Source organism: Thermobia domestica, chromosome 2 (genome assembly GCF_964235325.1).
Source record: "Thermobia domestica chromosome 2, izTheDome1.hap1.1, whole genome shotgun sequence".
Classification (NCBI taxonomy): domain Eukaryota; kingdom Metazoa; phylum Arthropoda; class Insecta; order Zygentoma; family Lepismatidae; genus Thermobia; species Thermobia domestica.
The window spans coordinates 338,023,771-338,095,859 of NC_137455.1; the positions used below are offsets into that span (position 1 = coordinate 338,023,771).

Here is a 72,089-nt window from a genome sequence, read left to right on the forward strand (position 1 = left end):
TGAAACAACAAAAAATATATTTCCTTGAAAACTACTAAGATTTAAAGTAAGGTTTAAAAAAAATGTAAAATATAATTTTTCTTATAAAAGTTAATTGTAAGCTTTTTAAAGTGGAGGGGGGGAAGGTAAATAAAAAAAAATATAGAAGGAAGATAGACCACTGCCAGGTAAGTTGGATCAAAAAAATTACGACAAGCGTCGATTTCAAGGCCGAAACATAACTCTTTACCGAAACAGGGCGGGCTTAAAATAGCGCCACGCTGATAAGTCCCCTGATAAGAAGGTAAGCAAGTCTGTGCCCCGATTAATACGTTTATAGGGAGAACATAGTCCCTATAAATATATCAATACTCACTGTAATCCGGCCCAACCCATCAGGGTTTCTCCGAATCTCTCGGACAGTGTAGTAGGAATCTGCCTTTAGAAATTTCTAACACTAAAAAAAAATTATCCAACGCCCCAACAGTAAAAAAAAAATCAGTAAAGACCCGAAGAAGGAATCCTCAAAGAAGAGAGAAATGTCTACGCAGTTGGGCAGCCGAAACTAAGAAAAAAAAAGAGAATTTTGTGCTAGTAATTACTATGAACCAAACATTACTAGCCACATCCCAATTCGCAGAGTCGTGACTCTCTGAACGCCTTCCAATTTTCACATTCACTATAGTGAAATAAAGAAATTTGAAAATAAGGTGGAGGGGGACAAAGGCGTTTGGGACGAAAACTCCAACGAAGGAAAAAAAATTGGAAGAACCATTAGACGTCACGCAATGTTTCGTATGAACTGGGTGACCAGCGGTGTATAAAATAACAAAATAACGCGGGAAATTTAATTGTAAAATTCATCAAAGCATATCTATACATGAGTTGTAACCTTGTACTCCAACTCTCGCGCGTCGTCTGTTCACTTAAACCATTTTGTACATCAGAACACGGATATGTGTCCATGCAATCGCATATGCTATGCCTAACTCAATAAATCTTCATTTGCTAAGGTGATTACCGCCGTAATCGCACCAGAAAGCTATCTCGATTTGCAATATTAATAACTAAATTCTTTCAATTTTTTCAGAAATGTGATACTAAACGTTAGCGCTGACTTGATTAAAAAGAATTAATATACGGAATTTCTAATCAGAAAAGGTACTCGAAACGTATACCAGCTATTAATCTTACTACTCATTTCACTGCATAAGTTTAGCAACATAGGGCGACGTTCATACTCTTTCACTAACATTCCACATATTCCCTCGCATGTATACCAGTAACCTTTAAATAAAAGAAAATTATCACAAAAGACTCTACAAGTCAATTCTACTACGGCGCCTTTATTCAGAAAAAAAAATTGAGAAGGACGATACTTCAGTCCACCGTTGTACCTAGTATACCTTGGAGGTAAACACCTCGAGACACCGAAAGTAAACAAACCATATGTGGGTTTGTTAGCACCCTTGTGCTATAGTATCAACTACTCTACGTCGAAAAGGTTACTATTTATGGTATTCATATAATATGTAATTATCTCTTAGGTTTTGTGAAAACCATTTCCTAACGGACGAGGTAAATTAAAGAAACCTAATTAAAGTAATAGTTACGCCGAAACGTCTAGTTGCTATACTAAACCTGCACTTATTGGATAACCTAAACACTTGCAACCCTCCTAATTATATTTTAAGTACCTAACTTCCTTCTTTTATACGTATGAGCGAAAAATTATAAGTTAGAAAATGTATTTCTTCCATATAATCTAAATATCAGCACTAACACTTCGACTCAAAACAGTAAATACATTTTAAAACTGCAACAATATAATGTTACGATATCAGCTCGATATAGCTTTCTGTTTACACCACGGAACTAGCATCACCTAGTTAACGCAAGACCGAAAGTTTAAATTTTCGATTTTTTAACAAACTAAAACATTTAAACTAGTAAAATTTACCAGATAAATCAATCTATTGTTCTGCTAGATATATATATTTCTTGTATTCCTGTTAACTACCAAATATTCATGAAAAATGGAAAAAATAAGTGTTTCTAAGATTGCCTTTTATCTTAATTTCGCTGCATGGCTTTTGTAAACAAATAACGAATACGACTCGCGCTGTACTACTGATAATTCTAGATAGATGGCGCTCGAAATTATTCTTGTGTTCTGCTTGTTACGTGCAGGTTGACTTTCAACGGACCATAGCCAGACGTATTGGTTTAGTAATTTGCATTTTTTGATATCAGTATTGATTATAAATGAGCAATTTAAAGAATAAAGAAACAAAATAAATCTCCCACATTCCGAGATGAACGATTTTTCTTTAGCAGATACTAATGCACTTCTATTTCTGTATTCACAAGTCAACAAAACGCATTCTCATCACATACACACTGAACATACAGCACACGGTTACATGCAATTTATTATATATATACATATCACTTAAAACATAGATACACGTATACATGAATTGTGGGAACTTAACTTGTTCAGGTTAATTAATAAAATTTCTAGCTACAAACCTCTATAGTTTCAATTCGTAATGTCAGCTTTCGTGGGGGAGGGAGGGCTATGGTATTTGATTTACATCACTATTACCTAGGTGAAAACTACTCTTCCCAGGCCCTTCCTGAGTGAAAGGAACCCTTCAGAGGCTAACCCGAATTTCTTTCAACCCATCCTGACGTACAGGAGCGATCGTTGTGAAATTAATGCTGCATAATGAGAATGAAACTTCTCAATAAGAAAACATTCTCTGCCGCCATAGTCCTAACACAAACTCTATAATTAATTACATGAACTTTTACCCCCAACACAGGCTACGTTAAATTGAAAAAATTTAGCTTTCTGACGAAACTTCCAAAATTAAAACCAAAATCACTAATATCGAAGAAATCTCCGTTATCAGTTTAATATTGTAGCACTAAATACTGTCAATTTATATCACTGGCCACTTGGCTTCCCTTTCTTAACTAATATGGCGGTCCGGCAACAATTGATAATTTTCAAGAGAACATTTTTGTATAGCTCCTGTTTCAAATTTTTGAAATAGTAAGTTATTTCTCCCTTTTCACCACTTTAGCTTGTCACTGTTTAATTAATTATTCCAAGTACACGTTACCTTTTAGTTTGTAAGCGTCCTCATTACCGTCGGGTATCAATGATGCTCACCAAATCGTAACCATGAAGAAGAATGATAGCTAGCGCCAACTAGCTACTTAACATCGCACCAAAATAGTTAAAACCGGATCTCTCACCGTTTCTAAGATCTAGGTATATGCTCAAGGGCGAGGGGTAAGATGATTTTTTTTACTAGATTGGCAGAAATTTTGCAAATTGGAATTAATGCTCCTTTGCAAAAGTGAGGGATAAAAAAGGTACTATACTTTCGGTTAGCAACAATATTTTAAAAGTTTGTACGGGGTGATTTCTTGATTTCGACTGGTGATAGCGATGAAAATAATGAAGTATAAAATTTCAGACGATTGTAACCGTCTGGTTACAATTCCCCGGGGTCATTAATAAAATTTTGTTACGACGATAACAAAATTTGATAAGACTTTTAATCAATGAAATAGGAATGAAGATATGCATATACATAGTAAAGCATGCTTATTCACTCACACATACACTCGCATACATGTATTGACTTGCAAATAACAGTAATGTTTAAACTACGGTTTAGGGAAATAGTCCTTTAACAATTCTTCTCTCTTTTCAGGTGTACAATTAAACAGTTTTAAATTTTGAAAGTTATGTGTACCAATACTCGTTCCATCTAAAGAATGCAAAATAGCACAATTTTTTAGAATTTTTGCTACCACATAGGGACCTGTAAAAACTTTCATCCACTTCGCAGATTCTTGTTTAAGAATCGACGATAAAGGATGAGTTTTTAACATCACCAGTTGATTTTCTTTCAATGTAACTTTAGTCGACGAATTTGTTCTATTAATCTTCGATTTTGCAGTTACTTCAATATATCGCTTTTGTTCATCCACACCTTCTAAGTTTTGAGGCCATGGAAAATTTTTTCTAAACATTTCTACCGCAGAAGAACTTAGGAATCGTTCTGCTGGTGCGCATCTAATACTCGAGCAGTAAGAATGATTAAGAAGAGTCTGTATTTTCAGCAGATGCCTAACCCACATAGTTTGATCCTCGTTACACCATAATCTAATCAACCGATTAAGTTCTTTATGGCTCCGTTCAGTAATTCCGTTTGAGTTCGGGGAATAACTCGAGGTTCTTCTGTGTTTTATTTTATTTTTGTTACAATATTCTTGCCACAACTTGGACAAGAACTGTGGGCCACGATCGGAGACTACTTCTTGTGGGTATGGCATTAGATGAAAATACCTTTTCTCCAGAACTGCTATGATTTCTTTGGTATTGGCCTTTTTCAAAGGAAGGAATGTGACAAACCTAGAATAAATGTCTATTATTGACAATATGTAATAATATCCCTGGCTAGGAGGGAGTTTTCCGATAATATCCACACCCAGCTTCTGGTGTGCAACAGAAGCCTCAATGTTACAAGGTTGTTTTAAAATAATTTTATTGGCAAATTTGGTTTCAGCACACTCAATACAATTGTTAATGAAAGTTTTTATCGTTTGCTTTTGTTGCTTCCAATAGAAAAGGGATCTACAGAAATTATAACATTTTTGTACCCCAAAATGTCCTGCACTATGTATTGTTCGAACTATGTTGTCGACACACTTTTGAGGCACCACCAAAAGCCATTGATTCTGCTTTATTGGTTTGGTGTAAATTAAACCTTTATATACAGTTATTCTGTTTGAATCAGGAGTCAGGTCGTACAGTTTTTTCAAAGTATTGCATAAATGATCTTGTTCCTGATTTTTACGTATTTCGTCAATATCTATATTATCATATTGTGATTTTAGCAAAAAATTTACGTAATGGGTCTCTGGCTCAACGCATACGTCAGGCGGATACCTACTTAATGTGTCGGCAACAAAATTCTTTTTGCCCGGACAGTGCTGAAAGATTAAATCAAATTTCTGTAATTTTAACAAAATTCTCGTAGTTCGGGGTTCGAGACTTTTTAACGTAAAGGCATGTGTCACAGCGGCGTTGTCAGTGTGGACAAATGTGGTACGGCCCGTAATATATTGTTGGAAATGTTCGCAGAGAAATAAAACGGCCAATAGTTCTAATTGAAACATGGAGAGTGACAACTCGTAGGGTTTAACGCGTCTGCTAGCGTATCCAATGACCAGCGGTTCTTCCTGACCAGGGGGATATTGTGCGAGTAGACCTGCTAAGTTTTCCATACAAGCGTCACTTTGTATGTGAAAGGGCAATGAAGAATCGGGCTGATTTAAAGCTGGTGGGTTGCTCAGAATATCTCGCAGCCTATGAAACGCTTCAAGAGTTTCTGCATCAAAAACAAATTTTTGATCTTTCTTTAATAATTTGTATAGTTTATCTGTAAGTCCAGAAAAGTTGTAGATAAACTTTCTTCTCCAACCTATAAGTCCAAGGAACTTTTGTAAAGCTTTCCTGGTTTTAGGTATAGGAAAACAACGGATAGCTTCGTTCAATCTCGGGTCGACTCTTACTGTTTTACCACTTACTATGTGACCCAAGAACTTAATTTCCGGTACAAAAAATTTGCATTTTTTGAAATTTAAGGAAAAATTTGCATTTCTAAAAATTTCAAATGTCCGTTCCAGATGAATTAAATGATCTTCTTGGGTTTTAGACTTTACTAATACATCATCCAGGTATAATACAATAAAGGAACTTGTGGTGTCATCAAAAAATTGTGTCATGACATACTGAAATATAGCTGGACTACTTTTTAGTCCCTGCGGTAAAACAGTAAGACAGTATTGTCGTCCCTTGTAGATAAAGCTAGTGTACTGAAAAGAATCTTCATGTAAGCTCACCCCATAATACGCACTTGAAGCGTCAAATGAGGAGAACCATGAAGATTGAGAAACTCTGTTTAGTAAATCATTTATTGGTTCTACCTGTACCTGCGGTGTGATTATTTTACTATTAATAGCGCGTAAATCGAGGACTGGACGTACTCCACCTGAGGTTTTCTTTACTACGTGTATCGGGTTTCTGTAGGGTGACATCCTTTCTACAGCTATTCCAAGCCGTAACCATTTATTTAGTTCTAATTCAAATTCAGGTTGTATTGCTTGGGGAACAGAATAGCATGGACCAACGACCGGTTCCTTATCCACTACTTGAATTTTATAAGGGGGAGCATTCACCCGACGAGGATACTCCGAAAAAACATTACGATATTTTAATAATAATAATTTAAGACCTTCTCTAGTTTGTACTGGTAAATCTACTCGACGAACAATATACTCCGTTATTTCTTCCTCCGTGAGACCGCAACCCGTGTCCAGAGGCGGTTCAATGTCAACCGTCCTTTTAACCTCTTCCTTACGAAGAGGAGGTACTGGGTAAACAGCTTGACGGGATATTTTGGTGTCAAGTACGGATGGTTTCATCACTGGCTAGCCCGAGTCACGGATAGGATCATCACTTTGGTGCACATTGATTGCCATCTCATTCAGTCTGTCAGTAGGAACGATTACTATATTTCCAAAACTATCCTTCATTGAGATCTCCCCTTTTCCCCTGTCGATTATACAATTAAATTTGTCCAGAAATGGGCATCCCAAAATCAAATCTGTACGTAAATATTTTATTACAAAAATTGGTATTTCGAAGATGTGATTCTGTATATTCAGATTGAAATTTTGAACCCCTTGTACGGGGAAACTTTCTTTCCCCGCGAAAGCTCCTAAAGTCAAACCAGTGTAGGGCCGCAACTTTGCGGATGGGAAACGCTGTTTTAACTGCTTCCACACTTCCCAGTCCATCAGGCATAACTCGGAACCTGAATCAATTGTAGCGACTAGTTCCAGTCCTCCAATAGTCCCTCTGACTACTGGAGAAGCGGAAAAGTACCGATCCTCACTATGTTCGATGGGTTCATCGTCAATTACAAATCTAATCGAGAACTTTAAAGATGTATCTGGTATTCGTAATAGATTTGAATTTGTCTCACCATTAATAAAACTGGAATTCTGATTCGTTCCTAAACCCATGAATTTATTCTTTATGGGGAAAGAATTCCTGCAGCCATCTTTCCCCGTTATCCACGACGACTGCGGAATTAGTTTAAAGTCTTTACAGCAGTCTCACTGTTACTGTTACCTCCCATCGGCAAAATCCCAGTTTCTACTCTGGTTTGATTTCCCGCTTGCGAACAGACTTGATTTCTAACACTGTCATTATTAGTATTATTATTATTATTTATACCGTTCCGTCCTCCCCTTGAAGCATTTCGCCTATTAAACCCTCTTTGGTTATTATTTACTTCCAAGTTTGATCCTCCATTCGAACGGTTATACGGTTGGTAGCCCCTTCGATTGTTGTTTCTATTATACCATCGTCCCTCATTATTATTTCCCGAAGCACGTTCATTGGGGTACCTCCATCCAGCCTGTGTGTAACTCAAAAAATCGGTCTGGCAGCTCGCACTGACCTGACTCTTCCCTGGGTTTAATATCTTCGCTTGACGAGCAAAATGTCTTTTAGGTGCATAATGCACTTCCTTTCCGCATAAAGCGGCAAGTCGTGACGTTAGCTCGCTCACATTTTTACATAAATGTGATGCTATTGCTCTCGACTCCTCCGGAGGCAGTGCATTTACAATGATGTCTACTAACTCAGCTTGCGAGGGGTGTTCCGCGATCTGATAGTAGAGTTCGATTATTTTCCATGAATAATCTAACAACGTGGCATACTTAGTTCTGTCAAATCTCATAGATTGTAACGCTCTCTTCTGAGCTCTTTCTATATGTTCGTTGCAATACTCTTCTTTGAAGTACCCAACGAAGTCATCGTACGATTTAATCCGGTACTTCATAGACGAGTACCACGCGTTAGCTGCCGCTACGAGACACCTCTCAACAGTCTGAAGACGTTCGTAATCGCTCAACTGATACATGGTCAAACATTGTTCCAGTTTCCTAAGGAATACTCTCGGCAATCCATTTGCTACGTTACCATCAAAAGACGGAAATCTTTCAATATCATGGAGTGTCACCTTCGCACCTGTGTGCAACGGAAGAGGAATGTAATTTGTGGGGGCCAACGCATTACTGCTTATAGTGGATGTAGTGATTGGACCCGCCATAGCAGACGTCGTCACGGTTCCAGGCGCTCCCACGCATGTTGAGGAGACACCATAATTTTGACAAGAGGAATACATGTTAAATTCTGGATTCACAGCACCAGTCACCGTGGATTCGCATCGATTTACTCCCACTGGATTAAATGGCCACTTCAAACCATTTATACTTACCAGAGAGGGAGCATTGACTTTTGTTACGGTATTGGTCACAACACTGGAATTCAGCAAAGTGTTGTATGTAGTGGGATTATTTGCTGATACCGACACCGACATGGGATATCTGATGGTGGTATCACCTACAACTGGTGTCATATTTTCAAGTCGCGTCCCCTTTCTGGTGAAATTATCTGAATCGTAAAATTGGGTTTTCTGCATTTCTGGATTCTCTACCTTATTATCGCGTTCCCTTATCCTACTTTCTTTTTGTAAAATGGTCACGTCATCCCTGATCCCATCGATCGAATGGTTCATAGTTCGAATCTTCGATTCAACCTGCTTAATTACTTCGTTTGTAACTTCGGGTGACGATTCCAAATTACCATTTGTTTCTAATTTGTTTAGCCGGGCAGCTAACCCATCAATATCAGTTTGATGTTGTTCTAATTTTGTCTTACACTGTACCACATCTGTTTTCATGTCCTCTATTTGTGTGCGTACCTCGCTCTCGACAATAGTTACCTTTGTGTTTAGCTCTTCCTTAACAGATTGCAAGGAACGAGCAAAGTCTCGGGTGATCCCATCGATTTTCTCGCTCAAAGCTTCGAAACGAGTGTTACTATCCCGTTTTGAAGCTTCAGCTTCCTGTTCAAATCTTTGGTTCATTTTATCAAACTTTTCATTCATGTCATGACTTAAATTCCTAATTTTTTCATCAAAACTATTCATGTTTTGGTCCATCTTCTGAGCGAAGTGCTCAAGGAATGACCTGAGGTCATCTCTTCCCGGAGTTACGGGTTCTTTGCCAAGATCACCTTTTTTGTCAGCCTCGTCAGACACAAGATCACTCTCAATTTCGTGATCGCTTTTGTCATCCGAACATCCAGTTACCTCTTTACAAGGCGTAGAGTGTAGATTTCGCACTTCAGGAGTAAAGTTTAGGTAACTATCTTTATATTCGGATTTATCTAATTCCTCTCGCTCTTTTTCCTCTGTCCTGTGCCTTTCCTGGCAGTCATTGCAGAGGCGTGTTATTTCCCTTCGTGCGATTTTCTCTTCGATGTGTTGGGTGTCCTCCAGGTCGGCACACACGAGGTGAAACCACCTCTGATGGCACCCATCACAGCGAACCAATCTCCGAGAGACTCTCTTTTTGCGCTCTCGATCATCAAGTCTACACTCACTACATGGAGTATCTGAATTATCAAATTTAACCGACCTTCTATTTACTGCCATATTTTCCATATTATTTTTCCAAATACACACAAAATAAAATTGCAAACAAAATTCTTAATATATAATGTAGGCTATCTACTACACAATACAAATATACCTTCATGTGTTGATCACTCCTGCAGCCGAGGGTTATTCAGGTTATGATATATTAATTTATTCTCTCTCCTCCCCACTTAATATTTACTCAAGCAACAAGTAACTGGAAGTGAGTGATGCTTCAAAATATGATTTCTTTGTAAACTCTTCTCTTATTTTCACACTCACAATATTTATCGCAGTGAAGTTCCGTACCCAAGCTTAATTTAACTGTATTAACAATTCACTAATTTATTTAAACATCCTATACCAACCTTCCTACAAAATTGTGTCACAAAAGTAAGTTTTAGTTCGTTCCCATAAAAACGCATTGCTTCCATGGAAATGGCATCCTGTCACGGTCGCCAATTTTTGTAGTCGCCAGAACTCTTCGTAAGTCATGCAATGACCAATTGTCAAATATTGTTGTTTAACAAGCGCATTTATCATCAGCTTAATGATAATTATCTTTCTATTCAAGACTAATATTTGAATTAGTTTAATTTTGACCGTGTATTTGAAAGACAACAATATTTGCGTCATTATTGATTACGAGGAGTTCGAAAATAGGAAGAGAATAGACAAGAAAAGAAGAAAAAGAGGAAGGACGAGAAGAAAGTTTAAAGATATGAAAAGAAAACTAGAGAAAGACGAGAATTAGAAAAACTAATTTAAACACCCGTGACACAAAATGAGAAATAAATCCGAGAAGAAAAAAAAATCCATTCTGAGACAAAAAGGTCAAACTTGGGATGAAACCCCACTGCAATCCGACACATGTTAACTCATCTTTAGTGATCAAATAAAAAAAAATCATCTTTGATTTGTTGCAGATAGACTAATTCGTCGGAAATGGAAAACTATATCATCTACTAATTATGATTTTTTTTTTCAAGGAGATTTACTAGAAAAATCTTGTAGTTCCATTGTTACTACGCAGATAACTTCATCAGTCACTTCCAACAGCTTATTACTTGCTATATGAGAGATCGAAGATCGAGCTGACAAACAAATATTACTTAAGTTAGGTTCCCACATATAACTAAATGTACTTCTTAACCTAAAATGACACTCACATACACACCACTCTCACTCATGACATAAACCAAAGCTTATAGCGTACATTAAGCAATAAAACGAAATTTATCTACAGGGTAACAAAGGTTTTATTACAATAATAAAAAAAATCAGTCAGAAACACTATCAACTATTGTTTACATCAAGTTTGTGAGACTTATTATTTCACGAAACCCCTATAGAGTTATTATTATAAGCATTATTCCTTACAACTTGAAAGAATGAACATCTTGAAATTTGGTAGCAATCTAATTATTATAAAATAAAAAAAAATATTCCAAGTGTGACGTATTAGCTTTCTGAGACTACGTATACATAAACCAATAAAATAGTTGTAGATAGTTTAACATTCTTTTACACATTTTATAAGGATTAAAAGCAAGAAAAAAAATGTGGAAAGTAAAAAAAAAGGTTCTAATAAATTTTGCAGTTCTTATGTACATCACTTCTGAAGAAAATGTTCGGAAATTCGTATGTGAATCTTTATATCAAACTGTCTTTCAATTTAGTTCGCCCATACTTATAGATTCATATTTAACGTTATTGAGTCCTGTCTCATTGGAAAAAACATTTATCCTATTATGTTGGCAAAGGTCACTTTGACCTTGGATCACTTCAATATTTCACCATTTCTTCGAAAAAAAAAAACAAATTTCTTGGTACAAATACCAATATTTTTATATTGTTTCCAAAAGGTACAGACCTTGTGACGAATTTTAATTTTTTTTTTTTTTTCGGAGCGATTTACACTGGGAACTCTGAGGAGTCACACTATCACTTTTGGGTTAGATTAGTTATAATTTCGAAAGAAATATTTTGAAGCTTTTTTTTTTACACTAAAAATATATCGTCCACCTTTTCGGAGATTTATAACCATAGGAAAAGACGTGAGAATGAAGTTAATGTTGAATCACTGAGTTACTTTTTACTATTAAGTTCGTCGAAGGAAAGATTTTCATCGTAGCCTGCTATCTTATCCAAATAATTACATGTATGTTAGTCATATTGGGGGTATTAAACACATAAGGTTAATACAAACACATTTATAACATAGATCATACAATTTTATCAGAATTACTGAATATGGCATCTTATTAAAGAAAGAAAAAAAATAGAAGGTCGGGACCGTTTCTGAAATTATCGGAGATAGGCACGCTATTTGTTAATAAACTCTACTAATTATATATTTATAATTCTCACTAAAATAAATCAACAAAGTATTCTTATATATATATATATATATATATATATTCGTATATTCATCTATTCATATTCCTTCCGCGTGCATAAGAATACAACTTTGTATTACAAGTTATAGTAAATCATTTTGCCTACTTTATATCTTTAAACATATATACATATCCCGACAAAACACAAAAAAATAAATATTCAATAAGAGGACTATCCTAAAGTACAATACATTCCAAAAGAAAAGAAAAAAAGACACATCTAATAGCAGGTTGATAAAGTAATTCCAAATGGAATTTAGATATTTTGGAACTTAATGAATAAAATGATCAAGATATTTCATGCTAGTACAGTTAACATAGTATCTCAGGAAAGAAAAAAAAATCGATATATCTTATGTTACCTAAAATTCACATCACTGCAAAATTATAAACTTATGTATTTGTGGGCCCACAATTCTAAACTACTGAGTTCATCTCCGAATTATGCTATTTTGAACTACGAACCATTGGATTCTAAGTGGGACCTACAATTTTGTGCAAAAAAAAAAAAAAAAAAAAAAGAAAATAGGTGACTCGCTCCAGAAGGAGACACGTTTTAAGAAGGAAAAATTTAAAAAGAATATTTAGCTTGTACCAAAACAGGCGGATAAAAGATCATCGCTCCGGATGCACGACAATAGTGCAAGGAAATACAAAAGATGAAACCGAAATTTAAAGTTATTTATAACTGTCTCTCGGGCATACACCAGAAGCATCTGACCCTACGGCTAACACTCTGCACGGTCAGTGAAACAACAAAAAATATATTTCCTTGAAAACTACTAAGATTTAAAGTAAGGTTTAAAAAAAATGTAAAATATAATTTTTCTTATAAAAGTTAATTGTAAGCTTTTTAAAGTGGAGGGGGGGAAGGTAAATAAAAAAAAATATAGAAGGAAGATAGACCACTGCCAGGTAAGTTGGATCAAAAAAATTACGACAAGCGTCGATTTCAAGGCCGAAACATAACTCTTTACCGAAACAGGGCGGGCTTAAAATAGCGCCACGCTGATAAGTCCCCTGATAAGAAGGTAAGCAAGTCTGTGCCCCGATTAATACGTTTATAGGGAGAACATAGTCCCTATAAATATATCAATACTCACTGTAATCCGGCCCAACCCATCAGGGTTTCTCCGAATCTCTCGGACAGTGTAGTAGGAATCTGCCTTTAGAAATTTCTAACACTAAAAAAAAATTATCCAACGCCCCAACAGTAAAAAAAAAATCAGTAAAGACCCGAAGAAGGAATCCTCAAAGAAGAGAGAAATGTCTACGCAGTTGGGCAGCCGAAACTAAGAAAAAAAAAGAGAATTTTGTGCTAGTAATTACTATGAACCAAACATTACTAGCCACATCCCAATTCGCAGAGTCGTGACTCTCTGAACGCCTTCCAATTTTCACATTCACTATAGTGAAATAAAGAAATTTGAAAATAAGGTGGAGGGGGACAAAGGCGTTTGGGACGAAAACTCCAACGAAGGAAAAAAAATTGGAAGAACCATTAGACGTCACGCAATGTTTCGTATGAACTGGGTGACCAGCGGTGTATAAAATAACAAAATAACGCGGGAAATTTAATTGTAAAATTCATCAAAGCATATCTATACATGAGTTGTAACCTTGTACTCCAACTCTCGCGCGTCGTCTGTTCACTTAAACCATTTTGTACATCAGAACACGGATATGTGTCCATGCAATCGCATATGCTATGCCTAACTCAATAAATCTTCATTTGCTAAGGTGATTACCGCCGTAATCGCACCAGAAAGCTATCTCGATTTGCAATATTAATAACTAAATTCTTTCAATTTTTTCAGAAATGTGATACTAAACGTTAGCGCTGACTTGATTAAAAAGAATTAATATACGGAATTTCTAATCAGAAAAGGTACTCGAAACGTATACCAGCTATTAATCTTACTACTCATTTCACTGCATAAGTTTAGCAACATAGGGCGACGTTCATACTCTTTCACTAACATTCCACATATTCCCTCGCATGTATACCAGTAACCTTTAAATAAAAGAAAATTATCACAAAAGACTCTACAAGTCAATTCTACTACGGCGCCTTTATTCAGAAAAAAAAATTGAGAAGGACGATACTTCAGTCCACCGTTGTACCTAGTATACCTTGGAGGTAAACACCTCGAGACACCGAAAGTAAACAAACCATATGTGGGTTTGTTAGCACCCTTGTGCTATAGTATCAACTACTCTACGTCGAAAAGGTTACTATTTATGGTATTCATATAATATGTAATTATCTCTTAGGTTTTGTGAAAACCATTTCCTAACGGACGAGGTAAATTAAAGAAACCTAATTAAAGTAATAGTTACGCCGAAACGTCTAGTTGCTATACTAAACCTGCACTTATTGGATAACCTAAACACTTGCAACCCTCCTAATTATATTTTAAGTACCTAACTTCCTTCTTTTATACGTATGAGCGAAAAATTATAAGTTAGAAAATGTATTTCTTCCATATAATCTAAATATCAGCACTAACACTTCGACTCAAAACAGTAAATACATTTTAAAACTGCAACAATATAATGTTACGATATCAGCTCGATATAGCTTTCTGTTTACACCACGGAACTAGCATCACCTAGTTAACGCAAGACCGAAAGTTTAAATTTTCGATTTTTTAACAAACTAAAACATTTAAACTAGTAAAATTTACCAGATAAATCAATCTATTGTTCTGCTAGATATATATATTTCTTGTATTCCTGTTAACTACCAAATATTCATGAAAAATGGAAAAAATAAGTGTTTCTAAGATTGCCTTTTATCTTAATTTCGCTGCATGGCTTTTGTAAACAAATAACGAATACGACTCGCGCTGTACTACTGATAATTCTAGATAGATGGCGCTCGAAATTATTCTTGTGTTCTGCTTGTTACGTGCAGGTTGACTTTCAACGGACCATAGCCAGACGTATTGGTTTAGTAATTTGCATTTTTTGATATCAGTATTGATTATAAATGAGCAATTTAAAGAATAAAGAAACAAAATAAATCTCCCACATTCCGAGATGAACGATTTTTCTTTAGCAGATACTAATGCACTTCTATTTCTGTATTCACAAGTCAACAAAACGCATTCTCATCACATACACACTGAACATACAGCACACGGTTACATGCAATTTATTATATATATACATATCACTTAAAACATAGATACACGTATACATGAATTGTGGGAACTTAACTTGTTCAGGTTAATTAATAAAATTTCTAGCTACAAACCTCTATAGTTTCAATTCGTAATGTCAGCTTTCGTGGGGGAGGGAGGGCTATGGTATTTGATTTACATCACTATTACCTAGGTGAAAACTACTCTTCCCAGGCCCTTCCTGAGTGAAAGGAACCCTTCAGAGGCTAACCCGAATTTCTTTCAACCCATCCTGACGTACAGGAGCGATCGTTGTGAAATTAATGCTGCATAATGAGAATGAAACTTCTCAATAAGAAAACATTCTCTGCCGCCATAGTCCTAACACAAACTCTATAATTAATTACATGAACTTTTACCCCCAACACAGGCTACGTTAAATTGAAAAAATTTAGCTTTCTGACGAAACTTCCAAAATTAAAACCAAAATCACTAATATCGAAGAAATCTCCGTTATCAGTTTAATATTGTAGCACTAAATACTGTCAATTTATATCACTGGCCACTTGGCTTCCCTTTCTTAACTAATATGGCGGTCCGGCAACAATTGATAATTTTCAAGAGAACATTTTTGTATAGCTCCTGTTTCAAATTTTTGAAATAGTAAGTTATTTCTCCCTTTTCACCACTTTAGCTTGTCACTGTTTAATTAATTATTCCAAGTACACGTTACCTTTTAGTTTGTAAGCGTCCTCATTACCGTCGGGTATCAATGATGCTCACCAAATCGTAACCATGAAGAAGAATGATAGCTAGCGCCAACTAGCTACTCAACATCGCACCAAAATAGTTAAAACCGGATCTCTCACCGTTTCTAAGATCTAGGTATATGCTCAAGGGCGAGGGGTAAGATGATTTTTTTTACTAGATTGGCAGAAATTTTGCAAATTGGAATTAATGCTCCTTTGCAAAAGTGAGGGATAAAAAAGGTACTATACTTTCGGTTAGCAACAATATTTTAAAAGTTTGTACGGGGTGATTTCTTGATTTCGACTGGTGATAGCGATGAAAATAATGAAGTATAAAATTTCAGACGATTGTAACCGTCTGGTTACAACCCTTTATTCCAGGATACATTCCATGAAATTCACGACTATTAAATTTCTTTTCAAAGACAATGATCTGATACTTGGGTGCCAGGTATTGTTGAAATTTTTTTTCACATCATTAATAGTACATCCATTTTTGATGTTCAATAGTAACATTAGCATCATCACACAAATCCTTGGCCTGCTTCAACAATCGCTCAGGATTGTTTTTTAATTTATACAGTTATTCATATTTTTGATCGGCCCTAGCCTTCCCGAGGATGATAGCCTTAGAAAAACATTATATGTCCTTGTTTAATGGGATGGTATACTTTTCCAAAAGAGTTGTATATTCCTCATATTTGCCCGATCCACGGGTTCAACCCCTTCCCTTACATGGATTAGCAATGTGGGATCTTAAAATCCGCCTTTTTCCCAAAAAAGAAAATGTTCATTACTATTTAAAACATTTTCAACTGTATGTAACAATATATCGGGGTTTAATTCCTTTTTAGGACGCCATGTTATGTACATTGTTTTAACTTTAAGGTAGTGCTCTCGATAGTTATTCCTATATAGGTGTTCTTGTCAACATCCTTTATTGTATGGGTCATTCCGAAATCAAACAGATTTCGTATATATTTTTTCCGGGTCTTCGATTCCATACACTTAATGGTTATTTCTGTGCCTTTTAACCCAAAGTAAACATATGTTTGTTATATACTCTTTACTATTTCAAATTCTGATGCACCCATACCGTCCATTATCTTAGGTACTTCTTGAAAAAACCCAGTTTAGTTCCCCAGAACTAGCAGAACTTGGTCATGATAAGCTTACCTATTAGTTTAGCATTGTCCTTAACAAATAAGTCAGCTGTTTTACCTGCTGCTTGAACTTTTTAGAATCCTAATTTTTATATCATCTTTGCGGAAAAATCCTGCCTGATATAAATCAGAAATATCAGCAGCGGTTTCACAGGTTGCCAAAATAACATCCTGTCTTCCTTTAAAATGTTTTAATAACTCTGTTAACATTTGATAATATTTTTCATTGGGTACACGCACCCCCTTAGAATGATAACTATCCACCAAACACTTCCAAAAATCGTTTCTACTCAAGACTACGTACATGCACCCATTGCTATGAAATTTATCTACTATCATTTTCCATCTGTAGTAAACAACTTCGGATGCCTCATAGCCGAAGCGTTTTGCCATAATTAACAATTGAGTTAGTTCGTTTTCACTTGTAGAAGTCATCTGTAATCGAAATAATGTATTCTTCTTCTTCTTCTTCTTCTAATGAAATAATAATAATAATAAAAAACCTATAAATTTGTCTATTTCCCACTCCTCTTTTACTTCGTCGGTTAGTTCACCCAAGTAGGGCTCTAATGTAAGCGGAGATTTTTCATCACGGTATTGTACAAACATTATGCTGTCCGTGTCACAGTACAAACATTTTTAGGTCCTACTGATGTCATTAAGTCATAAAGTCGAAGCCTTGCCCACGATGTAATGAACGAAGCAAGCACAACATTTGAGAATTTCCATGGTTTGTTCTTATTCTCCGTATTGCGATACGTAAGAATAAGATGTTTATCTCCAATGGTTAATACGGTTTGTACTTCGTATTGTGGTGCCCATAGATAATACAAAAAATTTTTCCAGTGTGTCAACAATCACGAATTGCAACAAGTCCGTTCTTTGTCCCCATTTCCCATAAAGCGAATTGAGGAATATCTTGGAGATATACCTCAGTCCCGGGTTCTTCCTGATATTGCCATGATTTAATTGAATGCCTTCGTGGACATGATACTCTTTAATGTATTTATTTTTGTCTCCTTTGGTTTTGCACCAAGCAGGAAATCCTGAAGATTCCTGCTTCATTTGAAGGAAAGAATTCACATAGTCTTTAAACAAACTATCTGAATTACTAAGTTTGTAAGCACATGAATTACAATCCAATCTTGTTTTCTCTGATATAATTTATTTATTTATTTATTTATTTATTTATTTTTCAATATATATCGTTTGTTCCAAGATTGCTTTAGCAAACACTAAGTGTTAGTAAATGAGTTACAAAGTATGAAATTGTTAATATTATTAATTTCATCCCTAACAAATCACGTACATGTCTATTATTACATATAAATGTTCTAATGATATAATAATGCTATGAAAAAAAAACTTTATATAATCACACCTGTTTCTTTTCACGATGTATTTAGACATAACAATATAAATTCTATGCGTGCGCATACTCGTACTAGATTTTCGCGCATGTCAGATGCGTGTGTATACTTGTACTTGGTTTTCGCGCATGTCAGATGCGTATGTATACTTGTACTTGTTTTTCACGCATGTCATAATATAATATAAAAGCGCGCATGCGTATAGCTGTAGTAAATCATATAAAGGAAGTGATACGCTGTTACAATGTACAGTCAAAAGCAATCTGTTTTCACAGGTAAAAAGCAAAAAACAAATTCTGGTTCTTCATCTCATAATAAGAAACGAAAAGGTGAAATTGAAACTAATCTTTCTTTATTGCAAAGTGAATGTGTAAAATCTAAATACATTTCACCACGTGAAAAACGTTTTCAACTTGAAAAACAAAAGAAAATTATTCTTGTACATCCAAATGATCCTGACATTCCTGAAGAAGACGCTGAAAGATATAGGATTATTTATCCAACACAGGAAATTACCATAGACGATGCTGTGTATAGACGAAATTTCAGATACCCAAATGAAATACCCTTTGAAGAGGAAGTTGTAGTAGTAGTAAATCAAAATACAATTTCTAATGATATTCTAATATTCAATGCTGTGAAGTGTGGTTGTACTCCTAATGAAGTAAATGAAGTTTGTGTAAAACAGTTACTAGAAAAATATAAACTTTCTGAACCACTACTTTGTGAAGGCTGTGCGAATCGTAGTGAAAAAGAAACTGAGCATAAATGTGTGAGTGAAAGTGATGAAGAATTAAATACTATTGTGTGGAATTTCCTAATCAAGAAATCAACACGTGATCAAATATTAAAACAATATCTAAAGATACATGTGAAATATATAGATGTAAACATTATTCCCCATCTTATAAACAAATTTAATTATTCATATTAAGAAATCACGTTTAATGATTATCATATTTCTGACTTAAGAGAAGCATATCTTGAGCACGATAAAGATGTGTATCAACAATCCAGACTGTGAGTACCAATGTCGTTTCCTAAATACATACAACAATTGCGAATATCAATGTTCTTCTTTTTCTATAAAAGAACAATGTGTATAAATGTGTATTGACCGTTGGAAACCACCGCGAGAACTTTTATGTTATGGGTGTTTTCAAAACAGGAGCAAAATAAAACACGATTGTATTACTTCGGACTATAATATGTTGTGCTATAATGCATGGCGTACAATGGTAAGCGCACAAACTTTTGATGATTTATATGAAGAATTTGCAACAGTGCATTGTGATACTGAAATTGATGATTGAGAATTTACATGGACATTATATAACATTTTATTAAACAAAGATAACATTCAGTTAATTACAGAGTTATTCTTACAAAAAGATTTACATTATAATATGCATAAGAAATAGTAATAATAATGGAAAATAAAAACTCTTCTGTTAATCAATTACAAAATAATAATAAAAACAATGTGTATAAATTAACAAAAGCAGGTGATAAAAGACTTTCAGCAATAAACTGGCCAGTATGTAATTGTGCTTATACTAATATAAATATAGATTGTATTAAACAATATATCAAGGAATGTATCTGTATGTAAACTATATATATATATTATTGAAATTTGTAAATAAAATTTTTCTCATTTTATATTACATGTTTTATTTATTTCCTTACACATCTTATATATTTTACTTCAGCGCGAAAAATTTCAAAACACTTACAGTGTAAAAGTAAACTATGTTTCAAATATGACTTACAATTTATACGTAGGGAAAAATTCTTTAAAAATTTTTTCATGAAATTAGAACTTTAACATGTGCATATAACAAAAAAAATCCGTATGTTATGATTAGCCTACATAAAATTTGTTTGTACATTTTATATTGCATGCATGTGAAAAAAAACTTTTCACATTTTTTAGTTTACGGTTCTGCATTTTTTTAGTTTGCATTTTCATTTTCGTAACACATTTCTAAAAATTTTTTGAAAATTACATTTTCGTAACTTGCAGTTTTTTCGTTTGACAAGTTGCATTTCCACGTTTGACAAGTTGCATTTTCATTTTGAAAATTACATTTTCACTTTTAATTTTGTTCAAACACTTCATATTTTTTTTACGGATCGTATCTTTTTTTATATGCTCCTTTCTTATCTTTTACCGATTGCTTGGTACACAAGCTAAGAGCAGCTACGCTACGATTATTTTATTCGTTCGTGTTATTTTATTTTATTGGTTCATTTGCTTAGCAAATTCAAAAGAGAAACTTTGTTTCGAAAATACTAAGCTCGTTTTTAAAATTAGAAACTCGTAAGAGCAGCTACGCTGCGAACATTTAAATTCCTATTTTTTTTTATTGGTTCTTATCTTTTACCGATTGCTTGGTACACAAGCTAAGAGCAGCTACGCTGCGAACATTTAAATTCTTATTTTTTTATTGGTTCGTATCTTTTTTTATCATTTCGCTTGGTACACAAGCTCAGAGCAGCTACGCTGTGAACTTGTAAATATTAAAATGCTCCTAATAAATTACTCGAACACTTCGTGTGAGCATACTAAAGATGTTCCGAAATATTAATTATTTATTCTCTCGTCTGTTACACAAACTCGTTTTCTACGAAAACTCTCAAGAATAAAATCTCATAAAGAGAAACTTGTTTCGAAAATACTAAAAATTGAGAACTTGTAAATTACTTGAACACTTCGTGTGAACTTACAAAAAGTTCTTATTTTTTATTGGTTCGTATCTTTTTTTATCATTTCGCTTGGTACACAAGCTCAGAGCAGCTACGCTGCGATTATTTTATTCGTTCGTGTTATTTTATTTTATTGGTTTATTTGCTTAGCAAATTCAAAAGAGAAACTTTGTTTCGAAAATACTAACTAAGTTCGTTTTGAAATTGGTGTTAATTATTTGTTTTTGAAAAAAAAACACTTTTCGACACTTATATCACGTGTATGTGAAAAACTTTCTGCATGTTATGATTCGCGTTTGTAAAATTAGTTTCTGCATGTTATATTGCATGTATGTGAAAACTTTTTGCATTTTTTAATATAAGTATATAAATCATACTATGAGTTTTTTAAATTCGTTATTAAATCAGTTTCTGTTTTATATTCTCCTCTGCCATTGCAAAGTCGGTTAATTTTTTATTCTGAATATATTAAAAAAAATGTGTGGAACTCTGCTTATGTAATGGATCGTTTGCTGTGCAAACTCATTGTTAAAATAGATTGTGAATATTTTATTCGTTCATTTGCTACACATTTTCTGGTGTACTAGAGCAGCTACGCTGCGAACATTTAAATTCCTATTTTTTTTATTGGTTCGTATGCCAAAGCATACTCGCTAGAGCAGCTACGAGGAACTATGTTTTCAAAATCGCAAACTTGTCAATGTAAAACACTCATCAAACTTTTAAATACTTCAAAGTATTAGTAAAAATCAAGAAAAATATAAAACAGTCATCAAATACCAATTTTAAACGATTTTCCAAAAAAGTAAACGATAGAAAGCATAAAGGAGTTTCACCTTATAAAAAAATGTCAATGATACCTTTTATTTAGGAAAGTTTTAATATTAAATAAGAATCAAGAAATAAAATTCGTATATATTTATTTCGGTAATATTATATATATATGCAAGCAAAATAATAATATACAAGCAAATAATATACAAGCAAATAATATACAAGGAAAATAATAATAATAATATATACAATCAAAATAATATACAAGCAAAATAATAATATTACATAAAAGTTAGACAATATATACAGAATCACCGAAAATTAATATTTCTTATTCTTTGATAGTAGAATATCTACTAATTCATTCAAATATCTTGGGTTTCTTATTAATTTAAAATATTCTTCTTCAAATATGTTTGTATTCACATACATTCTATGTGAGTTCCGAAATATGTTATAAAGTTCTTTTCTCACATTTTCTTTAATAAAAATTAACCATGTCTCGGTTTCTAAAGCTTCAATGTCCATAAAAATGCAGCGGTGAGACATTTGTTGCGGACAGTCAAAAAAACAACCCTCACACAATAACACACAATTAGGGTTCCAATTTAAAATAGTGTTTTTAATGCACTTTTCACCCACAAACACTTGTGTACACTTACACTTTTCTTCTTCGTTCTTCTTCTTCTTCATTGATAAGTCTAAGGGCGCCGTTTGTGGTGGTGGTGGTGCTTTTGGTGCTGGTGAAGGTGTAACACTTGCATGTGGTGTGTCGGGTTTACACTTGTCCAGTTCATCAAATAAGCGCAAAATTTCTTCTTCCTCCCCTTCACTAAATAAGTCAGGTGAAGGTGCTCTTTCTTCTTCTTCTCCATCCTCCTCCTCTTCTTCAGTAAATAAATCAGGTGATGGTGTTCTTTCTTCTTCTTCTTCTTTACTATCTAGTGTCCACTTTAAAGATGGTGGTTGAATGCTTTTTACTCCTAATAATGACGGGGATGCTGGAAGTACTGATAAAGATGTCCTCACTCCAACAGGCGATGATGGGATTAATACTGGGTCTTCTCTTAAGTCAATGATTTCTTCCTCTATAATAATTTCTGATGATACTGGCGAAGCTGGAGAAAAATACTGAGTTTCCTCGTCAATAAATATATCTGGTAAATCTCTCGCAGTTTTAAACTTTTTTCCTTGGAGATTCTACAAAGTCAAAGGAAGAATCAAAATCTAACTCTTCGCACAAGTCAATTTCTCGCTGTACTTGACTCTGAATCGACTCCATGATGATACTATACCAGTCTTCTCTTCATACCCAATATATAAGGAAAACTTTACCGATAACATCATATCACGTGATACTTTAAACATTTTTCAAACAGTCCTACCACGCCAATTAAAATATTTTCACATGTACTTTTCCAATTCTCTATAGAATTTTTATAAATACAGAAATAGAAAACATGTTCTCATATAATCTTTTAAAATATCAACATTTGTTATTTTCACATTGGTAAAATCATTCCTCCCATTTTTTTTACAACGGTATTCATAAGGCGTACTATTTAATCATCTGTCATCTATGTGCAGATCTAGATAAATCACGTGTAAATAAATAGTTTACATGCTTTTAAAATAAAATCTGTTATTTACAACTTCTATTATTATTCATGTAAACAAGACATCGACCCTACATACACCAGCATATTGTCCACGTAAAATAACGGATGCCACAAACTATCTTTGTATTTGCATTCATTCATTCATTATTATTACATTAATATAACAATCTTCTATTGCAATCGTATTTAACATCCCTTCATGTTTCAACATGATCATCATTCAATAGGTGAATGTTCTTTTGCATTCGCGTTCAATGACCTCATATGTTCTACCATTCCTAATGTAAAACTTTCTTTGTATTCATTATTAACAAACTATCATAAAACTTGATTTTTTATTAGTCTGTCTCCAACCTGTGATATTTATCTTCCGCGTCCCCAATCTTTCTTTTATGTTTTCGCCGACATCGCCAAAGTTATTGCTATTAGTTTGTTCCCAATTTGTGATGTTTATCTCCCACGTCCGCAATCTTTCTTTTGTTCACCTACCGCGGCGCCAAAGTTATTTCTATTAGTCTGGCGGTATTTTGTAATGTTTACCGAACGTGTCAACGGTCTTCCTTTGTATTTAAATTCAAGTTTTAGCAACGTCCTGCAAGCACACATCATCACTTACCCAACCGGTTTTCCTAAAGCGCGCGAAAAGTTCAGTTCATGTCTTAAGTTCATCAGCAACAGACGTACAAAAACCACGCTCTGTATATGTACCATCATAGTGTATCGTACCGTACACGTGCTTTTACAACGTTCACCGAGTATGTTCACACAGTGTTCGAGTAATAATTACGATCCAACAAATTAAAAAGTCCCGCATGAATAAATATTTCCCTCCCATCATACAGTGTTCACCTCCGATGCTAAGGGTCCCGGGTTCAATCCCAATACGTATCACATAAACTTTTACACATTATAAGTGTTCTCACCTTCTAATAAGTGGTTTCCTACCACTTTTTTAAAAATATTTTCGAAATTATTTGTAGGTTCACACTACAACTGTTCTGAGCTTCTAATAAAACAATTTCCTACCACTTTATGAGATTTCATAGAAATCGAACCGTTAAATATATTAGGAAAATATCTTTTTATTCTCTCACATATTGTTCGAACATCTTATTTTTAACAAATAAAATAATCACCATCTCCTTTAGCCTAACAGGTATAATGGTGGGACTCAAATATTTCATTTTTCCAAATTATATATATATATTTCTCAATGTAAGTTTCTATTAGTCAAATCCATTTGTATAATATCTTTTATTCTCTCACATATTGCTCGTGTAATATATTCAATATTATTAATTTAATCACTCATACGGATTATTAATTTAATCACTACTGCGGAATATTAATTTAATCACTACTACGGAAGTAAGTGATACAGAATGACGTATCATCATATCAACAGATTTAATTCAAATCAAACCAATTCAAATTTCCATTATTATTTTTAAAAATATCCAGTATAAAGTCTCTACAGACACGCATACAGACTCGAAAAAAAGAGCACATGACTTTTCCATGTCAGCACAACTAAAAAAAGAAACATAAGAACTTTCCAAACACACGTAAGCAGGTCATCAACCCATAATGACATACACGCCACCCTCTGACAACACATCCATTAAAGGACCATGTTAGAACATAATTATTACGTAATGTACCGTTAACATTCTTCCTTTCGGGTTTAAAAGTTCGTCTCCAACTACTTAGGTCACCTTCAGACTAAAGTATTCGAGATATTTTACTTAATTGCGGATTGACAGAAGGTAATGTATTATGTAATTCGAGAGATTACGTATCACGAGAAGAGAAGTAGGCCAGTGTTTTTTTCTAATTATAGGCAAGAACAAAATTAATACAATAATTAATTACTAGGTGGGACGCTGAATCCTATATATATATATATATATATCTTCAACTGACTATTCAAGAAAGTGTTGACCATAATTTAATCAACTAAAAAAGTAAGTGTTTAAATGTTGATCCTTCTGACAGGATATACATGTCGAAGCAACGCAAAGAGTTGTAGGATATATGTGACAATAATACTTTGTTCTCACTATTGTTTCAGAACAATTTTAGTATACAGGTGCTCGTATTATTTTACTTTCACGGTTGTTTTTTTTGTTTGTTTGTTTTTATCACAGTTTAATGAAATGACATTTTAATTTCGTTGCTAGTTCTACATACTCGTGAATAGACTTACATGCAAAAACAAAAATTTTGATGTACTCTGCAGCTTTTTTGGTATTGTTTCATAGTTTTCTATTATTGAACATATATAGGCCTATATTAAGCGATGTTCAAAATATTTATGAAGTTGAAAAACAATGCTGTGGAGGATCAGGGCAGCAGAGTTGTCTTCAACATTAGGGGGCTGGCAGATTTGAGGCTTCTTCTGAGGGGACATCAATTTCATCTCACTTTCCTCTGTAGCAATCGGACACAAATCATCACATTTCTCCGCAAAACATTTCAAATCGAATTATTGGGAGGACAATCCTCCTAGTTCCAAGATTGGAGGGAACATGTCCCCCTCATCCCCCCGAGATTTGGACCAGTATATATATATATATATATATATATATATATATATATATATATATATATAAAGGGTGTTCACAAAGTTTTGCACAGTGGTTTTTAATTTTTATTTCTTGCAGGAGCAGAATGAAATTTTTTGTGAACATACTTGGAACAATTAGCTATAAGTTGGTATATAACAGTATATTCGTTTATTTACAGGTGAGCCATAATGGACCGTGAAGTAGATGTCAGGTTGCGACAACGGTCGGTGATGGAGTTCCTCTTCAAGACCGGCGATGACTGCCACATCGATTCACAGGAAGTTGCTCGCTGTCTATGGGGAGGACATATTGGATCGCAGCAGTGTCCAGCGGTGGTTGCAGAGGTTTAAAGAAGGTGATTTCTCTCTACTGGACAATCCACGATGCGGTAGACCATCGACGCGACGGTAGTGAGTGAGGTGAATGAGGAGACCATTAATCAAATCATCCAAAGACAAGCTCCACAATTAACAAGAACCGTTACTGTTTGTCATTAGACAAGCTGCGACGTGCCATCAGAACCCACAGACCATAGCTTCAGGGTAAGCTCATCAGACTTCACCATAACAATGCCAAACCCCATACAGCCCTTGTGACGCAGGAGAAAATCACGAAAATGGGTTGGAAAATTTTTACTCATCCTCCCTCAGTCCGGGCTTGGCTCTGTCTGATTTTTTTCCTCTTTGGTCGTGTGAAGGCCCACCTGCGCGGTAAAACACTTGATAGTGAGAAAGACCTTATTTCCTATGTCAATCGATGGTGTAACAGTCAATCCCCTGAATTTTACCAAAGTGTATTTACATTATGAAAAGAACGTTGGATCAGATGCGTCACAGCTGATGGAGGCTACATTGAGTAGGCTTAAAAAAAATAGTGACCACTGTGCAAAACTTTTTGAACACCCTTTATATATATGAATTTATGGACTTCATATAGCGAAAAGCCACTTATATATATGTAGCCCATAAATCAATAATAAACCTTCTCAATAAATACTCAGTAAACCTTCTTAAAGACCAGACGAAATATCTTAATTCACAGATTCAGGAAATTAAAGAAAGTAACTTTCGATTAACCCACATCGTCTCTAACTTTACATTAGCAAAAGAAAAACTGGTCTCTCAAACACACCACGAGATTTTACAATTAATATGTACCACGGCAACAAATGAACGATTTTTGATTACCGTACTCTCTTAAACTTTCAGCTCACAGAGCAACATTTCGACTTAATAGTACAGAGTATATTTGATAATAAAATTAATGATGCGCTAATTAAGCCAACCCTTGCTAATAATATTATACAGGGTAACGCAAATTTAAGATACACTTTAATGGAGCATGACTTAGGGCTTTTTTATTAATGTTCCATCTAAAGAAAGTAAATTTAGATATATTACAAATTCCTATACAGGACCGTAATTATCATTTTCTATATAACATATTTAATAACGGATTTTTGACAGACGCTTCTTATCTCCGCCTGCAAATCTCCGAATTTGCTATATGGACGTCATCAGAAATTTTTGTATTCGATGTTTCATTTTGCCAAACACAGCGTATGATAGAAATCTGTAAGTTTCAAATTCAAGCAAGATCCCAGAAAACGGATTGTTTGTACAATCTTATCTTCCGATGCCACATTAAATCTTCGTTATCAAGAGCAGAAGAATTTTATTTGTATACTTCTACTCCAACGGGACTTCTACTGACAACAAGGAAATTAGTACGGATAGCTCACCAAAGAAATCAAATAGTCGTCGCAGATGAGATGGACCAATCACTAACTTATTTTTTCCCATATACGAAGACTACGAATATATTAACACGTTAGCTGCCAAGAGTAAATTTTGTTGTTCACCGGTAGAGTGCCAAGCGTACTTACTTACATTATTCTTGTTTTGTTCATATTTTTTAAACATAATATTAATATTGAAACATATAATCTAAGGCTAGGTATTGAATCCGCATGCATAAAAGTTGGGGGTCCGATCGGACCTACGTGTGTACATTTTGTTTATGGGCAAGGGGATAAATTGCAGTTGAACTGGCAACTCTGTTAGAAAGTTATTTGTTTATTACTACATGTGCAGAAGTGAGAAGTGTGGATTTATTCATCTTGCTTTTAGTGCTAATAAGTAATATCTTTGTGCAATGAAACACGAAGAAATATGCGCAGAACAACTCGATCTTATTAGTAATAGCAGTGTAGAGATCTAGACTTTTCTGAAAATTCAGCAAATGACAGGGACACTGACATCTTGTGAAAATAAATTAGAATAAATAATGAATCCATTGTTAAACTTTTTAACATATCACTGAAAAAGCAAAACATAGGTCCGATCGGGTCTACAAAAGCAACAAATGCTTGTTACTTGGTATTTAGCGCCCCTAGCGGCGTTAATAATCAATATCGAAGACCAAACCTACATGTGTAATAAAAACACTACAGTTCAATAACAGTAGAGACAGGATTTAGCAATACAAGTACTCTAACGTGAATTCGACGAATTAGAAATTGTGGGTCCGATCGGACCTACAAGAACATTTTCTTAGATCACTCCAGTAGGTCCGATCGGACCCACATGGCAGCTAACCTGTTAAAACAGAGACCCTCAACCTACCAACCAGACATATCACCAATTTGTACCACATAGAATATCGCACACTTCCTACCAGTTATAACTTCAATTTTACCTTTAACCTACAAACCATCCAACAAACTGTGACATCTCTACACGTTTTACTTCAGCGAGAACGAAACAATTTACCAAATCAGTTTTTCCGAATTACATTTGCACCACTCTTTTCCATGGACTGTTCTTATCATCTTTTGCTTTCTATTTATTCTTTTACTTGCTATAGGATTAATTTTACACTTTCTATATAAACGTTTATAAAAACGCCAACACTAATACTATCTTTTCCTTTGCAGAAAAATGTTCCAGATTCTAATATCAACCATTCTCCTTTCTCTGGTTCTAGGTAATAATAATAATAATAATAATAATAATAATAATAATAATAATAATAATAATAATAATAATAATAATAATAATAATAATAATAATAATAATTTATTTGTGCTTCATCTAAGTCCCGTTATACAAACAAAAGCGTAACTAAACGTGTAGACGTATCTTTGCCATTAAAAAGACTTAACTTACCGCCTACTATTGAAGTTGAAATTCAAACGATACAGACTACAAATACCGGATGTGATGTCAACATAAACACTGATTTTAGTCAACAGTATCCTCGACCAATACCAACCATTTGTGAACTGGTATATATTTACTTACTACAGGGTGTCAATATACAAAGCAACCTGGAGTTTAGGACTTTTGAACCTAAAACGATACACAAATAATGGTTATACCAAAATGAAGCCTTGTTCATGTATATATTGCTAAACTAGGAAGCAACGATTGAAGTTTACTAGGAACCACACAGTGTTGCCAGATGTAACCGAAAGTGTAAATATTTTTTTTTTGTTTTTTTGCAAAACACGTAAATTGACTCATAACTCATACGTATGGATGTTCTGTCCTTGATTTTCAGTTTGCTTAGTTGTAAACTATGGAGCAGAAACAAGAGTTTTTCGTTTCCACCGATAACTAATCAGATGAGGCCTCTGTAATGGGGAACTAGGGAAATCGTGGTTTTGATAAATTAACACTCTGAATTGACTTATTCGTGAACTGGTATATATTTACTAACTACAGGGTGTCCAAAACACAAAGTGTACGTAATGCACACACAATAATTGATAGATAAATGATGAGAATTTATTATAAAGAATCGAAAACAACAAGAGAGATGTATACTAAAGTTGATTATAATTGGATATAATGTTTACTATTGGTTTTGGTAAGATTATTTGAATTTACACGAACACACACACACCGTTACACCGATTGGAAAAGCCGCGCGCCACACACTCATTGTGACCTACATTTTCAAACAAAAACTATGAGGGCAACAACCTAAAGCGGGAAGACACCTCCCGTGCCATCTATTGAGGCAATTGACAATTAGTTGAATTGACAAAGTTTTTTTTTTTAAACCAAACATACCGCCCACCTTGAAATTCACTGAATTTCAACACATACAACAAAATTAAGTTATCAAAACAAACAAAATTACGACTGATTGAAAGGAAGTGGGCACAATTTCACAATTGGTCTTTTCATGAGTCCTTGTGTTGTTTTCACTGTTGCCACACGTACAAGATTGTCACTACCTGGATGAATGTCTACTACTCTTGCCAGCTTCCAGTGTAATGGTGATGTTTTGTCGTCCTTTAGAATTACCATATCACCAACCTTAATGTTCGTCTGAGTACACCACCACTTTGGCCGTTGTTGGAGTCGAGATAAATATTCACTGGACCACCTTCGCCAAAAATGCTGCACTAATTTTTGCACAAGTTGCCACTTAGCAAGTGGTGACAACTTCACGTTAGTTAAGTCAGGTTCAGGAAACGCAACCAACGACTCGCCAATTAAGAAATGGCCAGGAGTCAATGCACACAAATCACTTGGATCACTTGATGCTGCTGTGAGAGGGCGGGAATTTAAACAGGCTTCAATCTGTGTTAAGACTGTGCAAAGTTCTTCAAAGTTGAGGATCACGTTACCCACAATACGACGTAAATGGTGTTTCAGTGACCTGACCCCTGCTTCCCACAGACCTCCAAGATGCGGCGCACTAGGGGGGTTGAAATGCCATGAGATGCCTTGCGAACTAAGAACGTTAGAAACTTCATCTCGATGTGCACTACGATGCGCTATCTTTAACATGTTTTTGAGCTCTCGATTTGCACCTACGAATGTAGTGCCACAATCACTATATATATGTGTAGGTTTACCTCTTCTCCCTATAAAGCGCTTTAGAGCTGCTATGAAAGCACTTGTAGTTAAGTCACTTACTAGTTCTAAGTGTATCGCCTTCACGGAAAAGCAAACAAATAATGCTATATATCCCTTGTATGTTTTCTGACCGCGTCCCTTCATGTTTTTCAATGTCACTGGACCAGCAAAGTCCACTCCACATACCTGAAAGGGCCGACCTGGGTTAACACGTGGAGAGGGCAAATTGCCCATAAGTTGATGAGCTGATTCTGCAGCTTGACGATGACAGGTGACGCACTGCTTGATTATATGTCGCACTAAATCTCTACCTCTAATAATCCAGAAACGCTGCTGTAGAACTGCCAACAACAACTGAGGGCCAGCATGTAAATTATTGCGATGTTCTTGTTCTACAATAAGTCTTGTAAGCACATGATTACGTGGAAGCAAGACTGGATGCTTTGAGTTGAAATTTAAATTTGCGTGTTGCAACCTGCCACCCACTCTGAGAACATTGTGGTCATCGAGAAAAGGGTTGAGGCACACAAGACAACTTTTCGTGGGCAAAGGTTTTCCTTCCTTCAAACACTTGATTTCTTGCTGAAATTCATCTTGTTGAGCAAGCCTTACCAAGCAATGAGTTGCTTGTTGCAATTCACCTGTAGATAACACTCCACTTAGTTTACTATGGCTTCCTGACTTGCAATTGAAAATAAACCTTTTACACCAGGCTACAACTCTCTGAAGCCTTATGAATGATGAGAATTTAGCAATAAAACTAATGTCACTTGTAGTATGCAACACAACAACACTACTTTTCTGTTCACCCTTCACCGCTTCAATGTCACATTCCTGATTCTCGCTGGTTGGCAACACTGTGTTGTATAGCCAACTTGGTCCTGACCACCACAATGGATGCGTTACGAGATCTGACGGGTTAATTCCTCTCGAAGCACAGTCAGCAGGATTTTCGCTTCCTAAAACGTGATGCCGCTCAATATTTTCAGACTGCTGAATTTCTGCAATGCGATTACTCACAAATGTTTTCCATTTACTGGGTGGAGACGCAATCCATGCAAGCACAATAGTTGAATCTGAATATGCATGCATGCTGTCAAAGTTCATACGTAACGAATTCACTACCATGTTCATTAAGCGTGTTAGGAGAACAGCTCCACAGAGCTCCAGTCTGGGAAGAGTTAATTTTTTTAACTCTTGTTTTCGCACATACGAGTTTTACTGTAACACCTTGGTCGGCACATAAGCAACGCAAATACACGACGGATGAATAAGCAGCCTCAGATGCATCTGAAAATCCTATCAATTGCAATTGCACAGCATTTCTTGGTACCATACACCTGTCTATCTTAATCCCTTGGAGTATGGGAAACTCTTCACAATATTTTCTCCATGCACTTGATATTTCACTGGGCAAAACTTCGTCCCAATCAAGCTGCAATTTCCACAGTGTTTGTATTAACAATTCCCCTTTGATAGTTGATGGGCTGAGCCATCCTAATGGATCATACAGTTTCGCAATTTCTGAAAGTAGTACTCTTTTCGTTAACACTGAGTAGTTTCGAGGAACCGTTACACAGAACGAGGACTGGTCAAGCGATGGACACCACTGAATTCCTAATGTCTTAATCACATCACTCTCACTGAAATGGAATGGCAAACTACTTTCACGAAGATGAGGTGGGATATGTTCTAGCACTTTTACATCGTTTGAAGCCCATTTTCGCAGCTCAAATCCACCCTTCGATAGAAGCTGTGTTAATTGAGTGTATAGTTCCAATGCTTCTTCGGTTGACCGTACACTTGTTACACAATCATCGACGAAAAAATCACTAAGCACAGTTTTTACGGCAAGAGGAAATGCTTCCCCTTCGTCAGTAACCAACTGCTGTAAACACTTCACTGCAAGATATGGGGCACATGCTGTTCCGTAGGTCACGGTCACTAATCTGAAATCACGAATCGGTTCTTCGGAGCTTTCTCTCCACACGATACGTTGATAGTCAGTATGCTCTGTACACACCCTTACCTGTCGATACATTTTGGCAACATCACCACATAAAGCTACGGGATGCAATCTAAAACGAAGTACAATAGAAATCAGATCATCCTGTAATTTAGGTCCTATCATTAAGTTTTGATTTAATGAAAGACCGTTTGAAGTTTTAGCACTCCCGTCAAACACGACACGTAAACTAGTTGTTGTACTGTCTTTCAATACAAAATGATGTGGAAGGTAGTTGGGATCACATTGAGAATTCTGTGCTGTATCAGATGGCACTAATTCCATATGTCCGAGAGACCAGTATTCATTCATGAAATCACAATATTGTTTTTGTAGTTCTGGTGACCGTGTTAACTTTCTTTCAATGCTGATTAGCCTTTTGATTGCAGTTTCTCTGGAAGCACCTAGGTTAGGTTCGTTGTCACGAAACGGCAACTGAACGATGTACCTTTCATCACTGTCACGCTTGTGAGTTGCTGCAAAATGATTTTCACACGCATTTTCTTCGGGGGACAAATGTTTTACAGATGGCTACTCTTCAATTTCCCAAAAGTTTCTCAAAACTGAATCTAATGTGCACGACACAAAGTGGGATGACACAGTTGATGGGCTAGGATTAGTTTTGATAGGGCCTGTTAGTACCCATCCAAGCACAGTTTCTATTGCTACTGGTGTGTCTCTAGAACCAACACGCCTACCACTACTTAACAGATGACCGTACACGTCAGCTCCAAGAAGTAATTCAATTTTTCCCGGGATATGAACCATAGGGTCGGCTAGTTCCAGTTCCTTTATGTGTGACCACTGATCTACGTTTGTCACGACACTTTTCGGAATGTTAGACGTAACTACAGGCACGACGATGGCATTAGTTGCTAACTGAACATTCTTGTTGGACCTCCCTTGTAACTGAACATTTACCATAGCTTGTGACTTTCCTACACTACTTGAAGTGATTCCTGTGATGGTAATATTTACCTTCTGTTTTCGAAGGCCAAGTTTTTGAACACAGTTTTCTGTAATCATCGAAGTCTGGCTTCCATTGTCAATCAAGCAACGGACAGGTTGGTAATTGTTATATTGATCACTCACATACACCACTGCTGTTGAAAGTAACACTTCAGACCCAGTTCCATTCGCCGACAAAAGAGAGGTAATGGGCTGGCTACCGTTTTGATTTGAATCGCCAACTTGCTTAGGTTCTTGAATGAAGTGCAAGAGGGTATGATGCCTTTTCTTGCATTTATGACAGCTTGTTGACTTACACTGACTTATAGTACAACCATATTTTAAACAGTTAAAACACAAGGAATTTTGTTTCACAAAATCATGTCTGTCATTCACACACATGTCAATAAACTTTTTACATTGATGCAGAGGATGCTGCTGGTTGCATTTTACGCAATTTTGTGTACTTGCATGGTACGACTGCGTGACTTTATGTTTTGGGAGTCCACTGGTCTTATGAAAAACACCTGAGGGCTTGTTCTTGATGGTGAGGGGGGTTTTTTGGGGTGTTGATGCACTTTGATCTGTATCTGCACTCGCTGCTGCAGCTAGCGCTTTGGCTCGCTGATTTAGAAAATCAGTTAATAACTGGAATGATGGTAATTCACCACTGGTAGGCGTACTTGTTAACGACAGTTCCCATTGACGCCTTGAGTCTGAGTCAAGTTTCTCACATGTCACATGCACTAGAATTACGTCCCAGTGTTCAACAGGCACATTTAGTGCCTTTAGCACACGCACAGATTCTGTTGTTATGTCCACAAGTTTTCTTAATGAAGATGCACACACTTCACTCACTTTCGGTATACCGAAAAGTCTTTTCAGAGTTTGATTCACTATTTCTCTCTTGTCTTCATATTGTTTTTTTAACAAAGTACACGCCACTTCGTAGTTTTGACCGGTTACAGGAATCGACTGAATTAGGCTTGCTGCCTCACCCGCACAGAAGCCCTTAAATACTGTAGCTTCTGAGCACCTGTCAATGTTTGATTATTATGTACTGATGCACTAAATAAGTCCCAGAATGACATCCATTCATGAATCTCACCACTGAAGTAAGGAAGTTCTAACTTCGGGAGTTTTACATCAGATTTAGCATCACTCGAGTTTGTACCACTGCTTGCTTCTTTTAAGTTCAATAATTTGCTTAACATTGATTCTAATTTATCCTGTATTTCACTAATTTCTTCGTCAAACGCTTCATAGTTCGATTCATCACACACAGTTTCCAATTCATTCACCAGTTCACTACATTTTGTGTCCTGTTCTTTGCATTTTTCAATGTAAAATGACACGTTGAAGTCTTGGTTATGAATTTGAGTCGCTACTTTCCCCTGAAGTCGGGTCACTTCTCTTTTTACAACTGCCTTTTTTCTACGAAATTGTTCCATTGTGAACACACGAAAAGACAACGGACACGACACGACGAACGGAACACGGGAAGAGAAAAGTTCGATTCACACCACTAGAAATCCGGAGGACCTTGGACTGTTTTCATTGCTAGTTCTTTATCCGGTCCGGCGTGGACCAAAAAGTGTACGTAATGCACACACAATAATTGATAGATAAATGATGAGAATTTATTATAAAGAATCGAAAACAACAAGAGAGATGTATACTAAAGTTGATTATAATTGGATATAATGTTTACTATTGGTTTTGGTAAGATTATTTGAATTTACACGAACACACACACACCGTTACACCGATTGGAAAAGCCGCGCGCCACACACTCATTGTGACCTACATTTTCAAACAAAAACTATGAGGGCAACAACCTAAAGCGGGAAGACACCTCCCGTGCCATCTATTGAGGCAATTGACAATTAGTTGAATTGACAGTTTTTTTTTTTTTAAACCAAACACAAAGCAACTCGGAGTTTAGGGTAGTACAACTTTTGTTTCAGTGCATCAAAAGGTGTGTTAAGGACCTGTCTACATTATGCAATTCCTGAAAAGAACGAAAAGCAAACTTTGAAATTATCATGATAAAACTTTTACTTAGGTGAACTCGGCAACACTGCAATTATCACGAAATGAGTTATCAGCTCTATAAGATACTGGGAGTGCCCCCTGTTTTGATTCAAACACTGGTTCAGACGTTTCACCATGTTGGTAGCAACTTTACGAAGAGTAGAAGTGTTAATCTTGTCAATAGCACTGCGAATGTTCGTTTCCACGCCTTGTGTAGTTCGAGGATTGTTCTTGTTTACTTCTTGCTTTAAGTAGCCCCATTGAAATGAAAAGCAGTGTTGCCGGGTGCATGTAAGTAAAAGTTTCATAATGGTAATTTCAAAGTTTCTTTCTCGTTGTTTTCAGGAATTGTATAATATAGACAGATCCTTAACACACATTTTGATGCAATGAAACATCAGCAGTGTTGCCCATTCAGAGTGTTAATTTATGAAAACTACGATTTTCCCAGTTCCTCCTTATAGTGCGATTAGTTATCGGTGGATATGAAAATTTCTCTTTTCTGATCCATAGTTTCCAAGCTACTCCAACTAAGCAAACTGAAAATTAACGATAGAACATTCATACATATGAGTTATAAGTTAATTTACGTGTTTTGCAAAAAAATTGATTTACATCGTCGGTTACATCTGGTAACATTGTGTGATTCCTAGTGAACTTCAATCGTTTCCTACTTTAAAAATATATACATGAACAAGGTTTCATTTTCTCGGGGGCGCGGTGGCTCAGTGGTAGAGCGTTCACCTCCGGTGCTTGGGATCCCTGGTTCGATTCGAGCTCGCGCCGTGTGGCCTTTGTGGTGGACAAACATCGCGCTCGTGGGTTTTCAAGGGGTTCTCCAGTTTCCTCCCACTTCTTTCATTCCACCATTTCATTCATTTCTTATTTTCACCGTCTCCTTTAGCCTAACCGCCATAAGCGTGGTACGTAAAACTAAAAAGATTTCATTTCATTTCAAAGTTTCATTTTGGTATAAACATTATTTGTGTATCGTTTCAGGTTCAAAAGTTGTACTATCCTAAACTCCGGATTGCATTGTATATTGGACACCCACCCTGTACAATTATGACACTTCTGTCCACTCTGAGGGAAATTATAGTGACTGCTTTGTTCCTGCTTAGATGGAACGGAAACATGGTGTTATTACCACTACCTACCTATATATATCACAACAAGTTTTCTCCTAGTGATTTTACAGTGTATTATAGTTTTTACAGTGTCTTTTACAGTGTTTCCAAGTGTATCAGTGTCGTAGTGCAAATAACTTCCATTCATGGCAAATGTGTTTCTTTCTCAAAAAATAATCTTGCAGATTATTTTTTTTTGTAGTGTGCGGGGTGTAATAATCCCCACATCATAACAAAACCACGTGTATAACAACATATGCCAAAGCAGTATTTACAAAGCAGACGATACACTAATGAGGAAGACACTAAGGAAACCGAAATGAGACGGACCACACGAAGCCAGGACGAGCCACTCGGGGAGTACACATAAAAGAGGCACCACGGATTGACTTGCCATCAGTCTGACCACTGATCGACTAATCATTATCTGCTCCGAGGTCACACTGGATTAGGGACACACCTTTTCTAATCCCTATGTCGCACTGGACTAGGGATCGTAACTACGACCGAAACCTCGCGAGGCTGCTGTAAGCTGAGGGGGTTATCCACGAGGGATACACCTTTCCTAAGCCCTATGTCGCACTGGACTAGGGATCCTAACTACAAACAAAACCTCGCGAGGTTGCTGTGATCTGAGGGGGTTATCCACGAGGGATACACCTTTCCTAAGCCCTATATCGCACTGGACTAGGGATCCTAACTACAAACAAAACCTCGCGAGGCTGCTGTGTGCTGAGGGGGTTATCCACGAGGGATACACCTTTCCTAAGCCCTATGTCGCACTGGACTAGGGATCCTAACTACAACCAAAACCTCGCGAGGTTGCTGTGATCTGAGGGGGTTATCCACGAGGGATACACCTTTCCTAAGCCCTATGTCGCACTGGACTAGGGATCCTAACTACAACTAAAACCTCGCGAGGCTGCTGTGAGCTGAGGGAGTTATCCACGAATCTCACTTATAACCTTGCAAGTGTTTGGGATGCTGCCATGAGCGGAAGGAGCACCTTGCAAAACACCAATCTCCTTCATCTGGTCAATTAGGAGAAAAGACAATATTAATTACTCTTTGTAAATCAAAGAAATTGCATTTAGAAATTTTATAATAAAATTGGTGAAGGGGAAAGACACACCAGGACCGTTTTGTCTCTACCTATAAAATCACTTCAATATACAGTATGTATATGGTACACGGAGAGAAAGAAGGGGCTAATCGATATTGTCAAGAGAAGCAATTTAAAATGTTGATTGGCACCTTCTTCCCTTGTGAAACCGTTTTCCTTGTGTAAGTTTCTCTACAATGAGTCACTGTTTTTCACAATATTCGTAGTGCATTTAGAAGCACGAACTAGCTTTAACAGGTAGTGTCCATATCGGCTTTTCGCAAAAATTGCAATGAGCTCCTGTGCCAGTGCTGTGCATCAGTTGTAGCTCAGAAAAATCTCTAAAATATTCATCAAATGAGTGCAACAATTGGGGATGAAACTGGTGCACAACACGGTACTTAACTGCGAAATTATGGTTGAATTTAAATAAAATTCAAATGTTTTAATTTTGAAAATGACTAGTTAGGGAAATAGATGAGAGACAGAGAGAGAGATAGGTTGTGATTAAAAGATAAAGGATGAGCACTACCCTGATATTCTAACGAGACTGGCGTCATCCTGGTTACCTGGAACGATGAATGTCTTTCTCTGGAGGAATTCTGGAAATGCTGGAATCAACCAACATCTGGATCTCTATCCTGTTGATTTGTCAGGGGCGTCGATTTCTCTCTTGACGATGTGTCTTCTACGATGTACTTCTTCACCTTCATGCCACTACTCAGATGTCAAACATAAATATGTCTGCGGCGATAAAGCACCAGAATGGTATTCTCGGGACATGGAGTCGGTCGTCCTCCAATGGTGCGGTGTGCTTACTTCCAATGATCCTGCACCTTTCTAAACTTCATGGAGAATATTCTTTGTCGATATGTCCTTCGTGGTTTTGTTTGGCTGTAAAGTCCTGAGTCTGGCATTCAGAGAATGGTGAAATATCAAGCTATGAGGAAGGGAATGCAGAAAATCAAGAAGGAATTTAGTCGTGTTTATTAACAATTTCAAAAGCGAGAATTAACAAATACATGATTACACAAACTGTCTGGAAATGTACAACATTAATAAAAGGTTTCATTCCGTTGAATTTTAAAGAGTTGACGATACTGTCGAAGATAATCGTAAAAATAATGAAATAGAATTTAACAAATTAAATCAATAGTTCACAGTCATCTCACAGTCACATCACTATTACTACACAGATACTTCACACTCCTTTTTTCCGTATACTCTAATAGATGTAAGTGTGTGTGTGTATGTTCCAGCATAACACTAGAACTACTGGAGCGATTTTAACCACACTTCATATGTACACATATTACTTACAGTGTAGGAAAGAGTACTGTAGAGTAAAGACTTTGTAGCACACCCAGGGTTAGTGGGAGGGGAGGTATAAAAATTACAGAAAACGATCCATTTCATAGTGTCGCATAGGAGGTAACATAAAAATGATCGAAAACGATCAATATTAGTGTCGAATCTGCAATTTTCGGAGTCGCTGAGATGAAAAGATGCCATTTAAACCCAAGTTAAGAGTTCATTAGTATTTCTGAAGGGGGAATGCTGACATCTAAAAGTAACTGAAAATGACTGATAGTGCCGAATTCTCAATTTTAGGGTCGCTTAGATAAGTACTGATCTCCGATGCCGTTTAGGTTAATTTAATCCCCCATTATCACTAAGAAGGTCAAATGGTGACATGTACAAATATCAAAAACTACCGATATTAGAGTCTACTCATTAGTTTTCAACGTCGCTAAGTTAATTGGTGTCAGCTCTGATGCTGTTTATGTCCACATTCAGCCCCCCAGAGGCAAAAACTCCTTAGCACTCCTAGGGGATAGTGGAAGGGGCTGACAAAAATGGTAACAGATGACCTATATTAGTGTTAAATCCATAGTTCGCGGGGTCACTTAAATAAAAAATGTCACTCCAGTTGCCAAAAACTTCAAGTTCAGCCCCCATTAGTACCCTGAGTGGTGAAATTGTAGCAGCTAAAAATAATTAAAAATGACCGATATTGGTGCTGAATCCATAGTTTTCGGGGTCTTTAAACAGATTGATGACTCTCTCTATACCATTTAAGTCTATCTTTAACCTCCATTAGTACCGCTAGAGTGCTGGGAAAAAATTGAGATGTAAAATTATCCAAACCGACCGATATTAGTGTCGAATCCATAATTCTCGATGTCGCTGTTATTAATTATTACACTCCCCATAGCGTTATAGTCCACGTTCAGCCACCATACATATGGAGGCTGAAAAGGGACGAAAAATAAGAGTCTCAAACGACTGAGATTAGTGTTGAAACCATAGTTAAGGTTTGCTACGGTATTCAGTTATAAAGGTAACCTAAAAGTTGATGTCACCTAAGACGTATCTGGAAGATCAAACATAGTCTCCGTCTGCATCGACGACCTTCTGCCAACGTTCTGGAAGGCCATGGATTTCAACGCGGGAAAACTTAGTGGGCTGTAAAGCGAAGAAGATATCAAGTGCATTTTGCTCCTTTACTAGGGATTTGAACAGGAGTCCTCTGAGGTGATCGTCTAAGGAATGGAACAGATGATAATCGGAAGGTGCAATGTCAAAGGTGTAGAATCCTAGCCACATGGGGCTTAGCGTTGTCCTGTAACAGGAGGACCCCTTTGCGATTCAGAAGTGTTGGCACCAAAGTTTTCAGTTTTCCTTGAACACTGCTCAACCGCTAACAATACACAGTTGCATTGATGCTCTGAACAGCTGGTAGCAGTTCCTGACGCACGATGTCACGAGAAGTCCACCAAACACACAGGATTAACTTCTTCTGGTGCAATGCTGGTTTCAGGTGCTTTAGAACCGGTTCATGGGATGCTAACCAATCATAACGGCGTCGTGGAGCTTCATACGGAACCCACTTCTCATCACATGTCTAAAACCTCTCCAGAAATTACTCCTTATTCAGACGAGACAGCAAAAAGAAAAAAAAAAGGCATCTGCTCGCGTTGCCTTTTGGCCCGGAGTCAAATCATGTGGGACCAATCGACCAAATTTGTAGTGCTTCCCAAGTTGACGAAGATGCTGCCAAATGGTTTCTTCACTCACACTAATTTGTAATCTCAGTTCCTCACATGTCTGTCCATTGTTCGTCTCAATTGCTGACTGAAAATTATCATTTTGTATGCACGTCTCCAAAAGTGCTTTACTACCTGCTATTCTCCTTTTCCTACAATAGTAGGCAAAACAAATGATCGGTCGTTGGGTTCGTTGAGAAGTCAAGGCGTTGGACAAACCTCAATTTTGTTACAAATATATCAGTGTGGGAAACTGCAAATAAGAGTATAAAATAAATTGTTAAGAATGACGTTTTTATTATAGTGAGGGAAATGGATGACACAAAAAGTTATATAATGATCTTACTTAAGCAATTGAAACCAGATGAATGGTAAGAAAACGATATCAGAAGAAAGCAGTTTCTTTCCTTTTTCAAACAACCTCGTAAGGTTGTAAACGCCTAACAGCACAACAACAAACATCCATAGGAAACGGAAAGGGAGACAAACATAGCCGAAGGGACGCCATTAGCGTAGTAGGCTTGATGGACTCCCATGCAAAATAAAGAGACAGGACCCTACTTGTAAATCCAATTGTTATAATAATATTAATATTAATAATAATTATTATTATTACTATTATTATTATTATTATTATTATTATTATTATTATTATTATTGAAAACACGTTTCCTTTCCAAATCTCTGATTCTACCTAAAAGTATGTCTGCATATAGTGGTTATGTGAGCAGTTTTTGTCAATGAGTGCTCTCAAAGGCCAAATAGGATGGAAATTTCCGAGAGAGAGGAACAAAAAAAAACTTTCTTATGATAATTTCTAGGTCAAAGTTCGAAGCACTTGGTTATGACAGGTGTTTTTTCTTTTTGGGGGAAGGAAGAGAAACGTTTCGGCGCCTAAGAAATTACAGCATATAATATTGTAAATTTGAAAGTGGATTTATTTACATTGCAATTTGTGGTAATAAAGAAATTGTCATTGGAAGACATTATTGTAAAAATTAAGTTTTGTTTCGTTATCCATCGCAAGTCTTAGGGGTCCCTATGCCTCGCTCTCCCCCAAGATCGATATCGAAAATTTAGGATATGGATATATCGATGTTGATATATTTGCGATATCGAATGTTGATATGTGTGAATATCGATATCGATATATCGACATATCGCACAGGCCTAGATCCGATAAATGATGCTTGAAATATACTGGAATCAATAACCAAAATCTAAATTTGTTCTTGTATTCCGTATCCAAGGTTGAGGGGGAAGGAGGTGAACCCGAACAAACATTTAAAAACATGTTAAAATAAAAGTAGTTATACTTCCTCTTAATAGGAAACTATTACTGTAATTTATCTTTTATCTATGTTTCTGATTGCCATCAGAAATCAGCGACAGTTCACCTACTTTACATAGTATAGAAATACACTCTATAATTTTTCACAACTAAGTAAATCGGAAGATGAAATTCGTGTGATAATAAAGTGGAATGTTCTACAAAATAATTCATTGTCCTTATTTCTGTCAGTTATTTTGCCACAGACTGAGAACTACAAGGCAAATAGAACTAGAAATGAGAAATTTAATTCCTTTTTTATCTGATACTAAAAGACATCTGCATTTTGCTGAGATTGACATTCTTTTAAGATGTAAGTCCCCTATTCCGGGCTAATTCTGGCTACCGGGATTTCGAGTTAATCGGTACCGGAAAGGGAGAATCTTACTAGCTTGCAGTCTTTAAACAAGGGAATGAATGAAACTAAAGGTCTTTATGAAGCTCTGGAAATATTTTGTGACTATTTCTAACTTTGGCTCTTAAAAATATTTCAGATCAAACGAATGGAAAAGACTGTTTTAAAGCTGTAACGTTGTAAACTTGATTCCTGTTTCTTTTTCAGCTGAATGGAAAGAGTGTACTACGTCACACTCACTGCTTTAGACAAGGAGAGGTGGAGGAGGGGGAGGAGTTGTATTGAATACTAGAAGCAACTAGTCGATTGAGACATGTATTTCTGTATTCATAAGAAAACGGGGCAAGAGTTTGTTATTGATTTTGACTTAGAATTTTTGTAACAATTTCTATGCCGCGAACTGTACAATATACCAAAAGCAACCATAAGTGGTTGAATGTGTCATAGATTGTACATACATATATATTGTACAGCGGGGGACACTTCTAAATGGTACACCTTAGCCGTAAATCTCCATATGGCTGTACCATTTAGAAGTGTCCCCCGCTGTACAAAAAGCCATATGTGTTTAAGTTTAACTTGATTTTTCTCCATTTTTAAAAATGTGGGTTAAACCACTGTTGCGCTCACCCCCTCAAATGAATACCAAACTTGGTGATCAAATTAAGTACTCAATACCCAGTGAAACTGAAAAGTTGTGAGACACATCTAGTATGCCAAAAGTTTAACACACATCCTGTCTTTCCGCGTGTTTCGGTTGCAAATTCGGTAGTGTTCATTAAACGTACTGATCTGAAATATATTATAATAAACCTAGTAGGTAGCGTAGGTATTATCATCCATTCCATACTACTAATGCACACTGAAGAAGGAAAAAGAAAACAGAAAATATAGAAAAAGACAGAAAGGAAAATTGAATGAGTTCTATTTTACTGCTAAATTTCTATCAGAAAGAGCCTACATTAAAAGTAGGAATTGTATCATGATGAAAAGTTACGAATGTTTAAAATGAAAATTGGATGTTGGTTCCTTATAGATGTAGCAATCTTGCATACTTATTATTTCGTACGTGGATAAAACAAATAGAATGGAAACGAATTTTGCGTCAAATTAATATAAATACAATATCTCTTGAAATGACCGAAAAGGGGACAATTTTATAGTCATTTCTGAACATTCGTTTATTCTGAGCATCCAAACGCAATTTCTTCTATTGCAGATATAACGTTGTAATTCGCAATGTTAGTGTGAACACACTAGAGCTGAAATGGGTCATCGCAATGGCAAGGTGATTCGATTAAGACTCGGTAACCCACAGGAAAAGAGAGACATTACTTATTTCCTTTACACAAAGTGTGTGTTTGTCTGTGTGGAAGAAAGAGAAAGTGAGGGAGAGAGATATATAGAGAGAACAGAGAGATGCAAGACATGATAAGGAAACGTCAAGAAAGATGGATAGAGAGAGAGAAAGAGAGGCGAATATAAATATTAAAACTACTTATCATCACTCTGTATGATGAAGACTGCACACACTGTTCATTCGGATTCTCACCTTGTAACTTCTCCAACCAACATTGGTTGCGAATATTTTATGAAAAAAAAAAATAGTACCTCACCCGAATTCGAACCGAGATTTTCCGTTTGCAAGTTTAGGACGGTACTAATATACCAACGGTTACTCTGAAAAAATCTACATATGGTGCTTTACACGTGGGAATGATTTTTTGAAACTCAGTCACTTTTATTCATTTTTAAGAAGTTTGGCTTGCCAAAATATCCTGAATGTCTATCGGGCCGGGAGAAATAATATCTCAAGAACTATTTGATGGCCCACCTTGAATTTTGACGAGGAAGTGCTGGATCAGAAGTTAAGAATCAAGTTCGTTGGTAGAGATGATCCATCACAGTTGATCCCACCATATGGACAATAAAAAAAAGTTTCCCATCTATTTCGTATGGGAGTAATTATGGATGATATCCTTGTTCTTAGACTACCCGCAATGTTTTTAAGATTAGCAAGTAGTATAACGCTGAGGATGTAAATCGCTAATCTATCCTTGAAATACAATACTAAAATGAGAAACTAAATAACTTTTAACTCGACAAACCCAAAAGCTTAAATATTTTCTATTATTAAATATGTATTTATTTTAAAAAACATTTAATTTAATTTGAGATAAAATGTTATATTTAAGACTAAGCTTGAAAAAGTTTAACTTGTTGAGGAATTTGGTTTACCAGAAACCAAAACTAAACTTCAATTAAATTGATCAGTAATAATTGCAGTATAACATATTTTAGTTTTTTTTTTCAGAATGGGAATGAAAAAAATTAGTGTGATGTCTCGTATGTTTTATTCCAGTATCTGTTAATGACACCATATTATGCATTCAACGAATATCTTACTCTGCCTCAGAGCAGAGTACATGTGCTATAGTATTGGCGGAATTCTTAAAAGAGGGGGAAAAGACGAGAAATTGGTCACACACAGACGAAAGTTTGTACAACATCATCCATCATGAGTTTGAAGATCAGGGCGTGATGGGAAAATAGTTGATGAGTGGGGGAGATAAGGCCCCATGCTCTTGCTCGAGATCAAATCATCGTTAATGCGTTCAGGAAGCAGAGATACTGTATATGGAACTTAAAACAGATGTTGTATATTGATTTTTCGCTCTTCTTTTCTGCACGTACCTGTACGTAGTGGAGAGGAAAAGTTCTTATCTTTTTATAACTTTCATTATTCTAATATATATAGTATTCTTTCAGTAGACAATTAGGTAACTTTAAACGACGTAAATTTTACCGCTCAAGTTTTATGAAGTAAATGTTATGTAAAAGCTGCTTTTCCGAACATTGACGTTCTGAGTACTAAAGATAAGCTCAACTAAAGCTGCAATCTCAACGCTCGGAAAATACTGTTTTAGGTTTTTGACCACTAATATTAAACCGCTATGTGGTACCTCATTCTCTTGCCTGTATAAAGAACACTTGAAGTTTTGCAGTACAATTTTGTTTGCTTATATTTTTTTCAAACTTTCCACCTCACTCAATATACCTCTCCATATCTTCAGAAACCAACCGTTAAACCAGATCTGCCAAGTTTCACTAGGGAGTAAGGCACACTCGTTTCCCCAAGCCCTCAGAAAATTCTCATCACTGCATGCCTTTCAGTTACATTTTCAATACGGGAACAGTGAAAAGTCGCAGAGAGCAAGGTCTGGACTGTAAGAAGAGTGCTCAAGAAGTTTCAGTCCTGTAGTGGTCAAATGCTCGATGCAGGCTTGCTCGTGGTGACCTGGAGTATTGTCATGATGGAGTAATCACGTGCCTATTCTTCAATTTGATCGTAGGTTCTTCATAGATTCAATTACTTTAGTCAGGCACTGTTCAGTGTACCATTTAGGAGTGACTTTCGTTTATGTGTCCGAAACGACACCCTCCGCAATTCCTATCGATTTGAAAAATACAACTATCATTTTCTTCTTTACTGATCAGTATTGTTTCACAGCTACAGGTGTATTTTCATAATCAAAGATCCAAACTTTGTTCTGAGTCTTGGTTGGCACACCATAACCACACAACCAAGTCTCGTTACCTGTCACGATGTTGTTCATATATCGAGTTTCTCCCTTATTAAACAATTATAGCATCTCTCGCGGCACCATGTATCACGTCGTGTCATCTGATTTTCTTGACACACAGGGATAACAAAGTTTCTTTACATGGAAATGATCATGCAGAATGGAACGAATTGACGGTGCATTTAGACTTAAGGCCGTAATTGACATTCGTGGCCTCCCTCGCCCCTTTCAGCATCCTCTGGAGTGAAAATTTCTCCTTTGAAGTTCTCTGTAAGTACTACCTGAATATAGTTGTACGGTATTTACAGATATCACCCAGTGGAAGAGTCATTTCTTCTAGGCACTGGTCTAACTTTAAACCACGTGCGATGCTATGCCGGAAAACTACTCACATCTCATTTCGTGACCAAGATGTCATAGCAAGCACTTTAGACTATCACTGCTAATGAATAACTCAGCCCATCGACTTGGCGCAGCGCTTACTATGCAAGTATGGACATGTCTTAGCATGCAGCAAGAAGCAGACTCCTGTGACACCTGCTCGTATTGCAAAACTTTCCTAGTATCCTTTGTATTTATAGTTTGTTGAATTGGTTGCTCTTTCTCTTAGAAAATTCAATTTAAAAAAAAATAAATAATCTGCTATTTGGAATATTCAGTGGTCATTGTGAGGAAGGTAGTAGCTACTTATACGGCGACAGTACCTGGTAAGTATTAATGGCACGTATATGAATGATGCATTAAAGAACGACAGCGTGCTGTAATTGAACTTATACAAAACAGGAAGAAGGCTCTTTTCTAATTTTCATGCAAAAATCAAAATAGGGAGGCCACATAAGTTTCGATGTTTTACTTGATTTGAAATGAAAAATAACAGATTTTATCCAACTCGACAACTATTAGTTAATTTATACATGAAATTCAAGATACTGCCGATTTCTATTTTTCCTCCATTGCACTCTACAATTTTGAGGTAATGACCGTATTTGTACTCCTGAAAAATGAAATGAAATATATAGTTTTGAGTCTCATGTTTGTTTCCTCTAAGCTTAAGAGACGGGTGACTAATGAAAGAGAATGATGAAAAATAGAGCGCATATTTTCAATATTGGCCCATTTAAAAATTCATTACTTATGTAGGAGTATACTGTCTTTTATACTTAATTTCCTCTTAGTTTCATCAATAATGTTTACAATAATGTAATATATATACAGGGTGTTAATGAACTATACCGACAAACTGTAAGAAGTGATTCCTCACATCAAAATAAGACAAAAAGTTCATATGGACCTATGGCGAAAGGTCCATAGTTTCAGAGCTAGGGTTGTCCAAAACCGCGAAAAAGCCAAATTTCAACAGGCCCTATTTCGAATTCCAGAAACTGTGGATGGTGGTCCTTATCAGCGTAAAGGAAACCATGCATACACAATCCAAAAATACATATTTCGTAAATTGTCAATAGGTATACAGGGTATTTAATACAGGGTGTAATTCTCAGATATGCTCTAAATAGAGGTTTCAATATACCCTGTTTTCAAGGAGGGTCCAAAGTTGGCAAAAGCTAAGCGTTGACAACAATGGACAACCGATTCTTAGGAGGGAAGTCGGAAGTGTTAAGGATCGTCAGCAGCACGATTTCTCGTACTCGAGAAAACGCATGCAGCAATGTTTTCTTTCACGCTTATAAGTGAAGAAAACGAAAAATATACTGTGACGAAATACATTGCATCACATAATTTCGAACACAAAAGAAAATGGAGCTGCCACTGTTGGCCAGCATCCGTACCTGGCGATTATGCAACCACACACAACGGGCATGAAGGTGTCCGCCATTTTGTATTCGTTGCAGATATCGACTTAATAGAAACGAATTATTGCTACCTGTTAGAAACCCTATCAATTCATATCAATTTAGACCAATTTTCATTTGGCAGATTATCCGGAATTCCCTACGTTCCTTTGGGGAATTCCTTGCGCGTGCATGGTAGGATTGTGAAACATGTACATTTCAATACAGCAGGTATGACTTCTTCAGTGAATTTTTTACCCGCCCTCTTTACGTTGGATAGTTTCCGAACTATTGGTGTCCGAAAGTCATTTTCCAACGCTTTCGGCACCTTGTAGATCCGAAACTATGTCCGATAGCCGAAAGTTCAAGAGAACTTTTTTTCTTGTCTCAGTGGCAGGAGTCACCTCCCAAGAGTTGTAACACTTATTTAGCAACACCCGTTAGGGTGGTCCTTAATTTTTGATTTCCTAATTTCTTTGGACTCACCCCCTAAAATGGTTCCATATGGGACTAAATTAAGGAAGGAGAAAAATTAACTTCATTGAATAATATTAAATGGTGCCCCAAGCGACCTAAAATTTTGAATCCGATTACAGTACATAATATATGGGGAAAATCTGGAATAAAATCTTGTAATTTAGAAACGGCTTAAGGGAACGCAAAAATACCCAGGATAATGGAACTAGAGGAAGAAACACACCTAATGTTGTATAGTATTGTCACAGCGGCCATCTTAAAGTCCGCCGTCTTGGATTCAGATCAAAATTTTCAAATAGGAAGAGGGTCATGTGACATATGGTTTTGTGGTGGCGTTTCACCAAAAACACAAATCTGGCACTATTTTAAAGATAGCTTTAGTCGTCTAAGAATTATTACCTGTGAAAATATTTATCTTTTTCACAAGTAATAACTCTTACACAACTAAGTGTAAAGACATGAGTTTGGCTCGAAAAGAACAAGAGGGATATGCGCGGCTTCATTAGAAAGAGGAACGCAAAAGAAAAATGCACTTCTGAAAATGATTTGTATGAATTTTACACCAAAATACACGTAGGTAAGCATGTCAAGAAATGAAGAGGAAAACCCAGTTGAGTATGTAAGATAAAATGTAAATATGTGCCTGTGTGCGCCCGGTCCCTGCAAGAGATGTAAAAGGGGAAAAACTAATTTTAAAACTCCAAGACAGGTTGCTGCTCTTGATCGATACAAGTCCATTGATAGAACGAGAATACATATTCTGACAGCGACGGCAGAAACATTAGGCTATAATGTAAAGGAACTAGTAATAAATATGCATCGGTGCTGAGAGAAAATCCGTAGCGAAGTTGCATAAGACCACAAAAACAATTTCGGAGTGCATCAAGTGCGTTAGCTGTGGAATGAGACGGAAAACTACTGCCGAATTTGACTGGTAGAGAGACTATCGACGGGTTATCAATATATTAGAGGAGATGCTCATGAGAGGCTAATTGGTGTTCTCAGTTTGTCATCATGAAGAGGAGAACGAACATATTATTTCTACTACAGTTCATTAGCTTGAAGAATGGAACTTGGTAAAGTTCGTGCAGGCAGTTTTTGTCACACTATTTCCTGCAATATGTGCCATGTGGACGGTGCTTTCATTCTGCTAGAGCAGATGCTCCAAAATGATCTTCTATACTTTTCTTGTAGACACTACATTTATGGATTGGTTTTAAAATGTGTATTTGACAAGTGTTGTGTTTCGTTTGCATCTGGACCGGACGTTCCTCTATTTAAGCATTTTCAGAACGATTGCTCTAAAATAGATTGTACTAACTTTATTCCAGAATTGATGATGATAATGACGTAAGGAACAACATTTCAGATGTAAGAAATGAAGTATTGAATTTTGCTATCAAACTTGTAGAAGCAGGACACCGCAGAGAAGATACAATATTTTTTTAGAACTGACATTCTTGGATGGCATACCTCCTCGAAGAGTTTTCTTTCGTTTGCCTGGAGTAATTCACCATGCAAGGTAGATGGGAAAAGCAATATACTGTTTAAAAATATTTCTCTTTCGCCAACGTTTTCGTTTAACGAAGCAAATATAAACGGGTCTACGGAATGCATGAATTTTTCTGATACGACTATATGTCCAAGCTTGATTTAAATGTGATCAAGTATCCCATTCACCATTACAAGACTTGCAATTTTTGAAAGCTTTGTACAGTTATAGGCAAATAGATAATGAATTATCTGAAGTGACTCTTTCTAAATTTTCTCGGAGTCTCTGGTACTTGAAGAAGGAATACGTAGCATTGGAGTTTTTTTTTTTTTTTTTGATGATGAAGTTAACATAGTGGAAAAACAAAAATTGGTTGAAAGAATTAAAACTGTAAGGAGAGACCCTGAAGCAACAAAGAGGCTTGACGCAAGGATAATATCATAAAAATTCTTGCGAAAAGAGAAATCAGTGATTTTGATAGCACAAACAATTTTTTCTCGTGAGATTTAAAATACCCAAAGGGTTTCTTGAGTGTGATCCGATTTCATGGTCAGATAACGATGACTATCTTCAAGGAAAGACAATAGTTAAATTCATCTCCGTAATAAACGATGCAGCAGAAAGGGGAGTGAAACTAACAGAAAATTACAACATCGTTTTTACGAAAAATGAGTATCAGAAAAAGTTTATTTTGCACACAGTGAATTCTCATAGATAATCTTTTCCTAGATGTGACAAAAGTGAACTGTGTAGTATATAAGATTGAAAACCTATTGAAAACTTACCCCAAAGCTACAGTACTACATAAATAAGGGATATTTCAATTTCTTCCATGTTATATTTTTTCTTTTTCCTCATAATGGTCTGTGAATCATCTTGATGGAAAAACTTATTGGTAGTTCATGGGGAAACAAAGATTTAACTTTCTCTAGCAGTTTGTTTCCAGTTTATGTAAAATACTTCCAAAATTCTTACAAATCTGTGGTCCATAACTAAATTAAAATAACATTACATCGAAGCATTTCGTTTTTCACACGTAATAACTCTTACAAGATTATTGGTAGCTTGAAAATAATACGAGATTTGTGCTTCTGGGAAAACGCCACCTCAAAATGATATGTAATATGACCCTCTTCCTATTTGAAAATTTTGACCTGAATTCAAGATGGCGGACTTTAAGATGGCTGCTATAATAATGCTATACAAAATTAGGTTGATCATTTTCTCTAGTTCCATTATCCAAGATATCTTTCCATTCCATTAAGCCGTTTGTAAATTACAAGAGTTTATTCCAGCTTTTCCCTATATACTATGTATTGTAAACGCATTCAAAATTTTAGGTCGTTTGGGGCACCATTTAAAATTATTCAATGGATCTAATTTTTCTCCTGGCTTAATTTTGTCCTATATGGAACCATTTTAGGGGGTGAGTCCAAGGAAATTCCTAAATTTATTTTTGCCCATATAAATAATGACCACCCTAATATATATATGTGTGTGTGTTTTCACTAAATTCGACTAGAATCGCACCCATGGAGGGATTCCACCGATTCTGGACTCCTCCAAAATTTCCTAACACAATATACATTTCTATATTTTTTCAATATATTTATAGTTGTTTAACAGGGAAATGATTGATATAGCATGAAAATTTGATCTTACACTTCATCTGTATTCTTTCTATTATAAAAGCAATCTAGTTCATTCTTCTCTGAAAACATAGATGGAAATATTTTACAATTACTTATCGTCTTTTCAGGTGCAGAATAATACCTCTTCAATACTACATAGACAAAGTGGCTTGTAATACTGGACAGTGTTTCTTTCAGAAACAACGTTCCGGGGGGCACTGCTGATACTATTCTATTTATTATTATATTATAGACGTATTATTTTGGTCTCCTCCGGGGGGCCACTCTCAGAGTTCCGTGGGGGACAGTGCCCCCCCAAATAACAGGTATGGAAGAAACACTGGTACTGGAACTCCCTCCAAAGCTTGGTCCTCTCTCAACGAAAAAAAATCTGGTTGTGCACCTGAATTCTACGTACACACCTTAAAATATCCAAACTCGTATGCACATTCACAAGTATTCAACCAACAATTACGTATAAATGTATAATATGCGTGCAAACATATCATACGTAAGAACGACTTGTATGGAAAATATGCACCAAACTACGATAGAATGTCACAATTCAAGCAAGTATTTATTTCTGTTCAAGGCACAGCGAAGCGAAAAGTTCTTAACACTTTTCTGTTGTTACTAGCAAATTTATTCTAAATAGTTTCTTAACCAGCGGTGCCGATTGTTCAAGTACTTGTGCGTAACCTACCCAATTTACCATTCCCCTCTCACAAAAAGTCGTAGAAAATATCGGAGTTGATAACGATGAAAGCAAGATAACTTTATTATAGCCTTCATTTTATTCAATTTAGTGTTCTTAAAAAGCATCATTCAAGGTATGAGCTAAATAACTGTAATCAAACTAGGTTTGAGCGCTGTATTAGCAATTCAATATATCTCTTTACACTTTTTTCACTTGACGCGTTACATTTAATTGATTGATCTAAAGCTTTTATACCGGTATTTCTAGCAATCCATTTTGGTAATAGAGAAAATTTTCCACAATTAAGTATATTTACGGAGTCATTAGACCATTTTGTTAAATGTATTTATCAATTGGTTCAGTTTTGTATGACTAATAATGACTTAATTATATAATTATTCAATTTCGCATGTCATTTAACATTTCAATAACATCCATACTTAATGTGAAGAAATTAGATCTTTGATAGTGAAAGCAGAGTAATTGCTAGCAGTAATTTTTCTTTTAAAATATATATCTCCTTCAACGAGAATTTCATTTACTGTTTGGTTAATCCATAAGAAGTGATCCAGAGGTGGTTGCTCGACCATTTCCAAAAATTATTGAAATTTGTGTGTGACGTAAATTATGTATGAGAAGGTGAATAACATCATTCAGGTGGTCATATGTACAAGTGTTTCTGAATGGCGGCCATATTTTTGTCGGTGGAGTGCCAATTTTTGCATTTTCAAGCGTTTAGGAAAACTACAGTTGCTCAGGACGTACGAATCAGACGAACACCAAACAATAACCAATATTTACAAGAGAGACAGGTAGATGGAGAATATAAACTTTTGCGTCTAAATAAATATGTAGTGTTGCAAACCAATGCATGAAATCACCAGAAAAAATGCAGAAAATTACACTTTTTAAAGGGACTGTATTTTGAAATAGCATAAAGTGGGGGATTCACATGTTTTGTGCTGAATACTATTGTCTTTAAAGAGTCTGCAGAGATATCCACAGCTATGATACTACTCGCAACGTAGATTTATGGGGTCCGAAAATTGAAGTTTGTGATTCTGATGCTATTTTTAGGGCCTAAATATCTCAGGAGGGCAAAGTGCTAAAATTTGCTGCTTAGGCCAGAAATTATTTCTGTATGTGAATAAACTATTGCAAAAAAAAAATCACGACTGATATTACATGGAGGGAAAACGTGGGGAGCTGGGATTGAACCCAGGACCCCAAGCACCCAGGAATTTATTTCGAGTGGGTTCAAGTTCAATATGAAGATATTTATATTAAAATGTGTGAAATCACCTCTAAACGTAGACTAAATTTACAGGTAGGGAGTCTGGACTGCCGAGACCCAACTCCTGCTTACGTCTCTCTCTCTCTCTTTATATATATATATATATATATATATATATATATATATATATATATATTAAAAATACATAATACAGATATTAACACCGTCAGTCGTTGAACAGTTTCATAATCTAGCTCTGGAGATATATCTTTAGATCCATACGGAGTATACATGGGACCAAGGGCTTCCATCAGGGGGGAACGGTGTGTACTTCCAAAGATCGAAAGCCCAATAGATTTTTAGAATAGGTACGCAAATTTTGACACTAATTTGAAATGTCGCTTATATTTGCCCCCCTGGAAACCACAACATTGGCGACCTTACATAGGACCACAAGAAAAGAATCTCTTTCAAACGAAAACAAAGATATAGGTCTAGTGCATGGGGCTTTCGGGTTTATGTTTATTTTAAGTCGGAGGGAATTGAAATATGGAATTATGGAAATATGGTAATTCGAATTCCAACTGAAACTTTGTGTCACGACTTGTATACCCTCAGTTCTGATAATGGATACCAAACTTCAACCAACAAGAAAGAAAGTGCAACTAATAATAAGTGAATTCTTTATATGAGTAATTATTATTATTATTATTATTATTATTATTATTATTATTATTATTATTATTATTATTATTATTATTATTATTATTATTATTATTATTATTATTGCAATATTTAATTGAACATTACAAAGAAACGACGAAGAACTTATATGATTATACTTGAAAGTAAATCAACATGTAATTCTTAAAAGTTTTAATTTAAACCCTAATTTTACAGACAATTTCAATCCACCCATTAATTTTACAATAAGAGTTTAATATGCTAGTATATTAATTTATTATAAGCTTCTGACATAGATATTTCATTAGTTATTTCCTTCTTGAAAGCGTAGGTTGTTGTATAGATTCTCCGTCCGTCCGTACACCATTCAGTAAGAAAAGGAAGGGAGAATGAAGATAGCTGCTATATTATTCTCTCGTCAAACTTTCTAACAACTCTTTCACTATCACCACTAATCCACGAAGATGGACTTGTTATTACCAATTTTCCATCAGAAAACCCAATATAATCACCTTCCCTCCTCTCATTTCCACTTTCCTTAAACTTCTTTTTTTCTACTTTCTTTCTCCCTTTACGAAACTTGTTCTGTAGATGGTATTATTAATATTTTCCTCCCTTACTACGCTTTCAATTTTTTTCTTTTATGCACACATTCTTCTCGTTTTCGTTCCTATTATGTGGCAACCAATTTCAAAACTTCTGAATTGCTTTCTCTGAATATTTAGAGATGCCTCCTTTTTTAAAAAAATCCTTCCTATCCTTTGCGTTCAGTTCTGCATTCAATTTAGTTTGTTTAAGATCTTTACAGATTCTCTCTCTCTCTCATCAAACTTACGTATATTCAAATTATGGTCGGAACAGTTTGCATTCATCTGATTGAAAAAAAATTAATAGAAAGAAATGGAAAAAATCTTCAGAACAACCCATTCACAGTAAATACCAATTATTTACTCCAATACATTTTACCAAGTAGCAGGAGCATCAATCCTAGGAATCACGAGTTATTTTAGGTTACACATCATCCCATGCCAAGGGATTCTTGAACTCACTGAGTATTTTTTTTATATATAGCTTAATTAAAGATAAAGGAGTTATTTTAAATTATGTTATTAGTCCGTAAGTATCCATGTACTCTCATACATAAGACTTATTTCGTTTTCTCTATAGGACACTATTGTATTCTTTGTTCATGTCGAGTTAACCAGAAAGTGTAGAAGAACAGACATCTCGGACGCCCAATAGTACAAACTGTTGCCTAGTTGACCATTGTTCTCAGATATACACTTTATTTAATTGAGACATGGAAGATAAAATTACCATTGATATTCTGACCAGATAATTGACTGATACTTAAATTTGTTATGATATTCAAATAAAATGGTCAAAAATAGTCCCAGATGGACCCAATACCCTATTTTCTATCCTATTTATAAACTAATTTTATACATCATTATGGTAAATTGTTTAAGCAAGTGTAATTAACAACAAACAAAAAAGAAAAACTGGCTGCAAGGGCGCCCATGTTGTGGTTTCCAAGGGGGGGGGCAAATATAAGCGACATTTCAAATGTAGTCTCAAATTTTGCTGTAACTATTCTAAAATATCTATTGAGTTTTCGATCTTCCGAAAGCAGAATTTCCTCTAAAGGGGGGGAGTGCGAGCGCCTCACCTTGCCCTTCTGATGGACGCTCTTGACTGGCTGATAACATTTTGTAAGATCTTTTAAAACAAAAACTATCTTGTGGGTTCTATCACCCCCACCTTTGGGATTCCTAGGATTAACTTCATGTAGAACTCGTATCCTCACGGTTATTTAACTCTTGAACTCTTATCCTCACGGTTATAAATCTCAACTGGCTATCTAAAAAGAATAATGAAGATGCAAGCAACATCATAAAATAAAATATGACCAAAAATATGAAACACATACCTTTAACTTTCTCTCAACCTTTAACTCTACGGTGGCTAAGTGGTGGAGTGCCTATCTCTAGTCCATGAGGTTCCTGGTTCTATCCCCGGCCATGTAAGCTTGTGGTGGATAACATCGAATCCGTGAGTTTGCTCGGGGTACTCACGTTTACTCCCACTTTATCATTCCCCCAATTCTTCCATCATCATTCATTTGTTTCAATCATCGTCTTCCTTCGCCTATAGGACATAATCGTGAGACGTTAAACTAACGATTTCGTTTTATTTCGTTTTATCTGGTACCGTTTCCACTCTATAACGATCAACGTTAGAACCGAAAGTGGTTGATTTCTGCTACTTCCCACTTTAGTATAGAGAATAGAGTGAAGATGCATATACCTAGGTATTTTCGGAACGCTTTTTGATTACAGGATGCAATTTCTTCTTACCTATTATGGTTTTACTCCTATGGCGATCAATTTTAAAATCTGAAGTGGTTGATTTCTATCAATCTCAGTTTGAATAAAGAGATAATGGTAGCTATTATTAAAACACTAAATCGATTCCAAAAAAAAAAAAAAAAAAAAATCTCGCTACATGATATCTTTCTTACTCTGTGTAGAACAATATTAAAAGTGGTTATTGCAGTGTATTTCAACTACTTCTGGCTTTAGTAGAGCAAGGATAGAAAAATTACATACTATCGGTATTGGAACGCTTAATCGATTGCAGAAAACCACGATTCTCTATCTATTATTTTCTACTGTTTATTTACTCTACAGCTATCAAGGTTAAAACCATTATAGGTTATACTGAGAAAAAAAGGACTAGGATTTCCGTGCGGATACATCGTATTTACGCGGGTGCGCTCCTTAAGTAATGTAATTTCATGTATAAAAGTACAGCAGGTGGGAGCACCATGCCAAGTCTAGAGTTCGACGTCGTGTTGAAAACATCTCTCCTCTCTTTCCCTATCACAGAATAATATGACGTCTTATTACTCTCGTAAGGTAAGGAGTCACAGACTTAGAAAGAACCAAGAGGGGACAGTCATAGGAAAGTGGTGACAACATTATATACGTAAGTTACCACTGTCGAAATGGGTACGGCGTTACTTCTAGATTTGAAATGGTGGTCCCACAATACAAAATTTTCGCTGGACGGTGGTGTAGATCGTACTACGAATGAAACAACATTACTTAGTGTGGTGACGCGCGTAACCTGGTAAAAACAGCATTTACATGCCGATTGGATTATGCATTTTTCTCCGTGTAATTTTTACCTCTTTCGGTTCGGTCATAAGGTCCAAAAAGGAACTCAATTCCTTACTTTTAACCCCTTAGATTTTGACATAATTTGATGATCATTGATTACGTAGTTCTCGATAATTTTTGTCTCCCGGACAGCGGATGGCTTGGGAATAATTTCCGTACCGGAGCCACGAAATTCCCCCGGAAGTATCGTGCTCCATGAAAATTGTCAGTATTTTCATAATACCGTTTTACACCTGTAGTTTATTTGCATTTCCCCACCCCCTACCCCGAGAAAATCTGAAACCATCACTGTTGCGGAAGGCCGAATGGACATGGTAAATAGATTAAGGGGTTTTGGTAAAGCAATGTCCTTAAAAAAACTACTATGCAAACAATGTTTACTTACTACGAGGCACGTCCACAAAATAAGTGTAGTAGGGCCCTCGCGTGCACAAGGAAATTTGTTATTGCTGTGGTGGTCACACTGCAGTGTAGTTTAGCTTCTATCCTTTTTAGCCAGCCCAATCACGCGTAAGTACCGATAAAATATGATGTCAAGTGCTAGATTTTCAGCATTATCCCGTATCTCGTAGTGAAGGGAAAATCGTCTAAAGTTTTTAACAAGATCAAAAAAAAAAAAAAAAATAAGAAGGGTAATTCAGAACAAAAGGAGAGGACTGCTGACGAAAGGAGTCTAGTTTCTGCACGAAAATGTCAGACTGAATAGGCCAATGAAACAAAGCAACTGTTGGAGTAATTCGGTTAGGATGTTTTGAACCACCCCGCGCATTTCCCTGACCTGGGGCCTTCACATTCTCGTCTCCTCACCTCCCAGAAGATGTACATAGATGGGGGAAGAATCAACTGACGAGGAAGGGAAGGTGCAGGTGAAGAATTGGGCAAGAGAGGTAGCGGCAGACTTCTTTCACCAAGGCATAAAAAAATTGACCCCTCATCTCACTAAGTTCATGGAGAGGAATGGTGACTACGTGGAAATTGCTTACATATGTATTGATATAAGGATGTGAAAGTTTTTTTTAACCTACAAAAATCTAGTTCACTTATTTTCTCGACATGCCTCGCCCATTAGATATTAGGATCGATAGATTTTTTTCTTCAACATAAAATTATTTACTGTTAGTTGATCAGTTGTGTATCATGGTCACTTTTTAATGAAACCGTGATGTCCGATATAAAAAATGTTTCATTGTATATGAAGGTAACTATACAAGAAGTAAGATAATACAGAAATCCTATCAGAATTTTAAACTAAAAACGTCATGGCTTTCCGCTAGTTTTAGAAATTGTATCTGTTGAATTTGTTTGTCTTCGTAAGTACATTCTTACAACATGTGTATTAATGTGTTTTTAAAACAATTACTTAGCATTCGCGTTAACGATGTTCAATGTTTGCAATTAAATATCCGTTTACCTTCGGATCACTTATGGATGTAGCCGGGAGCTACGGAAGAGGCTAGACTCATTCAGTTTTTTGAGTATGAAAAATAATTAAAGACATTATTTATATATTCTTTGAAAGTTTATAACAAACGTACGGCATACCTATCATAGTATGGGATCTGGTTGCCTCCTTTCCAGTTTTCACTTTCTAGATCTTCCACTGCCGACTAGGGCGAAGTCGTAACCTCCTGAAGCTCTCTCAATTTTTAGATTTAATAAAATTCCATTTAATGTGTTATCAACGTTAACATTTTTCAAGCAGGAAGAATAACTTAAATAGGCATTAAAGAAAGAAATTTACTTAGTAAAATAGTGATATTTCCTATAAGTAGAGCCTTTGCTTTGTTATAATTAAATATAAACTAATTATTTGCTGAGCAAAACTATATATTTTCATTAAAATTCAACACGTGTTATAGTTTCGCCAACTAACTCTTTGGCTTCCTCAGACACTATGTGATACAGGATAACTATACAATCGTATATACATGTACTTATACGGAAGGTATGTATATACGATTGTATAGTTATCCTGTATCACATAGTGTCTGATGAAGCCAAAGAGTTAGTTGGCGAAACTGTAACACGTGTTGAATTTTAATGAAAATATATAGCTTTGCTCAGCAAATAATTAGTTTATAGTAAAATAAATGTTTTGTTTCTGAAAACGAAGTAGAAGTTATATCTGTCAAAACATCTTAACGTAGCATTTTATTCGTTTCATTTCGTTTATTTAAGAGATGTTTACTTCCCATACATTGTTTTTTCTTTCTGCATCAGATGTTCTAGTAATATGATTTTCTTCACCATAAGAGCCATTTTCCGTCTCTTATAATGCCACGAGAGGTGGGGGGGAGGGGAAAGTAAAATGAAAGAACAGGGAGAGGAAAAAAAACTATTTCACTGTGTGACAGAAAACAAATGAGAACCGACGGTCGAAAAAATCTCTGTGGTGCTATCGCTTTTTTGCTTCTTTCTCTCTCTCTCCGTCTCTCATCGTTCTTTTCAGCAACTCAATTTGTTGTGGAAGTGTGACGGAGAAGGAAGGCTAACACTGTAGATACAGAGAAGAGAAAAGGGTTGAGCATGTAATCGTAGGAAGCTTCATCTTGAAAGGAAGCCACTGGGACATCCGGGACACAGCAACTGTTACGTCATTATGACCCCCAAGAGGGTAGCATGACAGATTGGCCTAGAGAGACAGGCAGGGACAAGCCTTGTTATAAGAGAGACAACACTATTCATTCTTCTTTGCCCTGTATGTCTACTTTCCCAATACTTCCACTAATTCACTTTGTTATTTACTTGGTACATTTTTTGAATATCCAATTTTCGGTATTGATTTGCTATTTACCTCTATGCAGTGCTCTCGTAAACTGTAGCGTTGTTCTGTAGTCCAATAGGATCGGTAGCGACCTATATTGTGGGAGTTCAGTTTGAATTATTGTCTGAGTAGTCGTATTTGCACCGGATTCCAGCTCCAAGCCATGACCGGACCCCATGTTAATGTAGCACCTGTCTTACATAACTATTTTGTTACATAACAAGGAATGAGCCAATCATGGAGGACTTACTGGTGTTAAGGGCCATATTAAACAATGTACAAAGAACGTTTAAAAATTTTGCACGTTTTTAATAGCTGCACTAGTTCCATGAAATTTTAAGTCCACGTGCTTGTTTTTTTTTTTTTTTTATGTGGATACACATGTTATTCAATGTGTCCTCTATCCATCGTGACACATTTAGCCCATTGTTCTTTGAATGTGGTAATTGCACTTTAGTAAAACCCCGCAACCCCACTTTTTCACAATCAGTTCGTGGGCACTGGCAAACTGCATACTATGAAGATGGATCTTCAGGCGGCCAGACAAAAATAAGACGGCGTCAGGTCCTTACTATAAGGGCTTGAGGAAACACTTCCCCTCCCATACTTCTGATTTTCTGCTGTGTGTGATTGGCAGAGTGGAATTGTTTCTTTCACTTGTAAGCAGCTGTACCAAGTTAATAACGTTTTCTGTAACCTGAAGACTGTATTAATGATAAAATACTATCCACAGATAACCCAACCACTTTAACATTCTGTCGTGTCTTTACACACTTGTCAATGTGGTCTTTGTAAACGTTGTTCACTACTGTTGATGGTCTACCTTATCCTGTTGGTCCAGTAAACTGAAATCACCACTGTAAAACCTTTGTACTATTTACTGAATATTGCTGCGGTTCAATGTCTTATCCCCGTATACATGAATCAATTTGTGCCGAATGGATGTGCTGAGTAATTGTCAATCTTGTACAGGAATTTAATATCCGATCGTTGACGGATATTAAATCCGACCGTTGTCTACTTTCTTCTCCATTGAAGACATATCTGTAAATAGAGGAAGAACATTTGCAACACAAGTTTAGCACGAAGAATACAAATATAAGCACACAAAATTTCATAGTTCTAGTGCAAATATTTAAACAGTTGTGGTCCATTGTGCAAAACATTTTCAATGCTCAGTGTACAACATTTTCATAAGAATTTACTAGCTGTATAAAATGGATAAACTCATTCATCCAAGAACACAAAATACGGTTACAACGGCAACAGAAACTTTTACTTACTAAGGAAAAGCAGGAAAAAGTCTTATTTATTTAACATTTTACCTAGGTAGAGGTGTAATTTGACCTCTTATTTTCAGAACTAGTCTATCAAAGGATGTTTCAACACTGAGAATATTTAAAAGATGGACATTAGTTATCCAGAGAAACATTTCAATTCAGTATAAGGGATTACATAAGAAATACATTTTTAATAACGAGTCAGTCGAACTGGATGAAATAGTTAAGTGGTCCGAGGCTGGCCCCGGAGGTCGGCTGTTGCACATGACTGCTCTACACAGCAATGATATAAAATACATACATCAAGTTTAATCAGGGGTAAAAGTGGGTCTGAAAAGGTAGGGGACTCATAACGTCACACCGTCCCCCCGTATCTACCTTTGCCCATTGAGATTTTTTTTTAGAAAGTGGAGGTACGCCACAGATACTTTTGGAAGTGGATAGTCCATGAGCCAGACCCCTAAAATCTGGTCAACGGTACCAACAGCGGGTGGGCAAAATCCCCCAATATTTTTTGAACAGATACGTGGTCCAGTATGTCAAAACTGCTTGGTGGACTTTCGTCCGGCACAGCTTTATGCCAAATATGACGTCACCAATATAGCCGCCTACTGATTTCACCATAGCAATTTTAAACGATTATAATTACACTATCGTGCAAGGTAGACACTTAATTCTTGCTTTATTTTCGAGAATATACTCTAGGGCTACATTTTAACACCAAAACATTTCTAATCATTGCCGCCATTTTGAAATGTGCTTGAAAGTGGAGAAATGTCATGGTCACACATTCAATCGCATCCTTTAATGGTGAATAACTATGAAACAGCTATATTTACACAAAAATACTATGAAATAAACAAGGTTGTGCATTTCAAGAGCTTTCGAACGACACCTGAATCATAACTATATCTTTACAAATAACAGAAATAATTCATTTTATGCATTCCTAGAAGTAGGTTTCTAAGAATTTAAATATCAGAAATATTACGTTGTCACCAAATGGCTCTGACTTGTACTTCACGATATGAATGAAACTTTGTGATATTGATTCCGGGAGAAATATGTAGTGTTCAATGTGTAGTTATCATTTATTGTCCATTTGTGTGGGAGTTATGACCGATTGTGTGGGCGTTTTGACATTTTCTGAGTGTGGGAGTTTTGGCTGTGGGAGTTATAACCGTTCGCCCATTTTGGAGTTTTGTCCATTTGTGTGAGAGGTATGATGGTTTGTGTGGGTGTTTTGACATTTTCTGAATGTGGGAGTTTTGACCTGCTCCCGAAGAATTGATAGAATGCGAATGTGGGAGGAAACGGGAGTGAAAATCCACGAACACCACAAACTTACTCAGACGTGGATCGAACCAAGGACCCCACACACCAGAGATAAGCGCTCTACCACTGACCTACTGTGCTCCCCATTTCTCATAATCTGGTTCTCAGAAGTGAAATTAGATGCTCAGTAAGTAAGTATGTTTCTTATATAATTCTTTCGATGTAACCGTAATGTTCTTTACATTCGTTAGGTTAGAAATCATGTTGCAGAACTGGATAGATTCTGATAGACGTTCCATCTGGCCCGTGGACTGTAGTTTGCCCATCACAGATCTACTACGACTTCCCCATTGTTAAAGAATATGTATTCAAATACATTAAAACCTTCGGCATAAATCTAGTAGCTACCATATATGCTTTCGGTGCACAAGATCTCCTTTTCAATTCTTCGTGGAACTGCATTGAATCCACTAAAGGAGTCTATATCCCATATTAAAATAGAATTATCGTAATATATTGAAATGTTGCTCACAAAGGATTTAAATAACAATCAATTAACCAATCTAATACGAGCTTTCTCAACCTAGGTCTCCGGATCCCTCGAGGAGTCGCGAGAGTAATACATGGAGGCTGCAAAATGAGGTGAAAAAGGTAAATTTAACTTCGATGTAGTAGCGGGAAAATGTTTTTTAAAAGATTATTTTATAAATGTATTTTATTTCCATACTTGATGTCAATTATAGCATATACGAGAAAGAATCAGAAACTAAAGTTGCAAGGCCGATATTTCTGAAGTTTCGTCTGTTATAGAGGAATAAGGGGTATGTGGTATTTTTAATACATGAAGTTGGCAACTGTGTAAAATTTAATGGCGCTAGTTGTATGTAAACAAAAATGGCGACTCGTTTGGACAACTGGTCTCGAGAAGAAGTCTGCTCAGTTGTTCGACATCTGTGGGGAAAACATGTAACCTCGGCTGGAATTCACAGGCAACTGGTAGAGATTTACGAAGAAACTGTAATGTCCCGTTAGCATGTCGCAGAATGGTGTCGAAAGTTTCAGGCTGGTAGAGAGAACATCACCGACCAGTTTAGTGGCCGATGCAGCACGGCATGGACATAATCGACTATCCTCCTTACAACCAGGACCTCGCTCCAAGCGACTATCACCTGTTCCCGCACTTGAAGAAGCACTTAGGAGTCCGTCGCTTAGCTTCAGACGAGGAGGTTAAATATTTTGTGACAACGTGTCTGAGCACGCAAGGACACGACTTTTTTTTTTTTTTTACTAGGATTCTACAAATTCATTCTACGATGCGATAAGTGCCTGAGCAGATATGGTTACTATGTTGATAAATAACCTAATGCAGGCACGTAACCAGGATTTTGTGAAGTGGGGGGTCCGTGACATGAAATATTGTCGTAATCACACCGGGGGCTCGATCATTCTAAACTATTTTACTGAAACATATATTGGTTCGTTTAGCCAGGATTTCGGGGGCGGGGACGGGGGAGAGAGCGTGACATGAAATTTTGAAGACCCAGGAGCTCGATCATTCTAAACTACTTTACTTGGTTTGTTAGGACAATAAAATGAGGATATGTTGGTAAGTATTTTAATAAACTATGAAGAAATCTCGAGTAAAATAATGAAAAAGCGTGTTGAAAAAGATTTTACAATGTTTACGTCCTTCCTCTGATCATTCAAATATAACAATTTTCCTTTCATTATGACCTCAACTATTATAAAAAGTACATTTCGCTATTATGAAATGTAAATACTTAATAATGTCTTGTAAAATATTTTACAATATCTGCGTTCCTTTTTCTGTTGAATCAAATGTTAACAGAACTTTCTTTCCATATAAATTTTTGTTTTTATTATTCCGTCAACTATTTTCTGTTCAGAATGACAGGTTAAAGAAGCAGCAGAAAATTGTTTTTGAAATATGTTTGATACTGCAAGGATGCGATGACGAAATATGATAAAATAATGTCCACGTTGTCACACAAAAGCACTATGCTTTCGGAAGCTTGAAATCTCCCTGACTAGTAGCAGAAACTCTGAGAATTACGTAACTTTTCTAGAAATTTCAGATTCCCTGACTCTTCCAGGATATCTCGCTCACCTCGCCACCATGTATTCCAAGTAATACAATTCTCCTCATAAGAAAGAGTAACGAAAAGCTTCCTGTAGCTTTTTACTTTTAACGCTGATCCATCTTTTTCTCATTTCATTTTGTTTCATCCTTTCTTAATTTTTTTTCATTTGGGCTACGTGCCTGCATAATGTATGTAGTATCTGTTGGCTATATTGATTGTATGAAATCTATACACGTTTCACTGCAAGCTTTGTAATCTCACTTACTGATCAGTTTTCGTAATATTAGAAAAAAAAACTTTAGAATACATCTTATTATATCTTGGCCTACTGAAAAGGGTTATAATATTACGGGATTTTTTTAAAATACCATATTAAAACAAGGGTTTCTCTTTAAACTAAATTATGCACGAGTAACACAAATTGTTATTAAAGAATACATTTATTATCGTTATTCAAATACTCACGTTGATAATGTACTGTTTGTGGTTATACTATGTAAGATATAGACACATTTAATAATAATGCTATTAATATGTTTGTCATATTTCTATATAAAATAAAGGATTTATTTGTAGTATAAAGAATGAATATATTCAACACATTGTGTAGTACACATACAGAATTGCAATTAGTGCAAAATATACGTTAAACGTCCATCTCTAGAGAATAGTAGAAATTAAAATATGAAAAAAAACTACATTTACAAGCTATATAATTTCTTTTTTTTTAAGGTATATCACCACCCGGAAGTCAGTACATATTTTAGCTCATTCCCTTATCTACTGCGCAATGGAAAGTTATATATTATAAATATTGTACTATAAGATAGAGTTATGTTTCAGCTACAACACAATACACTGATCCATTTGGTTGTGTCTTCTGATAACGAAAATGTAACAAATAAAAGAAAATATTTGATTTGTTTCACAATGAGCACACAAGATGGCACTTGCTGTTAGATCTTACTAGAAATGGTCAATTTTATGAAATGTTTATTTGACTGTGTAAAGTACTTTAAAGTAACGATCGTATTACAAAATAGATATATTGTTTGACCGTTTTCGCGTTATGTTTCACATTTTATTTAAATATTAATTTACATTTAAGGAAATATATTTTGAGAAGAAACTTGCGCAGATCGCCATAATGCGTTGTTGCCAAATTTGTACCTTTAATTCCTGGATTCTAGCGTTGCAGTTCGAGAAGCGGAACTTAGCTATGAATTGCGGAAAGGGTTGAAAAATAATTTCTCTAGTAAGTATCCAAGCAGTATTCCACGATTACTTCCTTTATTATCAGACACCAGTAAACACTCGACACTACCTGGCAACGCCGCACTATTCAAACAGGGTTTAGCATAGAACCGAGAACATCTAGTGATCCACCTTAAGCTTCCGTGCGATACAAATAGAAATTGATAAGGAAAAAATTATAAGATAGCTAAATTATAATAGAAAGTCCGTTTCAATGTACGAGAAACAATCAGAAAGTAATGTTTCCAAGCCCGCTACTTGGCCAATAGCACTGCAACTATTCTCAAATGTTTATCATTAACGCACTGATGTTTAAGCTATAGAATGCCGCTTATTTCACCTTCCTATCTCTTCTTGTTCCACAGTAATAGAGCAATCCAAGTCTGCGGAAAGTTGTGCGCCAAGAAACTGAGATCGCTACGTTGACAAAACGACTGCGGGCCAGATTTCAACGCACACGCAAAGATAAACAGGAAATTTTGCACCACAATAATGCTTGTACGCAAACAGCCCACAAAACTCAGGAAGCACTGCGGCGCCTGAGGCTCACGAACATTCTGCCTCATCCACTCCATAGTCCAAATCTTGCACGTGCGACTTTTGCCTCTTCCACAAACTTAAGGATGATTTTAAGGGCCAACGTTACAGTGGTGATGGGTAGATGAAAGCAGTAGTTCGACATGGTATCGCCAGCAGCCACCACAATTATTCTACGACGCACAATGCGTTGTTCTGTGGACAAAAATCAGAAACACAAGTATATGTTTATGAAAGCAAAATGGCATAATACTTAAGGGACCCATAGACGATCCACGGTTTGTGCAAACACTGTATTTGCGCAAACACTCAGCCATACAGGGTTCAACTGTTTGGACAAACGTCAGTTAAATTTTGAGTTTGATCTCATAAACATGTCCACTGAAGCAGCTTGTTTAGCGATAGTAATTGCTTCTGCCTTGGAGGCGGAAAGACCAGCGAAACCAAAAAGGAAGATCTTGTACTTGCATTTATCTCTGCGGTATGCAGAATAAAGTGAATTGATTTTATTCCTCACTGACTTTCTATCCGCCTTTTGTTCTATTTTATTCATTTTATTCACCAATTTCTCGTATCGGCATTTTTCAAATTCCTGTTTTTATCATATTCATTCTTTACCTTCTACAGTTCAGGTAAATGTCGATAGAGTTCAATTAATTCCCGCCAGAATTCTTGATTCCTAATCATTGATGCCATAGCGCAAGAAATAAGCAGGGTTCGAATTAGGCGATTTTTCCATGGGGGATAAAGTAGAAAAGAAAATACCCCGTTTAAACCAACTTTCTATAATAGCGCCAACCCTGCTGACAACGATTAAACTTAACACACTTGGCTTAGGTTTGGGCGGAAAGTACACCAATATTATACCGTTTTTTATCTCAACCTGCAGAAGCAGACCTCACTAACATTTATTTTTCAAAAAACACACAAGCTCCCGACACACACCTAACCTAACCAAATTACTTTTTACAATGAATTTTCAATTAACAATTTTCAAATGGATTTACGTTTAACACATTGAATTGAAAAATTTGAATGATGTAAGAAATATAACTGAGGGTAGGAGGGTAAAATAGCATCCCCTTTGGAATTTTTTCTGCCTTCCAGCCAGGGATAACAGCTTTCCAGAGGGGATTTCCCCCCCTATCCCTAGCCGTAATTCGCACCCTGGAAATAAGCGTATGTACCCCAGGCCTTCTGCTCGGAAATAAACTCGTGTTTGCACAAACATGCCCATACACGGTCCACGTGATTGCGTAAACATCATGTTCGTGTAAACAATTTTTGAACGAGTTCGATGTGAAAAAGGTTTGCACAAACGTTTGCGCAAACAGTTCATACACCACCACGGTCAAACTGTTTGCACAAACAGCCTTGTTTGCACAAACCTTGGACTGTGTATGGGCCCTATAATAAGCACGAGAATTGGGAGGAATGTTACCGATCAGAAACCGTGGTAAATGTCTCTTAGTAGCGTAGTGCGGGGTGTTGATAGTGGCAATAATACCAAGACTTGCGAGAGAGACGGTTACTTATCGTGAATGGTGTTCTAAACTTGATGTGATTGGTGCAGTTCCAGTCTCCGATCTGTTCAATGTTTGCACGGTACTGGGTTCCTGAAGGCATGGAGTATATGTGTAAGTGCTACAAGTGCTTTATTTCCATTTCCGACTCTGGATTTTGTGAGTGTTGTATACAACGGTATGTTGTATATTTCATTATTATGTTATACTATTATCTATCTGTACTGGTCTTAGGAATAAGATCAGAGGTGCAATAACGGAGCAGATTTTGTAAAAGGAAGAAAAGGAAATTGTAATTTATTAATTATTATTCTTTTTCCTTAGTAACAATATTGAATTAAAACAAATAGAAAGAGGATAGGTAGAAGATTAGGCAGTTCTCAGAACAATTGATGTTAAAGGAATTAAAAGTTTGTATCCTGAACACTAAACGAAGGTAAAAGTAAATAAAATTCACGTTACACGAATATACATATAGAACACATAAAGTGATTATGGAGTAATTATAGTGTTGTGAACGCAATAAAACAATATAGTATACATCAACATTGAAAGAAATAATTGCTATACTAGATAAATAGTTAAAGATAAAATAACATAAAGTAAAATACAATAACTAAGTTATATAACTATAAAATACTGCGTTTATCTCATTTGAGATTAAGTTCCCTCTTTTAGACATTATTTAGATTAATGCTAACACTATATTCGTGTGTGTATTTCGAAGTAAACATTTCTCGGAAAAGGTAAAACATGTGATGGAGTATGTTAAGGGAATAGTTCGTTGTACCATTTTCCGCAATAACCCATTAGTATTTCGTGTCCCGTTATGCTAGTTTGATCGCTATGTCATAGGATAGCTAAAAAACACAATTATTGTGATGTTGATATCAAACAATATCTCATAGATACACAAAATGTGTGTTCAAGCATTGAAACTTCTGTTACAACCACAGATAGTCATAGTCATTGAGTTTGTTCATGCTTACTTCTCATGCACAGGAAATGAATACGTAACTTTTGTAGGTTTCATTTAGCACAGATACTTCTTTATTATTAGTTTATTATTATTATAGTTTTTTTTTGTTACAGGGACACATTAATTGGAGGTCATACTTTAATTTATTTTTGCATGCATTGTATGTATAGTTGTCTAACAGAGACAAACACAACAGTACAGTACGTCTTTCTTTTTGTATGTTTTTATGTTTTGTGTCCTTTCTTAGCAACACCATACAACCTTCTTAATAAAGGCCAGTGTAAAATTGGGTGTTTCTGTTTTCACAGATTGCCTTTTTTTTAGATTTGCCACTTTCCTTCCTGGGTTTATAGAGTACTTGTGTTATACTCTATACTGCATATTAACTGTGTTATTTCTCTCAATTATGGCAGTGGGGGTCATTTCTTTCTATTTAAAGTTACAAAATACCTTCCACGGAAAACTGGAGTACCGACAAACTGTGCGACGGCATGAAAAATCTTGTTTCGCATTGGCGCAAGTGTTGTAGGTGTATACCCCATTCTCCTTTTGTTATTAATAATGTTCAAGAAATATTTATCCCATGTGGAATGAGGTTTCATGTTTTGTAGCTCAGAATGTTTGTCCGAGGCAACATATCATTTATGATATTGCTCTGCAAACGAACTGCAGTAGTTGGGTTTCTCACGGTTTCTCGAAGCACAAGGAGTGCGATTTTGGTGAAAATAGTGCATAGAAATCAATCATCATTGAAATTTAGTTTAGTGTTTTGTGCACTAAAACTCTCTCATATTGATAAGTGGTAATTATAATATTGGAGTATAAATATATTAAATTCTATTAACCATTTTCAAAGTTTATAGAAAATGACAAGCACACTTTGATATCGGCTGAATCATACAGATGCTAGTAATTTGGCCGCCAGTCGTGACATGTGACGATATTGTGCAAGATGGAATCATAACCGCGAGAAGACAAGTGATTTGGTTAAGAATAAAGTCTACGAAAATTAATCACATACTTTTGTGATCTGTGAGTTTTATGTAGACAAATATTAACAACGATGTACGAAAATGACGTTAATCAAACCTTAGAAGTGAGCAAATGTGAAATTATGTGAGCAACATTAAATGAAACTTTCCCATTTGTAATCACCTCATGTTATGCCAAGTCATGGCATGGCACAAATGCAGCACAATGAAAAGTTAAGGATTAGTAGCATATTCTGCATAAGAATGTGTTTGGGATATACAAACAGCAAATTGGAACATGAAGCTAATTTCTGAGCTTGTCGCTGAAAACGCGGAGATTATTCATTGGAGTTCAAACCAACTTTTTTCTTACTTTGTGTTTATTTACACCGGTAGGCCTACAGTGGTTAAAATAAGTGTAATTGAAGTGAAAGTGTTCGCATTTGAATAAATTATTACTAGTGCATCGTATACCAGCGAAGGTATGAGCTATTAAAACGGTTGAAAGAAAATAAGGCCTATGTTTTGCAGAAGGGGTCCAGCTCTTTTCTCTAAAAAAAATGTTACAATTTTGGTAATTTCTGTTCACATTCGGTAACTTTAGAGTAGGTTAGGTTAGTTTAGTTTAGGTTAGGTTAGGTTAGGTTAGTTTAGGTTTAGTTAGGTTAGTTTAGTTTATGTTAAATTAGTGTATGGGTCCAGCATAATTTTCCAAAAAATAATAGAATTTCGCTTATTTCTACTAATATTAGGTTAGTTTAGGTTAGTTCAGGTTAGCTTAGGTTACTTTATGATAGGTTAGGTTACATTTGGTTACGTTTTGTTACGTCTAAGTACTTGCATAATTCATTTCTCCTGTAAATTTTGTGGTTTTTACGTGCTCCTTGACCCCTTGCACTAAACATACTCCGAAAATAAAAATAATTTTAAAAAAATCTATAAATGAAATTTTCAGTTATATTGTATTTCTAGTGCAAGTGAAATCAAGGTAATATATAGCAATATACATAGTAACGCAGTAAGTATAAATGTATTGCTGTCAGAATAATCATATAGTTTGAAATATATATTTGAATAATTAAATTTTCTTCTTTTGTTGTTTCCAAAATATGGTCAATGACCCAAATTAAATTTCTATACTGTGTACTAAAATTAGGTTTATAGTTCAAATGTGTTTGTCAGAATAAAGTATTAATCACAATTCCTTATACTGACATACGCATACTCTGTATTATGAAGTCACACAGTCGAAATATTTGTTACCGGGTGAATGCTAACTTTCGAATCCCAAATTCAATTTGCAATTGGTACAAATATACTCCGATCGTGCAATTTTTAGGTAAGTGGATAATAAGTATATAATCTGTTATTTGTCTAACCTCACGTTCCTAAGAAATGTAAATATAAGACTTTCTGGGAAACAACCTACGCTAATCACTAAGCCTCAGCCTGAATATACGATCGAACACAGGCTTACATAAGGAAATTTAGCGTTCATCTTATTAAACAATTGCCCGAATAGATAAATCGAACCCGGACCGTTACAATGTGTTGCCCGTAATGGGAACTATGTTGAAAAATGATGCCGCCATTTGTAGCAGACACTGTAAGCTTTTCACTGATACCTGTAGTATCGGTATTATCTGTCAAACACAAATATACACATCACCTAGGACGCATTACTAACTGAATTACCGTCGTATTGATATTATAGAGGGAGAAACAAGTCATGTATGAGATAGATAAATTATAACAAATTTCGTGTAATGTGATTGTTTTTAC

At 35.9% G+C, this 72,089-nt stretch overlaps 3 protein-coding genes across 3 annotated transcripts; all 3 read right to left on the reverse strand.

Annotated features, from left to right (window-relative positions):
• Positions 1-30,174: 30,174 nt before the first annotated feature.
• Positions 30,175-31,995, reverse strand: LOC145679557 (uncharacterized). The gene has a single exon (XM_081750133.1). It carries the CDS (start codon positions 31,993-31,995, stop codon positions 30,175-30,177), a length of 1,821 nt encoding a protein of 606 aa, XP_081606259.1.
• A 4-nt stretch (positions 31,996-31,999) lies between these two features.
• On the reverse strand, positions 32,000-33,193 carry LOC145679558 (uncharacterized). Its single transcript, XM_081750134.1, has one exon. It carries the CDS (start codon positions 33,191-33,193, stop codon positions 32,000-32,002), a length of 1,194 nt encoding a protein of 397 aa, XP_081606260.1.
• A 246-nt stretch (positions 33,194-33,439) lies between these two features.
• LOC145679559 (uncharacterized) lies at positions 33,440-35,307 on the reverse strand. The gene is made up of 2 exons (XM_081750135.1): positions 34,988-35,307; positions 33,440-34,892 (listed from the first exon to the last, which is right to left on the reverse strand). Exons 1-2 carry the CDS (start codon positions 35,305-35,307, stop codon positions 33,440-33,442), a joined length of 1,773 nt encoding a protein of 590 aa, XP_081606261.1.
• Between the last annotated feature and the right edge of the window lie 36,782 nt (positions 35,308-72,089).

Coding starts and splice junctions, on each gene's coding strand:
- LOC145679557 (XM_081750133.1), bottom strand. CDS start 31,995: ATGCATGCATATTCAGATTCAACTATTGTGCTTGCATGGATTGCGTCT.
- LOC145679558 (XM_081750134.1), bottom strand. CDS start 33,193: ATGGAATTAGTGCCATCTGATACAGCACAGAATTCTCAATGTGATCCC.
- LOC145679559 (XM_081750135.1), bottom strand. CDS start 35,307: ATGGAACAATTTCGTAGAAAAAAGGCAGTTGTAAAAAGAGAAGTGACC. Junction 34,893..34,987: donor TCTGATGTAAAACTCCCGAA/GTTAGAACTTCC, acceptor AAACATTGACAG/GTGCTCAGAAGCTACAGTAT.